A 60,948-nucleotide genomic window follows, 5' to 3' on the forward strand; every position below is an offset into this window, starting at 1 on the left:
CTGGCTAGATAGCTTTCATTTTACACTTTTTACAGCCTACCTGGCAGCTCCCCAACGTGCAGGTAGTTGAAGGCTTCCTAGCTCAGAGAAGTTTGCTAGGCTGATGCTAGGCCTTACAGGCACACGGTCTTGTCCTGTATCTGTCTGTCCCAGGCTGTAGCTCTGCTCTCTGAAACAGAACTAAGTGATGCCGAAGTCCCTATTCTAAGAAGCATAAATAATGTGAGCCCCAAAGCCCATCATTTCTGACAAGTTTATTTGAATGACTCATTTCCAAAGTGTGTCCAGTGAGCTGTCTTCTAAAGCTCACAGCGGACCTTATTTATACATCCCTGTTACCCTAACGGAGTGGATGAGACGGTGTTCCATCTTCCCAGCTGATGCTCAGACTGGTAGCTGAAGGTAGTACTGACCTCACCCCAGATCGCTGAGAGAAACATGAGTTACGGGGAAAACCCCTGGAGATGTGTGTTTGGAAACTAAAGACTAATTATATGAATGTCTGCTAAGGAAATGCACTAAGCACCATTTGCCCATGTCACTCTGTAGTTTAGTATAGGTCAAACTGAATTACACAAACAAGCTTTGCCCAACAAATGCTGTATTTCTTGCGCCCACTTTAGCACGGTTTGCAGGCTATTAGAGGGAGAGAGAGAAGGCAGCTATCAATTTCTCTCCACCTTGTTTCACGCACTTCTCAGTGTCACCTAATCTTGTCTGGCTTGAATGGCCAATTTTCCTGAATGGCCCATCAGCTCATCTAGAATGAAGACTAGTGCATATGCTGGTCATATTCACTTCACAAAACAGCACAGAGGTGACTTTCTATCTTCCTTCTAAATAGCCTCTGGAGAACTCTGCATCAATGTTTAATTTGGCAACATGCTGCAGCCAGAAGAGATAATAACAGTTAAAATCCTGTTCACATCTTTTTCTTCTTGACAGGATCTATTCCACCCCCAACTTCACCCCTTATTTTCCAGACTCAGACAGCTGGGTGTACTACTGTAGCTGTTAGAAAACACTCTACATCAGTGGTTCCATTGTGGCAAAATATTGCTTCTTTCTCTTGCCTTGTGTTCTGGATTGTCCTATTGTTCTGGTCATCCAGCAAAGCCAGCAGAGAATTTGCCAATTTGCTGAAACCAGAATTAGCTCAAAATGCCACAACATCAGCAGAAGTTTGCAGTCAATACTGTGTGAGATGTTTTGGTTTTCTCTTTGGGGTTGTTTTTAGAATTTCATCCTGAGTGTCTGTCCGTTTATGTTTATATCATTATATATATATATATATATATATATATATATATATATATATATATATATATATATATATATGTTTATATGTGAGTGTTATGTTATACGGATACATTATACATACCTCTATGGATCATTTAGGCACTTAAATGAGTCAGCCAGATAGAATCATAGAATCATAGGCCTGGAAGAGACCTCAAGAGGTCATCTGATACAGTCCCCAGCACTCATGGCAGGACTAAATATTTAACAGTGCTCAGCACCCAGGCCCACATCCACAGAGAGATGTAGGCATTGCAACTTGTACTATACAATGCCAGGGGAGAGAGATAGGCACTTTAGACTGCAATCCACAAAAACCAGCATGCCAGGTGAGGAGCAACCTAAGCTACCCAGTGGGAGATGCTGATGAGAGGGATGTGCCCTAAGCCCCTCCCCGTCATGGAGATAGGTTCAGGGAGGTGCCTATCTCCACAAATGGTAACCCCCGACCTGGAGTCTGACACCTTAGGCTCTTCTTATTGGAATGAGTTAGATATCTCCACACAAAACAGGAGGAGGAGGAGGAGGTGCCATGCCCCATCTTATAATTTTTAGTCCAGTGGTTAGAGCACTCCACCGGGATACGGGAAACCCAGATTCAGGTCCGCATTCTTTGACACAGAGGGGGAAGAAAGGATTTGAGCAGGGGCCTCCTACTTCTCAGGACAGTGCACTAACCACTGAGTGATGGAATATTCCAGTGCGGTGGAATCCCTCAGTCTTTCCTGTTGAAGCTTTTCCACTCTGGCTAAATACTTTAACAGCCACTGAGCCAGGGAGAGAGCATGAGAGGGAGCAAACTGTAGAGCAGTGATCAGCGGACCCATCTGGCAGGCGGGAGAAGCTGGGGGGCCCAGTCTCCCTGCACCAATCACTCTGTCATTAGTTATCCATAATGGAACAGCTTCAACAGAAGAGAATGAGGGAATCCCGTATCAGGCTATCCCATAGCTCAGTGGTTAGGGTACACTTCTGAGAGGTGGGAGATCCCTGTTCAAAATCTTTCTTCCCATCAGGCAGATGGGGGGAACTGAGTCTGGATCTCCCATGTGCTGGGAGAATACTCTGACCACTGGGCTAAAAGTTATAAGGTGGACACTACCACCACCAGATTTCAAATAGAGCCTGAGTTGATAGATATGCACAGAGGCTGCCTACCAGATTGGGACCTCCACACAGCTTACGTGGCCAAGCATCTATCTTCCTCCAGTTTGTGAATTGCTCTGGGACTTAAATGAGAGGGATGCAGCAGTGCACATGCCCAGAGGCTGAAACATAGGCACTTAGAGAACTTTTACCTTGAAAACATAGACACCGAGTGTGTTTAGGTGCCTACAAGATTTAATGAAGGTTCTGTGGCTCACAGTGGAGCCAAACTAGGACTTAGGCACCTAAACCCGGGTTTGGGTGCCTAAGTACCTTTGTGGATCTGGGCCATGCCCCTTTGAGTGTAAAGTGCTGACAAATGGACGCCGGGTTTGCACAGATGTAAATGATTAAACAAGGTGCAAGGCAAGGCAGGGTCAGGTCCCTGCTATCTTTAGTCACTCACCCATCAGTACATCCAGACTCATGCAGCTGTGAACTTTTCTTTTTTAGTGGCTAACTATGTAATGAATTCCTGGCCACCAACACTCACCATGGCTGCCCTCCAAACAGCACACGCATGGCATGAAGAACGGCACTCAAGACCAGCTGTCCTGAAATGGCAGCTGCCATGAGGTAGGTCAAGGGCTGCATTGCAGTGGGCTGAAGCACAGCCCCTACAGGTGGCTGTCTTAATGAGGTTTAATGTGACAAGGGGGCCCATCAATAAGAGGCAGAGATGCTAGAGAAGGGGATTAATATAGCACCAGGAGAGTGAGAACACTGGCACTCCGATAATGATACCGTTAAGTTTTAATATGTTTGTTACAAGTAAATTCTACTCATTTGTCAAAAACCAGTTTCTGCTGCTTCAGCAACAGGAAAATATCCATTAGCTAGCCAGTCAGTAGGGTTTATAGCCACGAGAAAGCAACATAATCACAAAAATGGAACATATCTGATTTTCACTAGTTTTGTAGAGGTGACTCGTAATAACAAAGTGCAGCTTCCTTTGTAACAGAGTGCTTCCTATGGAGCCCCCTCAGCGGGGTTATCCTCTGTTTCCAATCTGCCTTTGTGCAGCTGGCCTTTTAAATTAGTCAGAACCAACAGCTGTAGCCTTAATATGTCCATTCTGCATCTGACTGATGCTTGCTGTGGCTCCTCCTTTTCCAGCAAGTAAGCGTTATTTGTGCCTGTTATGTTTTCCATTTCTTATTCCTACGGAGAGGGCACATTCCCATTTACATACACACACACAACCCAGTATGCACTATAAAAGAGTCATTGAAAGGATTTTATTTTGCCGCCACTTTCGTGACAGAGACCTAATAGGTCAGTAGAAGCCTGGGCTGGAATTTGATTTTTATAGCAGTTTAGAGCTTGGGTCTCTGACAGAGTTCTCACAGCAACTGTAGAATAATTGTGGAAAATAATAAGACTGCAGCTATTAATAGTATCTGCAGTGTTGTTAAGTATGCCCACACCCACACCCACACCAAGAAAAGAAAAAAGGAAACAACAACCTAGCAATCATCCCAGACTTGTGCATCTTTGTGCTTTGCCATTAGAAAGTTTGTCATTTCTTGCTTTCAATTTGAACCAAAAAATGTAAAAGCTCACTAATGCCTCAAAAAAAAAATCTCAATTTTCATGCTGGAACAATTGTTCAAATGATGACCTATTTTTTTAAAAATATGTTCCCAGAAAGTGAATAGGGTGAGATATTGATGATCAAAGCTCTCGTCCTGTTTTGGGATTCTGATGGTAGCATGCCTAAGCCACATGAGGTTTGCTCTCGCTGCTTATGATAGCATCTGACCCCTCAACTGAATTACAGCTTTCTAATCATACTCTCCCTACCCATTATCCAAGAGCCTGAACTACATTACAGAAAAGCTACACAATAAATTACCTCTGCAGCTACTAGATTTTCTTAATCACACTTTTTTTCCCTTCCTAACAGTCTGCTCCAGGGAGGCTTGACTAGTAAAAATGAATTCAGAATCCTCAGCAAATACAAGGAAGGGAAGCACTTGACATTTTCCAGATGTCCTCAGAGAGGCACTGCTTGGCCCATTATTTTTCCATTGACCTGTGAGTTTGTACTAAGTCCAGCACAGGAAAGTTTATAAGGGTTTCACAAGGCAGTGCTCGGGAATGTAAGTGTCATTTCTTCCCTCAAGGCATATTATTAATGTTGTGCTTCTCAAGCCTGTTTGTCTCATGATTTGTCAGGTCAAATATGTTAAAGCCAGTATATTTGGGAACCACAAAGCAGCTAGACCCTGAAATGCTGTGTTCCTGTTCATTAGTAAGGAGAGTTTTTTGGGGGGTCGGGGGTCTATTTACAGTCATTATATTTTTCTTGCTGAGCCTGCTTTTTTCATCCACCTTGACATTAACATTCTGTTAACACAAACTCATGTCTGTAACTGGGCATCTTCCTAAAATATTCGCATGTGCTATTAAATCTTGCTTTCCAGGCAAAGCAGCCAAGCCTGGTGCAATATCATGTTGTTAGACAAAGGCATTTGGAAGAGGCTAAAGATTTTATTTTCAAAATCAATACTTTATTTTGTTGTCTTTGGAAAAGCCCCTTGAAGTGCTTAAAGCACAGTTTGAGAGTTAAGGTCCCATTCAAATATTCAACAACAGATGGAGACAATAACTAATGCTCCCAAAGAATAATTTGATTTGCCCTGCCTTTTGCCTGCAAACTTTGCCAGTGTCAGACAGATCGTACCTTGTTCGTTTTCCTGCTTCATACTATACATATATTCATGAATATGTGTTTTCATGGACAAAAGTGTTAGGGAAAATTATTTCTGTCATAGTGTTACTCTACTGCTGACTCGTGTGCATATTTTAAAGCATAAGCATTTGTAATGACTTGTTGGAGAGTCAAGTCAACAATCACCTGACCACTATCAGAGACCTATTTTTTGTGAAGACGACATTAAGTAATATATTTTAGTTCTGGTGATAAGACCCCAGAGGTCACATTTTGGAGTAGATACTAAACACTCTCTAGCAATGTATTGCTGCAAAGACACTTTAGCACATGTTTAGGAAGATTTTTGTTTCCAGTTGGTCTGAATCTGATTAGGAGAAATGATGGGACTTTTCTCACTTAAGTAAAAAGATACAGTGGAGGGTGTTGTTATCTTGAGATAATCAGATCTCTAAAGCATTAAAAGGTGGGATCCATGGTTAAGTACCTCAAAATCCAGAGGTATCAGGAACTCAGCTGAAAAGTCCTTATTGCTATTATGAAAAGTCTTTACTGGGAAAACATAGTCATCAGTTGCACATATTGAAGTAGTCTCTGACCAGAGATGGTTGTTGGGGTATGAGGATGGCATAGACCAAGGGGAAACCATTCCCCACCAGCTGACTGGGACCCCGTTGTGCAACTCCCTCCCAGAGTTGCTTCAGCCCTGATGATCATTTTAGAAAACAATCCTACAATCCATGGCCAAATGATTTACCGAAATGGAGACAATGGGCTCCCAGTCTGGGGTTGCCAAGTGGTGGAGGATCAGAAAACCATCTCTCAGTGGAAGTTTCAGTTAAATGGTGGGTTCACAAAGAAATATGCACTTTCCTTTTATATCTTTGTTCGCGAAGCCATATGGGCTTCCAGTCCTGCTTCCCTTGAAGCCAATGTGAATTTTGTGATTGACTCCAAGGGGAGGAGAAGTGGGCCCAGTAAGCTTGATGCTTGCAAGTTCTGTGCTTATTTCCTCAGTGTACATTTGCAGAACTCCATATATGATGCTTATTTTATTAGCTCCTAATAACAATAGTAATAAAGTGTGGGGCAATCTTTTACACTGTTGCTAATATATTCAGTACTGTATGTATATATACTTGACACCTCAGTGAAGACTTTGACATGCCTTATTCATTCTAGCTATTTTTTATGGTATTGTTTTGTTAGATTGCTTTACCATAAAAAGAATAAAACTGTAACTGCTCTGACATTACAATTGTCCTATTCATTTCTATTTAATACAAAGCTGTCCATGTTCATCAGCTCTCCCCGTTCTTCATCTTATCACCTTCATTTTACTCCATGAAGGAAATGTATTCTGGTGGGTTGAAAACAGGGCTTTCAATACCCTCTGATGGACTACAATAAATATCTAAAGTAAGTACATGGCTTGTGTCTTGTGGTTTCTTCTTAGCTGAATAAGAAAGGTGTTCTCTACAGTCTATCAAGCCCATGATTCACAGGCACTGGAAGAGTGATGAGATAAGATGAATCTTCCAAATCTTTTATGAACCTCTCTTTCTATAGTATCCTCTGGGTTGGATGAGTTATATTCATGAGGGAGGTATGTGACGCTAAAGTATGTTAGGGAAATGAAGAACTATGGAGGTGCCCTGATGCCCCATGCCCCCATTTCAAAATACACAATATATATTGACATAAACCAAGATATCAGGTCTAAAATTTCAGTCAGAATTTGCAGATTCTGCTTATTTAAGGGATTATTACGAGGGATTGCTGCCACTGAAAATAATGAAGACAGCTGCCTTTGACTACAACTAAGAAGACCATTTGATAATGATACCATAAAAAACCATGATTTCCGTTACATTTTGAATCAGAGAATTTGAGGACTCATTTTATGTTGATATTTTATTTTGTCTTTTGTGCCATTTAATAAATATCTGTCTTGGCAAGTGTAAGGTAGTTTGTTCATAAGTCTACTATACATGGGCCATCAGCTTATATCTGAGTACATACAGTAAAACAACAGTAGTATTTTAATTGCAAGTTAGGGCTTGATTCTTTAAAGAATGTGGGAATGTGCCCATTAAGCAGAGTCTATCATAATCCAAAATTCTGCTCTTTTATTTTTTTGCCCCATTTCAGTTACTGCATTTGACTCTAACATACTAACAGCTATTGACTTTCAAGAAAGACTCATTTTTATTTTTTCTGCCTTCACAACTCTATCTTTTTGCTACTAGCCACAATCATCATATCTAGTCTTTGGCCAAGGGAGTAAGAGACCTGCATTTCCTTGTCCATCCTTATTTGACACAGCATTCACAAGCATCCCTCTGACTGTTAGGTCATTAATGCTCCACCCAATGCCCAAAACACTATTACTACAGAAGCCTATAGGGTTCTTGTTTTAATGTGGATCACACAAAACAAAGCTCTGTAGAATAGCATCCACAAGATCAAATCACACTCCCCTCCCTGGCAGGGGGGTTGTAAGAAGTAATTAATTAATTCATTACTGTTTGAAAACGTTCTTCGCAGATACTATAAAGTGCTCTGGATGTGACGGTATTACCGATAGCAGCAATCCCAGCTTCTCAGCCCAGAAAGTCAAACACATCATTTAGGCACTCTCAGCAGCTGCCAATGGCCAGTGTAAGGTAGTTACAAGTCTAGGCACGATCTGTCTATGAATTTGGCTGCCATAAACTGCCTAGAGAAGCTGTTTTCAAACCAGATTTTTGAATCCTCACGTGCAAAGAATATGCTGAAAGTGCATGCTGTCCAGCACATCATTACAGGACTGAGCAGAGGGACTGTTCACAAATGTTCCTGTCACACACTTTGTGACACAGCAGGCAGCCCCTGCACTATTGCTAATGACTCTGCTACCATGACTAATATTAACTGTCAGGAAAGGTTCTTAAAAGGCAATAAAATCATTCTGAGGCATAACTATCCCCCAACTTGTTCACCAGCCCAGTAGTTGCCAACGCTCCAGGATTGTCCTGGAGTATCCAGGAATAAGAGATGAATCTTTAATTAAAGATATGTCATGTGATGAAACCTTCAGGATTACATCCAATCAAAATTGGCAATCCTAAGAATGAAGTTGTTCAAGGTAGAAAAAGTCTGCCTTAGGGTGCCAATTTAGACTTTGGGAGGAGTCCATTTTAACCATGATTCCAAGAGCTACTTAGGCCGCTGAAAACTCTAGTATTTTTGCAGATAATAACTTAGAAATTAGCTGATAGGAGCACTGTATGTAATACCTATATAAAGAAAGAAAAATATACAAACACCACTTAAAGCCATATTTTAAGTTTATATGTAAGTTTAGAACAATCAGGAGATAATACAGCAAAATATTCTGAATCCTAAGCCTTGAGGTATCAGTTTTGAAGCCTTAACACAGATATCAGAAACATGTTACTCGTCCTCTGACTCTAGATTAAATCTGATCAATGTACAAGAAAGATTTTTTAAGTCCTGCCCTTGCTTAACCCTGAAAGCCAAATTGGGTTCGTTCTGCTTCTTTCATCTTCACCAGTAATGCATTCAACAATTCTGTTGATGTATGAGGCCAAACAGAACACAGCTTGCTTTCCTTGACTGATGTTGGTTCCTGCACCATTAAGAATAAAAGCATATTTGTATACATAAAATAAACAGATCTGACATGAAATAGAGAAAGTAAGTGTATTTGATTGTGGTGACATTTTTACAGAGCTGCTTTTCTGACCACAACTGGACTTTAAAGACAAACATTTATTTTTCTCAGGCTGGACATACAAGACATGCCATTGAGCAATCTTATTACCCCTCATCTGAGGCATTGGCTAGGCACATCTTGAGGGTAGAGTAGCAGAATGGGGATCAGAGTTGCAGTACATTTCCAGCTCTAATACAAACACATTCTGACATCTTGTGGCAAGTCACTTAAGTGACACTAGTTAGGTTTAAAATTTTAATGTATATTCTTACTTTGTTACTAACTCTTGAATACAATCATTGAAATAACTGTAGAAAAATCTAGATTACTTTCTATTATTTAGGCTACTTACCTTTTGCAGTTCACCAAGCTTGGAATAGATCTTTTAACTTTTGAAAACATCCTACAAGGGCAAGGCCCCCGTAAGTTTATACTGCACCTGCTGCGGGTTCTAGGGGTGTTACCCTACTACAAATAATAGGAGACTGGAAACTGACTTTAAACAGGAGTGAAAGAGACATTCTCAGTTTCATTCCTGCACTTCTGTTTAAAGGCTAATTAGTTTCCAGAAGGCTCTGAAACACAACGTTATAGTGATTGAGTTCCAGTTCTCACAGGAGAATATTTAAAAACAAACACCAAGAAAATGCCACATTTTAAAGTTGAGGGGGGGGGAAATGAGTCTTGTTTATTATTGAGAATATATATAATGTACCATTCTGTGTTTAAACGCTTGTGCCTCAGTTCCCATTGCTGCAAAATGGGAATAATAATACTTCCCTGCCTGACATGTAGAATGATAAGGCTTAGATTGAGATCTGTGGGACCTTCTTAATTGTTTGTGTGGGCCCTAGCACAAAGGGGGACGCCTACTGAGTAAGGTCTTTGGGTGCTACTGTAACATCAGCTGTTGAAATGCCTGCTGGTGGTAGCTGAAGGGGACTTACATGGTGGGTGGGATGTTGGTGGAGTACAGGTGAACCTCTGTGTTGGCCAGCAGCACAGCCCTCATCCCCTGTGAGCTCAGGGCCTGCTGGCAGAGTTTGCAGCACAGCATGGAAACACACCTGCCCTTGAAGCTGCAACCTTTAGTGGACATGATGGCTCTGGACCAGAAAGATCTGTCCCCTGTCTCTTTCCAGGCAGAGGTGAGGGGGCTCCCTGCTTCTGTGAGGGCAAATGATCCCCAAGATCCACTTACTTGTTCCTAGTCCCCCACCCTTCTTCAGCTCCCCCTCCCTCAGGATCCTTGCCCAGGGACTGTTCCCCCTCAGCTGCTCTTCCCACACTCACTGCCCCCTCCATCAGGGCACAGCCCTATTCCCTCACCTCTCCCTTCCCCTGGAGATTAACTCCTCTTTCCCCCCCAGCCTCCCTCCCCAGAATCCAACATCACCCTTCCACCAATGGCAGCCCTGTGCTTCCCCCATCCTTTACACACCCCCCCAACGGGGTACCCTATGCTCCCACCACCACCACCAGGGGCTCTGTGCTCCCCCTCCCACGCTGACTGACTCCTCCCTTCCCTGCCCCGCCCCCAGAGGCAGCTGACTGGTGGAGGCAGACAAGGGGGCGGGGCGGGTGAGCTAGTGCAGCGGACTAGCTGGCCACAGGCGCCACAGCCAGAGAACCCCGACTCCTGGAGAAGGGACATGCCTGCATGGCACTGCAGGGAAGAGCTCCGCCTGGGCAGGGCCGGCGCCAGGATTTTTGCCTCCCCAAGCAAAAAACTTTTTGGCCGCTCCCCTCCCCCCCCGCTTTTTTTTCATGCCCGCCCCTGGCTCCGCCCCAACTCCACCCCTTTCCCCAAATCCCTGGCCCCGCCTCCTCCCCCCGGCGTGCCGCATTTCCCCCCCCCCCACATTGCTTCCTGCGGCTTCCCCCCCCCCTCCCGCAACCACCTGCCCTAGCTCACTGCCGCTCCGCCTGCTCCCCTGAACACGCCGCCGCTCCGCTTCTCCCCCCTCCCTCTCAGGCAAGGGAGAGGCAGCGCGTTCAGGGGAGCAGGCAGAGCGGAGGTGAGCCGGCGTGGGGGGGGGGGCAGGAAGTAACGGGGGGGGCGGGTAGAGGAACCGCTCCCCGCCCCAGCTCACCTCCGCTCCGCCACCGCCGACTCTCCCGGCCGCGCCCCCGCTCGGCTTCTCCTGCCGTGTGCCAAAAAGCTGTTTCGCGTGCGGCAAGCCTGGGAGGGAGGGAGCGAGGGGCGAGAAGTGGAGTGGCACGGTCAGCGGAGCAGGCGGAGGCGAGTTGGGGCGGCGGGGGCACATTTCTAGGGGCGGCGTGGCCAGCGCCGGAATGTTGCCCCGAGAAATGTGCCTCGCCAAGCACCTGCTTGTTTTGCTGGTGCCTAGAGCCAGCCCTGCGCCTGGGGCTGGTGCGTGTCGCATGAGCAACCCTCCCGTAGGAAACCTGGGGGAGGCAGGTGCCCCCCACCCTCCCAAAATGACGCCCCTGCTGCCTTGTGGGTTTTCATGCAACTTTGGGGGACTGGGCTTGAGGGTCCTCAGTGTGCTCTGCAGTGCGTATTCACCTCAGAGCAGACCCCCTCAGCCAAACCACGAGGAACAAAGTTTTATTGTGTAAGGAAATATAGACCAGGTGTACAGTCCAGCAACCTCCTCTCTGCCTGCCTCAGGCTCCCAGCTTCAGTGCTGAAACTTCTTGCTGGGCCTCAGGAAGAGGATACTTCCTGGCAGACACCAAGCAGAACTCCCAACATGGAGAAGTTTGGGGTCTACAACTTGCAGTTCCTACCACTGCTACTGAAGCACACTGGACCTTGGGCTACATGGGTTTCAGTTAAATACAAACCCTTTTAGAACTCCCAGTCTAATGTGCTAATCCCGGTTGAGGGGCAGGAGATTAAGCCAAATCTTACAATACATTGAAAAGAGTGCATTAGAACAAAACTAATGAAATATACAAAAGGTGGTGACACATTCTACTACTCTTATATAGGGAAAACCCCTTCAAAGGGTTCAAGTGATTTAGAAGCCACATTCCTGTTTTCAAAAGAGATTGAGACACTTAGGGCTAGATTCACAAAAGGATTTAGACATCTAACTGCCACTTTAGGTGCCTAAATCCCAGAATCAGGTCCCACTGGGAGTCAAAAAGGCCCTGCTCTGCTGCCATTAAACTCTGTAGGCACCTAAACTTGTTCGGCACTTACCTTTTTGCAGTTAACATTTCCTAGGCACATATGTTTCTGCCTCATGTGCACCGCAGCCACACGTCAGGTGTTCAGATGACTCAGTCTCAGAGATGCACAAACCCAGGAGAATAGGCATTCCTGCACCTCCCCGCCTGCAGGGCCTGAGCCTGCCTACCTGATTGGCCCCTGTGTGCGAGTTCGCAAAGAAACAGCCAGGTAGAGGGGAACCTTCCTTGTAACTTTTACCACAGTGGTTAGGATAATTGCCTGAAATGCAGGGGATCTGTGTTCAAGTCCCCTCCTCCACCTGATGAGGAGAAGGGAGTTAAAAAGGGCTCTGCCACCTCTCCGTTGAGTGCTCTATTCACTATGCTATGGCATATTAGAGAGACAAGGTGGGTGAGGTAATATCTGTTATGGGACCAACTTCCACTGGTGAGAGAGACAAGCTTTCTAGCCACACCGAGATCTTCCACGGGTCTGGAAAAGGTACTCCTAGCGTCACTGCAAAATGCAAGGTGGAACAGATTGTTCAGCACACAGGTGCTAACTTTTATTTTTCCTGGTGGGTGCTCCATGTCCGCTCTGCCCCAAGGCTCCGTCCCCCTGAGACCCTGCCTGCTCTCCGCCTCTGCCTGCCCCGTCCCTCCGCCTTCCCTCCTCCTCCTCCACCCACTTGCTGCTCTCCATCATGCCCCAAGCGCCTCCCATCAGCCACCAAACAGCTTTGACTTGCGGGTGCTGAGCACCCCCAATTATTTTTTCTGGGCTTATGTCAGCCCCAGAGCACCCACGGAGTCAGTGCCTATGGTTCAGCATAAGTAGTTAGCACATAATGAGCCACTCTGTCTTGAATGGTCCTTACAATAACAGCTCTGCAGCCATAGGACAAAAAGGGGGTTTAGAGATTGTTGTAATAAGCCATAAAGCCAGTGACGCTGGTCAGTCTGTGATTTTTAGCGTCTAGCGGAGTAATGAATTTAAGCACCCAGGCTCATCTTTTGGAAGTGTTTTGCAGGTTTCCTTTGAGGATGAGGACTGATAGCTCGGACCGAGAGTGATCACGTTGTGAAAAGTGTTCACCCGCAGGTGATAGCGTGTTTTTGTCTTTTATCTGTAAGCAGTGTCAGGATGAGCTCCACCCTGACATCTGGTGGTGAGGTGTGGCAAGTTGTGGAAAAGAACTTCAGGGGCTGATCTCATTTGCATAGGCACACCCACCTCGCCTAGAATGAGACCATAGCTGCCCAAATGGTCACTTTGGCTGCTGTGGGATCCCCAGTGTCTCTGTTATTGGGGCAGGAAGAATAAATTGTTATTACCCTGATTATGGGAACTGTGCTTGGAACTGTATGTGGCCTTTTGTTATGATGGAGGGATTCACCATCAACTAAGTGGCACTCGCTAGGCAAGGGTCATGGGTTCCAAAACTGTGTGAATGGAGAGAGGCTGGGGACAAGTATTAATACTTGGTGGCATGGGTCCCTTGGTGAGGGCCTTATATGCTAATTGCGCTTTCTCCTTTCTCCACTGTAGGATATCAGAGCTAATTTTGATTTCATTAGAAGTCTAGTTACAGGCTGCTGAGCTCATTTTGGGCTGACAGTGCACCAGCACTGGGGCTCCCCTACTACAAGCTGAATTCACCTAAGAGCTGAAATCACTGAGTGTTGTGTTAAGTAGTGGGGGAGCCTGAAGCTATATTGTGGAGCGGTTGGCGGGCCGGCTGGAGTGCCTTGCGGACCGGCTGGTGGAGCAGTTTGTGGATGGCAGGAGATGCTTGTGGGCTGTGGAGCTGAGCGAAGGAGTTCGTGGGGCGGCTGGCAGAGCGGAGCGCAGCTGAATGAAGGAGTTCGTGGGGCGGCTGGCAGAGCGGAGCGCAGCTGAATGAAGGAGTTCGTGGGGCGGCTGGCGGAGCGGAGCGCAGCTGAGCAAAGGAGTTCATGGGGCGGCTGGCGGAGCAGAGCGCTGCTATGGAGCTATGGGGCGGTCAGCTTCAGATCATGTAGGGTGCCTCTTACCCCCATCCCATTTCCACCCAGGTTGGGAGGTAAAGCTCTGCAGATAAACTTTCGAACTCTGGGGCTGCCCTGACCAGGGACAGAGACTTTTGGGGCATTGGACTTTTGGGACTTTGGGTGATTTGGGGTTGCTGGACTCAAGAACCAAAGGGAAAAGGGCATGCCCCAATTTGCTTGGGGTGGGTGTTTTGCTCATGGGTTGTGTTATGAATCCTGTTGGTGGTGTTTCCCAAACATAATGCCACATTGTTTCTCTCTGTTATTAAAAGGCTTTTGCTACACTCAGACTATGTGCTTGCGAGAGGGGAAGTATTGCCTCTTGGAGGCGCCCAGCGGGGGTGGTATATATTTGTCCCAGGTCACTGGGTGGGGGCTCGAGCCGGTTTGCATTGTGTTATTGGAATGGATCCCCTACATATTGAACCCGGCCCTTGTTGCTGCCAACTCTGACGGGCAGAAGGGTTACATATCATTTTCCTGTGCGAGTTCATTCGAGAGCGCAGTGATTGTCTAGTTTCACGCACATCGTTGTTATTGGGGCAGTTAGCCCACTGGATGGGGTACACCACATGTTGTGATAGGCATGTGTAGCATCAATGGATCTTGAAAGGTGTGTTGTGGGGGAGCAGGGAGGTAGCAGTGGAGATCTGGCTGCAGGTTTTGCATCTGTGGGTCTGGTGCCGCTATGGGTATGCCCTGATCTCTCCTGTTGAAGAGAGGATCCCACTGTTCTACTGTGGATAAATAACGAGAGAGTCATCAGGCGACAGACAGAGTGAGCATGAGCCTGACTCTCTAGTCTGGTGATTAGAGCACTCATGTGGGAGACACCGGATCCAGTTGCCTTGTGCCATTGAATTTTTAAAATAATATAGCCACAGTGGAACAACTTCAGCAGGAGAGATGGCAGACGACCTCCCCTCCTTATCAGACAAGCCCAATGGATAGGGCACACACATGAGAGATGGCAGATCCCAGTTCAAATTCCTTCTTTCTCTCAGGTGGAGGGGGTGACTTGAACTGTGGGTCTCTGGCAACCCAGGTGATCGCCCTAACTACTGGGGTAAAAGTGAGCTTCTCCTCCTCAGACAAGTAGCATTGGTGCCTAACACCAAGAGTGACTTTGCAGCTGAGAATCCCAAACTGAGGGGGGCACCTATATGTGAGAAAGGGGCAGCTTAACACACACCCCTCATCTTGGCATCTCCCACCATCTAGATAAGGCAAGGAACCTGGTGTGCTGCCTTTTGTGGATCCCATTCTGCTGCTCCTATCTCTCCCCATTCATTTTATGGGGGCCTAGGCACCTAACTCAGGCTTTGTGAATCCCAATGATTTTCTACATGCCTAGGTCTCTTTGTGAATCGAGCCCTTAGGGACCTAAATTTTACTGAAAGTCAGTGTGACTTGGGCTGCTAAAGCCCTAAATCACACTTGAAAACGGAATTTACACTTTTGAGAACTTTTGAAAATGTCACCTGTTGTCTCTTGTATCCAGAAAGATCCCAGGTCATTTTGATAACACTACAGAAGGAGGAATCATTTCTCCCACCACTGGAATGCAACTACCTCTCTGGTCCCATGAAGCCCACCACCATATGCCCCCCCTAATCTGGGAGACCCAGAAAGGTAAAAGAGAATATCAGCTTTCCATTAAAACCCAAACTAACCATTTCTTGAAGTGTTCAGGAACTGGTAGCTGAGAGCCCGTGCTGTCACACAGTTGTAATTTGTAAAGTCATGTGTGTAAAAAAAGCAAAAAATGGCTGAGAATTTAAAACCTGGACAGTAACAGATTGTGAATGCAGTGATGATTGAACATGGAGACATGCTGGACAAAAAGAGCTCTCAGAAATGGTTGTAACTGGTTCCATCACTTCATTCTGACTCAACAGATTTTTTAGGCTTCAGAGTGATACACATGGGGACAATGCTGGAACCTTATGATATAGATTAGCATGTATACACAATTTTGCAGAATTCTTTTTTCTTCCCTAAAGTAAACCAACCTTTGCTCTGCATGCGTCACAAAGGAAGACAAAAACAAAACAACTGCTTTCTGAAGAGCAGCTCACTGGCCAGTGTTTGTGTAAAATTTTACTGCTTGCCTGAGGAGACATTCTGCAAAATTGAAGTTCTTATATAAAACTAATTATTATTATTATTATTTTATTATGCCTGTTCCAGGCACCTACCACCATAAAATCTAGGTGCTACTAATTAATAGTGGCCTGCTTTAAACCCTCTTGGAACAAAATGTGTGTGAATCACCTGAGATATGGTTCAGGTAGTGCCTATTCAAAGTTTTGAGTTTCCTCAGTCTAGAAATATGAGGGAAACCATCTCCCTTGCCAGATTTCTGGTACTTGTTGGTTACAGACATGTCTGAACTACCACAAGGATATCCCATTGTGATATACTGACATATCTGCTTGCAAACAAAACGAAGATACACTGAAATGGGAGACAGTGAAAAAGAGCACTAGAATAGGTAACACATTTTTCAAAGCACAGAAATGCTTTCAGATGACTCATGAGTGAAGGTGCTGATCAGTTCTTCTTGTACCTGAACACTATCAGAGAGAACATTTGAGAGAATCATAGAATATCAGGGGTAGAAGGGACCTCAGGAGGTCATCTAGTCCAACCCCCTGCTCAAAGCAGGACTGATCCCCGACTAAATCATCCCAGCCAGGGCTTTGTCAAGCCTCACCTTGGAAACCTCTATGGAAGGAGATTCCACCACCTCCCTAGGTAACCCATTCCAGTTCTTCACCACCCTCCTAGTGAACAAGTTTTTCCTAACATCCAACCTAAACCTCCCCCACTGCAACTTGAGACCATTACTCCTTGTTCTGTCATCTGCTACTACTGAGAACAGTCTAGATCCATCCTCTTTGGAACCCCCTTTCAGGTTGTTTAAAGCAGCTATCAAATCGCCCCTCATTCTTCTCTTCTGAAGACTAATCAATCCCAGTGCCCTCAGCGTCTCCTCATAAGTCATGTGCTCCAGACCCCTAATCATTTTTGTTGCCCTCTGCTGGACTCTTTCCAATTTTTCCACATCCTTCTTGTAGTGTGGGGCTCAAACTGGACACAGTACTCCAGATGAGGCCTCACCAATGTCAAATAGAGGGGAACGATCACATCCCTCGATCTGCTGGCAATGCCCCTACTTATACAGCCCAAAATATTGTTAGCCTTCTTGGCAACAAGGGCACACTGTTGACTCATATCCAGCTTCTCGTCCACTGTCACCCCTAGGTCCTTTTCTGCAGAACTGCTGCCGAGCCATTCGGTCCCTAGTCTGTAGCAGTACAAGAGCTGCTGTAGAGAGCCATCCTTTATCTCTGAAAATGGTACTGGTGTCTTAAAATGTGAAAAAGGAAATCTGCTATATAGCTTGATATAACATGGTTTTATTGACTGTAAAATCATGGTTATATTCCAGTTATACAGCTCCTTTCACTAGAATGGATAGCATGAGTACAGATGAATTTGTGAACTCATAGAGGCTACTAAATTAAATGAATTTTGAATTGGTTCTAGAGAAATTGGGACATTAACTAGCTGTTTTCCTGGGCCATTGCTAGGGATCAGAAGAACTGGAAGGCCATGGAGTAAGGATGGCATAGGCAAATGAAAAATATTCACGTATCATGAGTTTGCAATATGATGTGACTGCAGAAAAGGGTGCGTTGGGATTTGGAGTTGCATATGGAAAGCAGGGCGGTGGGCTGCACCAGGCATATCGCTTTTCAGTTCTGGGCAAGATGTTACCACAATGATATTGACAAATTGGAGAGAGTTCAGGCAAGCGCAACGAAAATGACCTGTGGGCTGCAGTGACTGATTTATGAGGAAAAAATAAAGAGTACATTCTGAATAGCTTGGTGAAGGACTCACTGAGAGGGAGAAAATCTACAAATATTTGATACTCGTAAATAGTATAGAGAGGAATTATTTCATGTTGTGCTGGGCTGGAGAAGGTAGGGTCTAATTAGGCCTAAGAGCATGAAAGAAAAAGGTGAAATTTGGGCTGACATGTAGTAAACATTTTCTGCCAGTGAAACACACAAAGCTGTAGCGTAGTCTACATAGGAAGTTGTAGAATCATAATCATGGGGTACTTTTCAAACTAGTCTGGGGAATCACTAGAAAATGTATTGTTGAAACAGTTCTGCATTGAGAGGGCGAAGTACTCAAAGTTCTAATGGGCCTTTTCCTTCTCTGACTTCTGTGAAGTATTTGTTTCCTCACACAATAATAATTGGTTGATGTACAGTTACAGTGCACTGAACTGTTCCAGAAGAACCCAATGATTTAAAGTGTCCTTATCTGGGTGACAGCCACAACAAAAACGAACAGATTTCTGTTCTGCAGAATTGATTGGGGTGGAGGGGGAAAGCAGCTTGCTGTTTCCTGACTGCCAGGTGAGTTTACAGCAATTTGTCAGTCAGGATTTTGAGTAGTTATTTTGTTTATGTCCTAACATGCCCATTCACAATGCTCAGTACAACCTGACCGTACTTTGCTTTTGTGTAAAATGAATGTGTAATATTAAAGAGAAACAGAGAGAACATTTTTGTATGCTGCTACACTGAAATGGATTATATCGATAGGAGCTAGGCTGCTGTCAAATGATTGATGGCCGGTGAGGGAGAAACACCAACCGGTGAAGTACTAGACAGACAGTAGAAAGGTGTTGACTGAAAGCTAGTCAGTTTCACCTGCCAGGATAACAGTATGAGGCATACATCTAAACAGGATGTAGTCAATCCGCAGACCTGTTATAATAGGGCAGGAAGGGGGCAAGGGTGGAAAAAAGCATCTTTTTTTCTTCCAGGAAGTTTCTTTCAAGTTTTAATAGAAATGTACTTCTCTTTCTCTACTCTTCTATTACAGTCCAGCCCCCCCGGGGACAGTTCCTCCCTGCCAGCAGATAAGAGACAGTGCAACTGAACATTTGAGTTATGGTATGTCTCTGCATAGGCCCCAGCTCAGATTGTTTTAATTGGAATGTGGCATTTGAAAAATGATGAGTTCTAAAAATGGAAAATCCATAAAATGGAATATTTATTTGCAGAATCGTGAGGTTTGTCTTCCTGAGATTGCATTTCAGCGTAGGGCAGAGAAGATGTATTTGGTCTTAATGAAAGGCTAAGTTGTCATTCTGTAAAAAATCCCACATTTTCTTGTTTCCAGAAAAGCTGGTTGTGACGTTCCCCTGATGTTATCTGGACCCCTGATCTGCTAGGTCACTCCAATCCTCAACTCTGGGAGCCAGCCTTACCTTGCTTTGCTGTGAGAACCCCCACTCCCGGGCTGTTCACGCACAGCCTCTAGAATGTAAGCTGCTGCCAGCTACGTGAGTGAGCACTTTTGGCCAGCTACTGCTTGAATTGTGCAACCGAATGACTCTAGTCAATATCTCTGGTCCCAGACACAATCCTAGGAACCTCTGTCTTGCAGTGTCCAGTTATGCCCATTGGCTGCTGCAAGATTATATGAGTTCATCAATTTAACAAAGAAATTGGTATGTACCAGGCTTGTTATCCCAAGGGGAGTCTCTGACACACTTCAACCCAAACACACTGCTTTAGGTAGAATAAACAAACAAATTTATTAACTACAAAGATACATTTTAAGTGATTATAAATCAAAGCACAATAAGTCAGATTTGGTCAAATGAAATAAAAGCAAAATATATTCTAAGCTGATCTTACCACTTTCAGTGCCCTTACAAACTTAGATGCTTCTCGCCACAGGCTGGCTGGTTGCCCTTCAGCCAGGCTCTCCCCTTTGATCAGCTCTTTAGTCACTTGGTGGTGGTATTTGTAGATGGAGGTGGAAGAGAGCGAACATGACAAATGTCTCTCCCTTTTATCATGTTCTTTCTTCCCTCTTGGCTTTCCCGGCCCCACTTCAGAGACAGGTGAGCATTACCTCATCATAGTCCCAAACTGACCGGGGAAGGGGAGTGATTCGCTCGAGAGTCCAACAAATCCTTTGTTGCTGCCTAGGCCAGTGTTCTTTGTTCCTGAGGCTGGGCTGGGTTTGTCCCATACATTTCCTGATTAGGTGTGAACAGCCCCTCTGCTCCTGGAGAGTTTTGCCTGGGCTTGCTTTAAGCCATGAGGACACATTTTCAGCCTCATAACTATATACATGAAATTACAACCTATAACATTATCATAACAACTATGCTCAGTGCATCATGAGCCTTCCAAAGACACCCGACATGACAAACTTTGCATTGGATACCACAGGGTGGTCCCCCAAGGTACAGAATGTCACACTGGTGTTTTACCTTCAAATATGGTGTGGTTTTTAAAGCTCTGAGCTGAATCCTAAATCCACAGGGGCTGGCACACCTGGTGTGCATGTACATCTGAAAAGTAGGTTTTCTGCAACCTTTCTGTGCTCCCACCTCCAATTCTGGCAGTCGTTTCAGTCCCCAGCACAAATTAGAGCTGCTCTAACTTAAGCCATTTGCTAATGGACCCAATAAGCTGTTATGCCAATGGGAATCCCAGGAGTGCAATGAACTCTAGTGTTATGCTTAAACAGTGCACACGAGATCTTTTTATAGGGGAAAAGGCAACATGCTGCATTTATTGAGAATATAGCAATTAGCAGATGCTTTTCAGTCTCACACACACACACACACACACACCATGCACACAGTCCCACCAGTCGATGTTTATAGTTACCAGTCCAGAGTCTGGATCAATCTGGTGGCCAGCCAGATTGGTCACACAGGGGAGCCGGGCTCTGTCGGTCGTGATCTGATGCTCCTGGAGTAGTGGCAAGATGAACCCAAAGTCCCATGGCAAAGCACCCTGTTCTTATAGTCTTTTTTGCCGTTGAAGTCTATGGATTTTTCTGTGTCAGTCTGTGACTGGTTACTCCTTAATTGGTATTATCTTTTGATGGCCCAAAACGCCTCCTAGAGGGTCATCCTGTCTGGTTTTGATTTAATCAATTATCTTGTGTTTTAAGGATGCCAGCCTTCACCTGGGTCGTCAGTGGGTCGTCAGTCTGCCACTCCTCAACCGTGGATGTGCATTGATGGTTCTCTGGTATCTTTAAGTCTCTTCAGTTTCTTCACTCCTCCTCCCTTGGCCATCTGGCTTCAAAAATGGCCTTCACGCCTTATCTTTCCCTGATGCATACATTCTTCATTCACACAAACAGTTCTTTGCAGAGACCTTCAAAAGGTAACAAATAGCAGTGTTTTATGTTGAACAAGAAAGGCATCATAAATTAGACCTTACTAAATCTTGTAACTGTCCTTTCCCACACTGGGGCGTGGGCCTCTGAAATTCCTCTAATCTAATTAACATAGACACGACAAAATCCTGTCTGTTACTTACAAGGCATAAAAAGAAAATGGCTAATACTAGTATTCACTATCCTATTCATTTATTCTAATACCTTAATTCTTACTATAAAACATACACTGTATATAGCCAAAACATAACCAATTATATAGCACAGTACCCATGGTACAACACTAGTCACACTCTATCCTATGCAAAACATACCCCCTACGCTAGAGGACTGTTGCAGGATGTAGCAGGCTGTAACACAGGGCAGACTCTGTCCTCCAATCTGTATGTGATACATGTTGCTTCGTATAAGAAATAACTATTTCTTATATGAAGCAACATGTATCACATACATGTTATTATTCAATAACAATACATGTTATTATTACCTGTCATGTTATTATTCAGACAGGTACTGACTTCTGTTAAAAAAAATTATAAACCTGGTTTTCTACAGATCTGATGGGAGCTGCGGTCAGACCAAACAAATGCATTTCCGAACACAGGATGGTTTTTCTGTGGGAACTTGCCTGGCCCACCCAGCTCCAGCTGGAGGACTGGAGGTGCAGTGGTGAGCAGCAGCAGTAGCTATATTGTTCTCCCTTATCCACGGCATACTTGCTGGTGGTGTGCAGAGGTCTTGCAGATCAGATGGTTCCAGCTCTCCTAGTTCCCAGTTGTTCCAGTAGCTGCCTGAGTACTGCATTAAAGGCAGCTAAAAAGGCCTTAATCTTTTCCCCATCTGACTTTTCCATATGAATAGTTGCTGTACCTCCCACAGCAATATGACACAGTCCTGTGCGAGAGGGAACTAGTCTGTGTGCTTGAGAACTGCAGGGGCAGTCTCTGTAAGCTGTGGGCCCCCAGATGACAAGTTTGCAAATCCCAGTTCTAAAAGACATTAGCAGGGAAAAGAAGGATGCTCTGGGAAACTCAAAGGAAAGGATAAGTTAATTGTTTGTTTTCTTGGTTTTTATTTATTCTACTTGTGCATTACCGCTGTTGAGAGCATTGGACAAACAAGAAGTCTTTGCACAGCCTATTGAATTAGATGTATGTGCACACAACATACAGTCATGAAACTAACAAAAATATCTACAGGTTTCAGAGTAGCAGCCGTGTTAGTCTGTATTCGCAAAAAGAAAAGGAGGACTTGTGGCACCTTAGAGACTAACCAATTTATTTGAGCATAAGCTTTCGTGAGCTACAGCTCACTTCATTAGATTAATACCGCCACTCAAGCCCATTGTTTTCACCATTCTCCTTCTCTGATTGTGTGCTGTCCAGTAAAGTTTTGCTGGTTCCCTGGGAATTCCCATTGGCACGGCTGCATGTTGGTAATAGTATTCACAGGAGGAACTGTTCGCAAGATTGAGCTCTGTCGCCCTGATTCTGCAATGAGTTCCATGTAGGCCCAGCAGCCTACCTGTGTGAAGCTCATTGCAAGGCCTTAGCTCTTCAGGGCAGGGCTGTTGCCTTTCTGTCTTTCTGAAAAGTGCCAGCGTGCTGTTGTCACTCAGTAAAATAAATGGATAATAAGAGCATGGCCTCTTTTTTTACAGTAAGGAAGGATATTTTTCAGCCTGGCATAACTCAAAAATAGTTACATGGATTTTAATCACATTTTTCCATTTAAACAATCGCCTGTCAACTGAGAAGAATGGCCAGTGTTTGTGTGTCTCTCTCTCCCCTTCCTCATTTGGTTCCATCACTGTAGTGGCTGGAAAACCTCTGCCCCAAAGAAAATTCAGCAGAAGTTAACGAAAGCAGGTGGTTGAGAATTGTTTTGCAACTTCTCCAGTCAATGTCATAATGAAAGTTCTGAAGTGGAGCTGCTCCATGGCTGCTGCTGCTTTCCCAGGAGGTCCCAACAGAACCCTGACCATTCCTACCCAACTAGTGGGGTGGGGTTTAATTTACCAGGCAGGTTCTCACAAATTCTTTCAAGAGCTTCCATTTTCATTATCAACTTTCCTACAGAAGGATTTAGCCACTTGGAGCTGCAAGGTAATTATGCCATCATTAACTAAAAAAGCTTATAGCTATTTGCCAATATTTGCAGCTTGTGGCATAAAACGTTCTTCTCTCTTTTTACAGGTTGATCTGGCCATCAAGCTAACCCCTCTCAACCATGCATGAAAATCAAAATAGTTACAGACTCACTGCATCACTTTCTTATTTGCATATGAATAATGCTTTGTTCCTGAAAGAGCTTCTTGTAAATTTTGTCTGTTCAAATTTTTGAATCCAATACAGCCCTGTTGCTGAGCCAAATGCAATGTTATTCCTTACAACAGTCGTTCTCAACTGGGGGTACGCCAAGGTCTTCCAGGTGGTACATCAACTCATCTAAATAGCTGCCTACTTTTACAACACTCATGCTTTTGATGTAGCCTGAGATCAGTACAAACTAAAAATTCATACAGGCAATGACTTGTTTATACAGCTCTATACACTGAAATGTAAATACAATATTTATATTCCGATTGATTTATTTGATAATTATATGGTAAAAATGAGGAAGTAAGCAATTTTTCAGTAATAGTGTGCTATGACGCTTGTATTTTTGTGTCTGCTTTTGTATTTTTATGTCTGATTTTAAGTGAGGTGTAATTTGGGGATACACAAGACAAATCAAATGCCTGAAAGGGCTACGGTAGTCTGAAAAGGTTGAGAGCTACTGCCTTACAATCCTTCCTCAGCTGCTATATTGGAAAATTACTTTAAAGAAAAATGAGGCAGAGAACTTAATGTCTCCAGGTGGTTTTCAAGTAAGCCACAAGAGGGCATGTAGTGCTTTTATGTACAGCAGATTATGCCACGCTTTCACTATTAGTATGAGTAACTGCGACAATAAGGACAGCTTTAAAGCTGTAGCTATGATGCCAAGGACATAGGCAAAGAGGGACTGAAATTAGATTGCTTGGCATAAGGGGTTTTTTTATTACATAATGGGCAGAACTTAAGTCTTATGCATTAATTGCACTCCTGAGAGACTAGAGGCCAGATCACAAAAAACACCATCACAGTGGGTTCTCTCAGCAGACAGACAAGGACTGAATGAGCACAGACATTTACTGGATTTACTCCCTCGCCCTTAGTGAAGGTCTCGTCTAAAAAAATTTCTCAAGTGTGGCACATTTTTAGCCCTTTTCCTGACTGCATCTAGCCCATTCCTATCACTGCCCTTCAGTCCAGCCGCAGGCTGCTAGGTAGAAAAGCAGAATGGGAATGAATGCTTGTGGAATTTTTTTCAGCTTGTGCCATTAGAAAGTACACCAGGCTAGCACAGTGGAAAGGCACTATCTTGTAAGCTGAATGGCCTGCGTCCAGGAGGGAAAATGGCATTTTAATTTGAAAGTAGCTCCCCATCTCACCACCACTGTGCGATTGTGGCTCACGCACCTTGGACTCCATCTCGCACAGGTGGCAGGAGGTAGCACATTCCATCATGGGACAGCATTCTCAGCATTCTGCCAGGTGACAACTCACAGGGGCCTGTGGGAGTAAAAAGGCTGCTGGTGGGAAACAAGGGTGGTGCTATAAAGCGACTGCCACCTCCCATGGCCGAAGAGCCTGTGGGGAGCAAGTTCACAGCTCAAGAACTGGGTGGCCTTAGCTGAGAATTGAAAGTGGCCAGGGAGCACCCTGATTCAGTGCTTTCCCTCTAGCAGTCTCCTACGAAGTCAGGGCTTCCGTGAAATACTCAGCAGCAATTAAAGTCGCTCCCCATACAGTAGAAAACCCCCAAAATGGGTGATGGTATCAACCTCCCCAATTTGGGCTTAAATCACACTAAGAATAGGAATAATTTGGCTGAGAGGCTGGGTATATCCATCACTGCCAGATCGGGGCATATATGTACATAACGCACATTGACCATCCCATCGGCACTTAGGCCATGCCCCAGAATGACCATCCACAGTTCCTGTCATAGGGCAGATAGTCTCTTCACCATGTTTCAGAGGCGCCAGACTAGGAGTAGCCAGATTCCAACCTTAATTCCTGATGGTAAGTTTTATGCACAGCACCAGCCAGAATTCAGCCCCAGTGGTTGGACAGCAAGGAAGAAAGAGAAGAAAGTGCTCCATCCAAAGAAATCCTTTCACAGGAGAGGAAGAAATGTTGCCCTTAATGTTCTCCACTCCTGGGTATTTAGTTTCCACTAAGGTAGGTCAATTGGTTGCTGGAGTTTTATGTTCAGTACTTTTTTGAGTCCACAGCAGCTAGAATATGTTACTCACCGACCTGTGCTGGTGCTGATGATTGCGTACGCTGTAGCATCAACACTTAAACCTCATTCAGCACACCAGGAATTTAAAACAAATCAGCAAGAGTTCCTTACAGAGCAATGGAATCTAAATCTAACCTATGAAAGTACAACTGAATGGTTCACAAATTTAGTTTGGCTCAACTCTCATTCCAACATTGGTTTCTCTTTGCTCTGTTTGTGAGGACAGTTGTACGTCACGTTAAATGATGAAGAGATAGGTAATAAACAATCTACCAACAACTTTGTGTTTTTTACTACAGACTCTCCAGCACATTAGAACTTTCAGTGAAAGTTGGAATGCTATAGATATTGATTAAGGAAAATTTAATAGTAAGTCAGAGCACAAAGAGCTATTGGAGAGCCAAAAAAACGCCACATTTACAATGCGTCATGTGACTGAATGATGTATGTTGAGTTAGGATATTTTACTTATGTAATCAAAGATGACATACTTTAAAATATGACTCATTGCATGTAACAACATATATTTAATGTATCATATACAATATTCCTGCATCTTCAAAGTCAGTATTTTAGGAACAAGTTTTGCATTTAGCAGAAATTACAATAGGGCCATGTGTATGCAAAGAACGCTAAGTATATAACAAGATTTGCACATATCTTCCATGATCAGTGTGCTTTACAGTTAGATTTATACTACCACTTTCAAAATGCTAAGTCCTTTAATATGCTATATGTTTATTCAGATAGTTAAAACAGGGCTTAATTTTTCTAGAAATCAACACAGTAAATTGTACCATAAAAGATACCATTGGCAAAGCATAGCAGTGAGTAGTTCCAACAATATAACATACTATCCACTGAAGCCTACAAGATCCATCCAGGACTTAATAAATGATGGGAACACAGGCGATCTCAAGAACATATGGCAAAACCCTGATACAAATGCAATACTAAGCCAAGTTATTTATGTACTATTGAGGAAAGCAAGAGGGAAGTATGGGAATATCAAATCCTGTTTTAATCCTCCTCCCATACCCAGAGGCTTGGAAAACTAAAGAGCATTTCAATCTTTCCAGGTGAGATGCTTAATTTCTATATCCCATGCTTTGAAAAATGTTTTAGGACTAGTTTGTTTACAGCAAATAGTTTTTTCAACACTCAGAGTAACATTTTTTCAAGTCATTAATGTAGGAGAATCTGTATAGGTTGAAATGAAAAGAGCCTACAAAGTTTAGAGGGAAATTTGAAATACCCGACTCCTTCTCTAGCTGACATTGTCCAATAGAGGAAGCCTATCAGAGAACTTACTAGAGCTAAATTCTTTCTGGTCTGAGAATTTAGCTGTTGAGGCTGTAAAATAATGTGCTATTCCATAATGTGAATGAATTTATAAAGTGCCAGTGACATGTGCCAATATTACACAGATAGGGAAGAGCAGCAGCTGGAGTAAGAGGTAGCTAGAGCAAAAGACTGAATTTTTTTTTTGCTCTCTAGTGATGCCTGTAGAGAGGACCTATGCCCGCCAGTGGGGGTTGGGGGTGGGGCAGGGGAGCAGAGTGAGGGCAGCCAGCTTCAGCAGTGTAACTGAGCATGTTCAGTCCATGTGAGCATTAGGGTTGCCAGGTGTCTGGTTTTCGACTGGAACACCCGGTCAAAAAGGGACCCTGGTGGCTCCAGTCAGCACTGCTGACCAGGCCGTTAAAAGTCCAGTTGACGGTGCAGCAGGGCTAAGGCAGGCTCCCTACCTGGCTCCTCAGAAGCGATGTCATGTCCCTTGGTTCCTAGGCAGAGGCACAGCGCTCCCCCCACCCCCCATGTGTCGCCTCTGTCTGCTGGGATTGGCTTTAAAGGTTTGGTGAGGCCATTTGGGAAGGACCAGGTGGGGTCCTTACATATCTATGCTCTAATTTCTGCCCTTCATACACAAACACACATTCACCCCCGCTTCTCTGGTACTCATAACACTGCCAACTCCTGACAATTTCCTGCAATCCCCCACCACTTCAGCTGTGTCTGAGCCCCCACTCACCTCTTTCCTCTCAGCATAATCTGAGAAGTTTCCATGTTCAGAAGGGCAGGTATAGGATTCAGTCTCTGCCACAGGCCCCTGGTACTGAAATCGCACAGGAGTGTCTGTTTAGTTAGAAATGAATTCCTGCTCATTACTTACTTGGACATGGGAAATTTGAATTAGGGAGTTTCCTGGTGTTTATTTTAGTTCTTATGCAATTTAAGTTAAGGGCTGATTCTGTGGCTTAAACTGTCCCCACATATTCCTTACAGTATTCCATCTAGCCCCAGAAGAGCATTTGCAGAATCGTACATGGAATATTTGAGTCCTTTTTTTAAAGAAACATCACTTATTTGCAATATTGTTTTATGCCTGTATATACTCTACTATCCAAAGATATATAGTCCATGAAATTCTGCTTGTCACAGTATTGTTAGTTTAGAAACACATTTAGGAAAAAGATTTGCATTTGTCTTTGTTTTTCTTTTTTTCTGTCTTCGGGATTCTCAGATGATGTGATCCAAACCTAGGCATCACAAACTACAAACAACCTTTGGCAACAGGAAAACTCTATCCTGGCTTAGGCTGCACATGTGTGTGTGAAAGCAAACACATGTAAAGGAAAGTACCTTGTGTGTTGTTTCAAAATGTTTGAAGATATGAGACTGATGACCCCAAATGACTGGAAAAGAACAGGGCCTCTGAGATGAGAACAATGTCGCTAGCTGTCTAGTAAAGGAATGTGTGTCAAGTTGTTAGTTCAGCACTTGGCTAAGAGTTGAACAGCTAATAAGGTTAAGTATCAGAAGGGTAGCCGTGTTAGTCTGGATCTGTAAAAGTGGCAAAGAGTCCTGTGGCACCTTATAGACTAACAGACGAAATAGGTCCTCTCTAAAGGCAGTACTAGAGAGCAAAAAAAATATTTCAGTCTTTTGCTCTAGCTACCTCTTACTCCAGCCTCTGCTCTTCCCTACCTGTGTAATATTGGCACATGTCACTGGCACTTTATAAATGCATCTGACGAAGTGGGTATTCACCCACGAACGCTTATGCTCCAATACGTCTGTTAGTTTATAAGGTGCCACAGGACTCTTTGCCAGTCATCAGGTTAGTTTCCTACAGGTAAATCTGATGACACAATGCTACAGCACTAGGCCTCTTCTGTATAATTTTTTTTGCTGAATCTTGCATTTATCAGTGGTTCAAAAGCTTTTCTGTATCTTCTGTGCTGAAAGAGTGCAAGCAGCACAATTAGTATAACTGAAGCGATCAGGGCTCCTCCGATAGTGGATCCAGCCATAATAGCCCAAGCATGTGTTTCTTCAGGTGAACCTGTAAATACAAAAAGAACGTCTGAGTTATAGAATGGAAATAATTTTGCTTCTAAAATCACAAAGGAGGAGGAGCAAATATTAGACTCTGCTTTAACAAGAGTAGGACTATTATAACTTGTATTGCCGTAGCACTCAAAGGCTGCAATCAGGGTCAGGGCTCCATTGTGTAGGCAATGTGCAAATATACAATAAAACACAATCCTTGCTGCAAACGTTTATAAACTAATTTAAGACTAGATACAAGAAGCGAGTGTAAAAAATGGAGGGAATGAGAAAGGAGGGACAATGGAAAGAGGGACAGGAGCACAGAGTTAAAAAGCCTAGCTATGCACAATTTGCAAGTTTTGGGTCAGGGTTTTATTTATTTAGGTAGCTTTGAGAAAAATAAGGAAAAATGAACGGTCTCAGCTATACTCACTATTGTGAAGTGCTAGAACACAGTATGTTCTTATCAGTCTGTCCATCCCAACCCCACATGGCAGAACATCTTTACTTGGTCTTTTCACTGTCCCTCTCAGAAGCTTATTTTGGGTAAAATATTCAGAAGTGTCTCAGTGACTTAGAAGCCGGAGAGTACGTCTACACAGCAGAAAAAGACCCGCAGCAGCAAGTCGCAGAACCCGGGTCAACTGACTTGGCCTTGCGGGGCTCTGCTGCGGGGCTAAAAATAGCAGCATAGACATTTGGGCTCAGGCTGAAGTCCAGCCTCTAAGACCCTCCCAACTCCCTAGGTTTCGGAATCTGGGCTCCAGCCGAAGCCCGAATAGCTACACTGCTAGTTTTATCCCCTGCAATGTGAGCTGCCCCATGCTCTGAGACTCACTGCTCCTGTTTTTTGGTTGGGTTGTTTTTTTGTTTTTTTTTTTTTGAAGTTTAGTCTCATTTTCTAAAGTCTCATTTTCAAAAGTAAGGCTCCTTAAGTCTCTTGAAAATGGGCACTTGGGCTTCTAAGTCACTTACACATTTCTGACAATTTTATCCGATGTATTTCTGGTGTCCGTGACAGTACTACCATCTTCACCCTACGCTGACTTTCAGTGAGACTTGGGCAGCTTGGATCCCTAAGCCTGTTTGGAAAAGTGTGACTTAGGGGCATATGAAAATGTTGCTCTTAATGCTCAGTTATCTGAAGACCTTTATGTGAAAACTTGAGCAGCCCGGTCTCTTACTCTGCAATCCCTTTAGCATGTCTGTTAATCACCTGGCAGGTCAATGGCATAGCTGTAGCCAAGTTGTTCTGCAGCTAGAAAGAGCTGCCCGTTGGTCACAGGAGGGAAGAAAGGGACCATGTTGAACATCCTGTTGTGCCCAATAGGGGCCAGCTCCAGAGGCCAAGCATTGTCAGAGGGGTTAAATTGTTTCATCCACTCATCAAAGATGGCATCAGTAAAGGAATGAAGGACCTGTCAATTCAAGTACACATACACACACGTATAAACACCTTTCTGGTTCCAACAGCTTCCAACATATTGTGCTTTTAAAAAAATCCCCAGGACAGGATTGGTTTGGAAGTAGGAAATATCTGTAAATATCACAACTTATGCATGTGGACGCTGTCGCACTGAAGAGTGCTGAACTCCCTAGCAGCTGGATTGGTCCCTTGTAATCTGCCCCTCACTTAGCTGCACTGCCTCAGGAGCCCAGCAAGGCCCAAGCTATGACTCACCGAGTGTCACAATTCAGTCCCACCGGGGAAGGAAGCTTGGCCGCTCCTTCTCCTCAAGCACCTGCTTTCCCCAAGGGGGCGGGTCAGCCGTATCGACCAGTATACTGAGAGAGCAGAGCCTTGGTTCTGCTGGCTCCCTCACCCTGCCAGCCCACCTGTGCTGGCTTTAGAGTGGCGACGGTTAGCTCCATAAAATGTAACCTGCAATGCAAGTAGCCCATGCAAAAGAGTTGGGGGTGTATAGTCCCCTACATGGGCTCATAAAACAGTTTAAAATTGAGCTCTAATCTAAGACAAAGACTAAAGAGAAATGCGGGCCAGACTTTCCAGCCCATTGGCTCAGCCTTTCACTGGTAAGGGCAGGGAAGCTAAGTTGGTCTAGTTTACACGCCACGGAGCCAGTAAAAGGTATTACAAGATGTCAACTGAAGTAGAATGGGGGCTGTTTTATTATACACAAGTGTGTTTCTTGCTACACGGCTCCCTCTGCCCCTTGAAGTCGGAGTTACACCAAACTGGACATTCTTAGGGTGCGTCTACAATTGAGCTGGAAGTTGTGACTCCCAGCTCACGCTGACACAGCCGAGCTAGCTCTGCGCTTACAAATGTATCCGCAATGGCACAGGTGGCTGCTCAGCCTGGCCACTCCGAGTATAATCCCACCCGGCCCCCTGCAAACATATTCAGGCAGAGACCTGCCACGCTGCTACTTTTAGGCACTAGGTCAAGTAGCGCGAGCGTGGGTACGTCTACACGAGCTGGGAGTCACACCTTTCAGCTCAAATGCAGACATGCGCCCAAGCTTTCTGAGACTCACACTAAGTAGACCGAATTCCGAGGCAATGTGTAAAGGGTGGAGGGTGTCAGTTACACCTTGGTAAGTGGATCTGAGTCTAAAAACCAAGTCTAGGGGAGTCTATATGAAGCCTACGTGGGTGTAACATACATGTTTTAGGGGCCAATGAAGGTGTAAGATACGTCAACTTATTCTCTTTCTCAACTTAAACTCACTTCTGAATTTGGCCATAGGAGTCCTCACTCCTTTGGCTTTAGTCTTCAGGAAACAGTCTTCCAATTAGCATTAGTAACCCTCCCAGAACTCTGATGCAGCAAACACACAAAACCAAATTATTTTGCATTTTTTAAAAAATTCTCTGGAAACAGAAGGTCCTGATGAACTGGAAAAGAGCTATGGTAATATCTGTAGTGGGCAAAAAAGAAGATCTGGAAAGTGGTCTGTCAAATCGATAATGCCAAGTTGAAAACACTTCAGCTATGGTACAAAAGATTTCAGAGCTGCCAGAGAAGAAAAGTGTTGTCCAGTGTTGTTTAATGTGAGCTATTTTCTCCACATTGCAATTTTTGAAATGCATAGTTTTCCATTCCCTTTTACTGTTTTCCCTCCTCACTAATTTTCTCTCTGGTTGCTCAGCACATTTGAAAATCAGGCCACATATTTAGGTGCCTAAAATCCTTAACTCTAGGTACTCACTTTGGCAGAGCTTGGCCTACAAGTTTAGTTACAGGACTTTGGGTGAGCACAGCCTTTCAAATGCAAGTATTTCTTCAGAGAGTAAGTTTTTCATTAGCCACCAGAGGGAGCCAATACACTCCAGAGAAAGAAAAGGAGTACTTGTGGCACCTTAGAGACTAAACAATTTATTTGAGCATGAGCTTTCGTGAGCTACATCTCACTTCATCGGATGCATCGGAATGCATGTTTATGCTCCTTTTCTTTTTGCAAATACAGACTAACACGGCCGCTACTCTGAAACTCCAGAGAAAGAGAGACTCTCAAAATGGACATACAGCAGCAAGGAAGAGGGGTTTAGAACAAAGTTTACAGAAATGTTTACAACATCCAATCCTTTTCAACATAATGCCAATTCTCCGTTTCCATAAGCTGAGCTAGTAGAGAAGTACTTCATCCTTGGCTGTTCCGGCATGCTCAGATAGCAATAGAAGCAAGACTCTTTGGGCTAGATTCACAAAAGGATTTAGAAAAAAGAACAGGAGTACTTGTGGCACCTTAGAGACTAACAAATTTATTTGAGCATAAACTTTCGTACAGCTCACTTCTTCGGATGCATTTAGGATTTAGGTGTCCCAGAATTAGGCCTCTCTGGAATTCACAAAGGCCTGACTCAGCTGCCCCCAAAGTCTGCAAGCACCCATATTTTTGTAACTAAAGTTCCTTAAACACCATGGTTCTGGCTCTGAGCACACGCATTGAAACCCCACACCAGGCATCTGCATGCCTAAGCCCCAGATGGTGCAGTAACCAGGGGCAGATCAGCTCATCCACCTATCTTGCCTACACTGCCCAATCAAGTAAGCATGCTCAGAGCTCACCTACCAGACCAGGGCCCTGTGGAGGAGGACACCCTCCCTCTTACCTTTTAGCCCAGTGGTTCCCCACTTTACCTGAGGGGAACAGGGATTTGACCTAGCCTTTGCCTCGTCTCAGGAGGTACTGTAACCACTGAGCTATGGGATATTCTGATGGGAATCTCCCTCAGCCTTTCCTCTTGAAGCTGTTCTACTTTGGCTAAATCATGAAAGAGCAATTGGAACAGGGGACCTGGACCCTGGGTGTCCCAGGTGAGTCTTATAGCCAGTCAGCTACAGAGTCTTTCTCACACTTGCTCGCTCTCTCTCTCTCTCTCGCTTGCTGGCCCCGTGATTCTTCCATTATCTATCCACAGTGGAACAGCTTCAACATTGGGACAGAACGAGCAAGTGGGAGAATGACTCTATAGTCCAGTGATTAGCGCACTCACCTGGGAGGCCCAGGTTCCAGCCCCCTGCTGCAATTACTTTTTTTAATTAGTTATCCAAAGTGTCAACAGGAGAGCCTGGGGGAACCTCATGTCAGAATATCCCACTGCCCAGTGGCTAGTGCACTCACCTGTGAGGTACCAGTTCCTTGTTGAAATGACTTCTCCCTTCACATGGAGAGAGGACTTTAACTGGGGGGCAGGTGTCCCACATCCCAGTGAGTACCCTAACCACTGGGCTGAAAGTTATGAGGGAGCTCCTGCTCTTCCTCCCACCCCTGCTTCTTGCTAAAATGGTGTAGTCGCTTAATGCCAAGAGAGGGTGTGCAGCTGAGAATGCTAAGCAGAGGGAGGTGCCTTCCTGCACCCCACACTTGGGCACCTATCTCTGAGAGAGGGCAGGATTTAGCACACTCCTCTTGGCTTAGCATCGCCCAGTGGCTAGCTTACATGAGGAGCCACCTAGCATGCTGGCTGTTGTGAACCCCATTCATTGTATAGGGAGCTTCAATGCCAAACTCCGGCTTTGTGAATCCCAGTGATTTTCTAGGCACCTAAAAGTGTCACCACTCCTAAGTTTCTGTGCAAATCGCGCTTCTGGTGAGAAGAGTGTAACCTGCTCTTACAGATGCAGACCTTGCTACAGTTATCCATGCTTGTGTCTTCGCAAGGTTAGACCATTGTACTGTGGTCTACATGGGGCTACCCTTTATCATTCAAAACCTTAAATTAGTTCAGAATGCGACTCCCCACTTGTTGAGCAGCGCTTCAAGCTGAGAGAATGTTGCACTAGTGTGTCAGTGCCATTGTCCAGTGATGTGTAAGATGTTGGGTGTGGTTTATAAAGGGCTAAGTGATTTAGGACCTAAATGGCTGAGATGCAGTCTCTATCCCCTCTGCCACAGTTCCAGTCAGCTCACAGGGTTAGGACAGGGAATGGCAGCACATTTTCCAGTAAGCTCTTTGACTCTGGAACCCACTCCTCTGGTTGGTCCAAAAGAACCTGCAAGCGTCATCTATTATCTTAGGCTTCTGTGGTGGGTTGGGTTAAGTAACATGGGGTGGGAAGGAGTGCACTGATTTTGTCATAGGCGCCAACTTACCGAGTTGCCGGGGGGAGCTTAACTCGCACTTTGCCCAGGCTTGGCCCCCGCTCCACTCCTTCCTCCAAGCTCCCATCCCTGCCCCACCTCTTCCCGCCCCCCGCTCCTGCCCTTTCCCCTGCCCCACCTCTTTCTGCTCCCTCCCCGGCCTCTTCCTGCCCCCGCTCTTCCCCCTCCCCCCCAGCGCCTCCTCCATGCTGCGGAACAGCTGATTCACGGTGAGCAGGAGGGTTGGGTGGGAGGGGCAGGCTCTGATCCAAGGGCTAACAGTGAGTGCTGAGCAGTCACTGCTCCAGCCCCAGAGCACCCACAGAGTCGGTACCTATATATTTTAAATATCTGAAAAAAGAGCCCAGAGGGTTGGGATGGTGCAGGGAGTCTTTTTAAAACAAAATTGAAGAAAAATATTATTTGGACTGTGATAGGGCCCAAAAGGTGCTTCCCAGAGAGGACCACAATCCCCACTGAAGAGAATATCTTTGCTGCTCTTCATTCTTTACAATGTTACAAGCAATGTAAGGGTGCAGATAGCGTAATAAGGTTCAACCATTTTTGTGCAAATATCCCTCATCACTATTTAAGTCATATACCATATAAAATAGGATGGAGTCCCCCACCTCTCCCCCCCCACACACCATTTTGCCTCTCCTCATGCATCTAAGATTCTGATCTAGCAATTGGATTGGAGAGGGCAGGTCCTTTCGCCCACATGAAGCTCTTCTGAGGTCACCCTGAGATTGCAGGATCAGGCTCTAACTCTTGTATATACACCATTCTCTTCCACCCCTCTCATTGTGTACAGCATACAACACCAAACTAAACTCCTTTCCATCCACCTGATAACAGACGATTTACACCATGCCACATCACCCCTGAATTTGGTCCAGAGTTTTCCAGAATTGTGCTGTTCGTACTTGTTGTAGTAGCCAGGCAAGGTACTAACAGACTGTTGTATCAACCAGGCAAGGTATTAATAAGCTTCAAAGGACTTTATTTTCAAAATGGAAACCTCTTTACCGAGCTGCTGCTGCACCCTCTGTAGCTTTCTCCCAGCCTTTCAACTCCTCTCCCATCCTTCCTGTTTCCTGTCCTTTCAGAATCCCAACAGCCAGGGCTCCCAATTCTAATAACTACAAGCAACATCTAACCACCACAGTACTACAAAGCACCTGCTAGAAAAGGTTGTCCGTTTCAGACAACTATCCAGTACCAAGACAGGGGGCCAAATTCATTACTGTTGTAACTATTGTCTTCAATATCCACATGAGAAAACTTTGATCTGCAAACCACCAGATGAAAAGTAATCCACTGTATAAAATAATGCTATCATGAACTAAAGATTTTTCCTGTTTCAGTTTTTTTAAATTGTGTTTCTTTTATTTTAAAACACAGATACCCAGCAGGCATCTCATTTCAGCCAGTATCTGAACTCGCAGTCCCAGCTCACTGCTGACCCTCGTTCATTAAAAATCTAAATGTGTTTTCAAAAAGAGGCTTAGGAGTAAGAAGTGAACGTCACGGAGGGATATAAAAACTCAGAAGGAAATAAATTGGGGAGCTGCTGCATGGTCATTTGGGCTAATACCTACCCACAATAATTATGGCTTCATCTACCAAAGGCAGCCAGCTCTAGGAACGCATAATATTAAAAAGCTTTTCAGTAAATTTGGCAAGTACCTGTGTGGAGAATAAAGTATGTAACAGGCTCAGCTACTGAGAATACATTTGCTCACTGCTGTCTGCTTTATTTTTAGAGTTCTGTGTTATACCGAAGTACCAGTACAATTACATGATTTTATCCCCCAGAACACACCAAAAAGGAGATGTAGCTCCTCAGCCTATCCCAGTGAGCTGTGTTTTAAATAAACAAATAAATACTGACACAAAGCCAAGCTAAACCTGATTTCAGCGAAAATTAGGTGTGTAACTACCTCTGAGCATCTGGGCTTGATATCCTAAAATATATAGTCCTACTCTCAAAATCTCTTCTGCTGAGACATTGACAGGAATAAGATGAGCTAAATGTAAAATTAAAATTCAAGCTGTGTCAGACCAGCAGTTCTTCTGCTTTGAATGGCTGCTGTTCTTCCCTAAAAGCTGACTTTGGATTGCACTGTCTTGACAATTCTTCCCACTTTATTTAACTACTTGTAGATATGGCAATATAAAATACAAGAGGAGAAACTTTTATTTTGTATTTGAAGTAGTCATTTTTAGTCTAGACACTTCACTACTTCTATCCTCCAAATTCTTGGTGAGAAAACTGCCTTAGAGGTGTTGTGACAATTGGGCCTTCACATTGACCCTAATTGTGAGTTCGGCTGTAAAAAGTGAGTATAAGTTCATAAGATGTCACCATAACCTGTAAAATAAATGTTGATGGGACAAGATGCAAAAGTGTGACAGAAAGACTGGATTAATCAAAATAAAATGACCTACTGATGTAATTCAAGGGCGGTGTTAAACTCCTGCTTGGTAAACAAGTAAAGTGTGGGACCAAAAATCAATGAACCAACATTGGTGTGTCATAAACTAGGCCTAATTGGTGGACATAGTACCACCACTCTCTTCGTAGGTCCTTAAAGAAATAGACTTTAAAGGTAGAAAAATTGGCTTTTGGAGCAAAGCTTCACCATCATGGCTGCCCCCCCATCATCTTTGGGGTGCTTTGGGGCACTTAGCCTTTGTCCTCCTGATCCTCAGAGATGTCCGGGCCAGAGAGGGGGATCCAGATGACACTGTCACCTCTACTGGCTCCAGCTGAATCCTAAACACCATCTGGGATGAAACTGGATCAGACTTTAACAACAGCAGCAACACAACATCTCCAGCCCATCTCACCTAACTTCTTCTCTTTTCCCCAGAAGGACCATTATTACCATCTTTGATACCATCTAACAGGCACTCGCACATGGGGGGGTTTCCTTCTGAAAACTCTCTCGAGCTAACAGTGCAAAGGAACAAGGGATATTGTTAAAATTAGAGGTTTACTTAATACTTAACATTTCAAAGGCTGTCATTGTTTTCCTTCTTTTCTGTATCTTTAATAAAAGGTTAGAAGGATTTTTTAATGGTTTATTTGCCATGGGACAAAGTAGGTTGGGGTCTCTGTATGCCAAACCCCAGGCCTTGTTTAAGACTGTTTAATGTTAGACCATGACTGGATCATGTGAACACCATTGGCCCACATATTCCACCTAAATTAATACAACAGAGACATATTCAGTTGCAATCACATTAGGAAAATGACATACCACAAAGATTGGATCGTTGGCTGCAGCATGAGGGGAAGCGCTGGTTCCATTCAGGAAAGAGTGAACCAAGTTATGCAGGCTCACCACTGGGGAGACAGATCCATCTGGTTTACCAAACCCTTCCAGGGCATTCCTGTGCGTGAGATAAGACAAGAGTTAAGTAACCACCTATTGACCAGCACTACCTCCAAATGTATGTATAAAAGGCTATCTTTGGGCTGAACATGTTATAGGAGTTGGGGCACAAACCTGAAGCTGAAATTAGAATTCCAGAAAAAAGGAGGACTATCAAACTCTTGAAGTGAAAGGCAGTTCTGGATATCTTCCATGGTTGGCAACTGCTCGCTAGACTTCCCTTGTGGGTTCCTCCGTAGAATCCCTTCATTAGTCCCATTACACAGTGTAACCAGATGGTTGTAGTCATCCAAGCTTAGATTAAAATCAAAATTGCATGGAACAATTAGAATAGGATGTTGGAGGGTGAGGGGGTTCACTCTGACAGAGTCAATAGACGCTGTACACTCAGTCCCCCACCAAAACCACTGGGACGGCTCACATCCCAGATGTTAAACACACTTGCAAGTGTTTGCAGGATCAGAGCTTCAGATGGCTTCGGAAGTTTTGTACCAGAAAAGCAAATGGTCATACTGCTAACCTGAGCTGGAATCATAAGGCTGCTTGTAAATTAATCATCTTTGAACTGGCTCCAACTTTCACATTTCCGCCTTTAAGAATCTCATGAAGGAGACTGATATGGATGTTAGCAAGTGGGTGCCACATCTGTCAACAGGATAATGTGGCTAGTTAAATGTCAGTGGGTCCACTAATTTACTGTCAGTTATGCTTCCTTAGCTGACATGTAGCGTAGCTGCCCAACCAAAAACAATTACTGCTGACCCATGTCATAGCAGCTCCTCCTACACTTCCCCATCTGCTATTTGGCAGGGATGGAGAGAGTTATTGTAGCATAAGCCAGAGTCTTTAGTGCTGCCACCCAGCACTTTGAGTTGGGAAGGAAATTATTCACCACTTTTTTCTTTGTTCACTGTTCAGCCCAAGCTTGGGACAGTCTGTGTGCTTGTTTCTCCCACACTGTACCCCCACCTGCTGGCCCCATCAATGGATATGAGAATATTCTGCTCCCATTGAAGTCACTGGCAAAACTCCCATTCCTTTCAAAGGCAACGGAATTCCACGTGTGTGGATACCTGCACCTTCACAAAGCACCAAATACTTAATCTAAAACTGCAGTGGACTCTAGGCAGGGGCAGGTGTCCGTCCACATGAAGTCAGATGCAGGATTGGGTCTTTCGCTAATACATGACAAAGAATTCTCTATGTACATCAGAAATGAGAACGATATTACAAGCTGCCACATGGATGTGGATAAGATTTAGAGGACGGTCTCTGATATTGTTTTGTTTGATGCATGTGTGATCATGTAATTAAAGACCATATTATACACATAGCAGCGTTATGGTCACATGTTCAACCCTAGCTGTCTCATTTCCTGTCATTTGAGGTTTTAATGTATAGCTTTACCATTAAGTGTACATAAGTTTTTTGTATTTTGATTTCCTTGTTTTCTTCCCAAGAAGTTAAAAGGAAAATCCAGAGTTTTTAAGTCCCAGTAGATGAGCTTACAAGGCTCTCCCCTCTTGCAGAGTTCACAGATTTGCCCTGAGGAGGCTCTGTCTTCCACCTGCTATATGGCGGTTGAAGTTACAGCAGGGCTTTCATTATGGCTTGATTTTCAGTTGCTTAGATACATCTGCATATTTCATCATTTGGGCTGAAATATACCATGTTTTGCCTCAGGACAGAGGTGCATTTTTGGAAATCTGAGCACATGTCCATCCAGCCATTTCAGTTGTGGAAAAAAACAAGAAAGAATTTCCCCATTCTTTGTACTTTGCATTTATTTTTTCTTGCACAATTCAAAAACAGCTGAAACTTTCAGGCTGGCCAGGCCTCGCTGAGTCTTTGCAAAGAATTTAAAATAAAGAAGGCCCTATCTCTATTAAAGAAATTCACAGCAGCTTGACTATATAGACCGTAGTTACACTAGTGCAAACCCCTAATGCAGAAGCATTGGACTGTGCAAAGCAAGGCTTATGCTGATGCTGGTAATGTACCAAAGTCAACTGCACTGATATAAGCCCTGCTTTGCACTGGTGCAGCATGTAAACATCAGGGGTTTCCACCAGTGTAACTACATGTTTACACTGGCACAAATTTCCTTAAAGTAGACACGGTCTCACTTGGAACCCTTGGCCCAGAGCAATGCAGTAAGGATGGTGGTGGGCTGTGGCAATGCAGGGACTGGCTAATGGCTAAGCAGTTATTCAGTGTTCCAGACCTTACCCTTTTTAGGGGGAGAGAGAGAGATGGAATATGTACAGCATTGCATCCTATTTTGTCAGGCATGCTTTTATCATAGAATCATAGAATATCAGGGTTGGAAGGGACCTCAGGAGGTCATCTAGTCCAACCCCCTGCTCAAAGCAGGACCAATCCCCAATTAAATCGTCCCAGCCAGGGCTTTGTCAAGCCTTAAAAACTTCTAAGGAAGGAGATTCTACCACCTCCCTAGGTAACGCATTCCAGTGTTTCACCACCCTCCAGTGAAAAAGTTTTTCCTAATATCCAACCTAAACCTCCCCCACTGCAACTTGAGACCATTACTCCTTGTCCTGTCATCTTCTACCACTGAGAATAGTCTAGAACCATCCACTTTGGAACCACCTCTCAGGTAGTTGAAAGCAGCTATCAAATCCCCCCTCATTCTTCTCTTCTGCAGACTAAACAATCCCAGTTCCCTCAGCCTCTCCTCATAAGGCATGTGTTCCAGACCCCTAATCATTTTTGCTGCCCTTCGCTGGACTCTCTCCAATTTTTCCACATCCTTCTTGTAGTGTGGGGCCCAAAACTGGACACAGTACTCCAGATGAGGCCTCACCAATGTCGAATAGGGGAAATGATCACGTCCCTCGATCTGCTGGCTATGCCCCTACTTATACATCCCAAAATGCCATTGGCCTTCTTGGCAACAAGGGCACACTGTTGACTCATATCCAGTTTCTCGTCCACTGTCACCCCTAGGTCCTTTTCCGCAGAACTGCTGCCTAGCCATTCGGTCCCTAGTCTGTCGCGGTGCATTGGATTCTTCCGTCCTAAGTGCAGGACCCTGCACTTATCCTTGTTGAACCTCATCAGATTTCTTTTGGCCCAATCCTCCAATTTGTCTAGGTCCCTCTGTATCCTATCCCTACCTGCACCATATCTACCACTCCTCCTAGTTTAGTATCATCCGCAAATTTGCTGAGAGTGCAATCCACACCATCCTCCAGATCATTTATGAAGATATTGAACAAAACCGGCCCCAGGACCGACCCTTTGGGCATTCCACTTGATACCGGCTGCCATCTAGACATGGAGCCATTGATCACTACCCGTTGAGCCCGACAATCTAGCCAACTTTCTACCCACCTTATAGTGCATTCATCCAGCCTATGCTTCTTTAACTTGCTGACAAGAATACTGTGGGAGACCATGTCAAAAGCTTTGCTAAAGTCAAGAAACAATACGTCCACTGCTTTCCCTTCATCCACAGAACCAGTAATCTCATCATAGAAGGCGATTAGATTAGTCAGGCATGACCTTCCCTTGGTGAATCCATGCTGACTGTTCCTGATCACTTTCCTCTCGTGTAAGTGCTTCAGGATTGATTCCTTGAGGACCTGCTCCACGATTTTTCCGGGGACTGAGGTGAGGCTGACTGGCCTGTAGTTCCCAGGATCCTCCTTCTTCCCTTTTTTAAAGATGGGCACTACATTAGCCTTTTTCCAGTCGTCCGGGACTTCCCCTGATCGCCATGAGTTTTCAAAGATAATGGCCAATGGCTCTGCAATCACAGCCGCCAACTCCTTTAGCACTCTCGGATGCAGTGCATCCGGCCCCATGGACTTGTGAACGTCCAGCTTTTCTAAATAGTCCCTAACCACTTCTTTCTCCACAGAGGGCTGGCCACCTACTCCCCATGCTGTGTTGCCCAGCGCAGCAGCCTGGGAACTGACCTTGTTCGTGAAGACAGAGGCAAAAAAAGCATTGAGTACATTAGCTTTTTTCACATTCTCTGTCACTAGGTTGCCTCCCTCATTCAGTAAGGGGCCCACACTTTCCTTGGCTTTCTTCTTGTTGTTAACATACCTGAGGAAACCCTTCTTGTTACTCTTAACATCTCTTGCTAGCTGCAGCTCCAGGTGCGATTTGGCCCTCCTGATTTCATTCCTACATGCCCGAGCAGCATTTTTATACTCTTCCCTGGTCATTTGTCCAATCTTCCACTTCTTGTAAGCTTCTTTTTTATGTTTAAGATCCGAAAGGTATTCACTAGCATCATGTGTTGTTTGTATATCAATTAGTGTGAGGAGTCCTGTAACGCCCGGGATAGAAGTGGTGAACAGACTCATAGACTTTAGGGCCAGAAGGGACCATCGTGATCATCTAGTCTGACCTCCTGTACATTGCAGGCCACAGAACCTGCAATAGACCCTTAACCTCTGGTTGAGTTACTGAAGTCCTCAAATCATGGTTTAAAGACTTCAAGTTATAGAGAATTCACAATTTACACTAGATTAAACCTGCAAGTGACCCATGCCCCATGGGAGATGTGAAGCGAAGCTCAAGAATCATATGACAGTTGCAAAGACTCCAGAAGCTTCAGTTTAATTTTAAATTAAAATGCATATTCACAGACTACTGAAATGAAACAGTAAAAATCCCTCTCCTGTAACATTGGTGAAGGAAGCGTTTACAAATTTCAGGGTTCAAGTCAAAAACCCATATTATTCTTCATGTTACTGACAAGAAGAGGGTAGCAGCTATATGAAAAGGCCAAGATTTTCAAAAAATCAGTGCCTAAAGTTAGGCTTTGGAGTAGATATTTAGATACTCATATACGTGGCCTGATTTCTAAAAGTGCTGACCCAGGTACGCCGGAACGAGGGGGCCAAGGGACCATAGCCCTTCCACTTTTTGCCATGGGCCTGTCCCTCTGCCCCTCGTCTTCCCCCCCAAAGCCCCGCTCCCTGGCCTGTCCGGAAGCTGGAGCCCGGCCTGGCTAAGTGTGGTCCAGGGAGCCCAGGCAGCTCTGGGGAACTGTGGATCTTCCACCTGCTTGGAATGGGGGGTCTGAGATCAATCCCTGGCCCATGTCCCTGTCCCCCCAGGTCCCCTGCCCAGGGCAGATGGAGGGTATGCAGCTCCCCACAGCTATCCAGGTGACTCTTCAACCTCCAAGGCCCTGCCTCCTGGCCAGGCCAGAAGCCGGAGTCAGGTAAGAGCCGAATGGGCAGCGTTGGGCAGGTGGAGGGGCCCAGGCTCCCCAGCCCAGCTCCTGCTTCCAACTCAGCCATGAGGGGAGGCTGCAGGGGGCAGAGAAGGGGCTGGGGCAGGGCCACAGTGGGGGGGCCTCATGGCAACCCCACTTTTAGAAAGAATCTGTCACCCCTGTGCTGAGCAGCTCCCAAGGCCTTCATGCCACTCCAAGCTTAGATGAAAAGTGCTACAGGAGTATTATATTTTGCTGTGTTACTGAATGTCCACTTGTACATCTTAAGGTCCCAATCCTGCATTTGAATCCACAGTCGAATCCCTGCACTCACACAAAGCCCCACTGACTCCAATTGGGAAATGCCTAACTATAGTCAGTTGCAGGATCAGGGCCTTATTTTGCAAGAAACCAGTTCAATCTCATTTTAAAAAACTATTTCTAAATCTGAGGTGACATCCTGGCATCATTGACGTCAATGCAAAAATTCCCCCTGATTGCAATAGGGCTAGAATCTCACTTCTGGTATTTTCCAGTCCAACAGAAGAGGCATAGATTTTTCAGTCTAATATGAGCTCACTATTAAACACACAGAAAAATTCCTATTGACAAAATTTTCAAGGGTTCTTGGTTGGCAATTACTGTCTTTAAGTAAAGTCCTGAATCAAATTTAAAAAAAAACAGTATAAAAAAGCAGAATATATCTGAGGAAATCTTGAATGACATCCACCTAGAGCCCATCCACTAAGTTTCACAATTTTTACAAGGAAATCTAGGTTCTTTTTCTTGCAGTTTGGGAAAGTTGAAAGAGAAGTTCATGCTGTTAGTGGCTAATGAAAACAAGTGTTAGTTAGAATGCTGGTTTCCCCACACATTCTATTACCTATTGCACACTATTGCCCAGTGTGAGAACCTTGAATTCTGACTTATTAGGCTTGGATCTTCTGGTCTTGATGCTCCAAAAAGCTGATCTGTACACACATCGCACTCATTTCTACCTGTGGCAAAATTCCAATAGGGCAATGCAAAGGATTCATTGCCAATCAGTCGCTATAATAAAAAGAAACTTATTAGCAAGAAATAATTCTTTAAAAACAGAAAGAGACATTACTAATACCTGGCTCGTCTATATTTTGATATTTGAAACCACGCTGCAGTTTTCTCAGAATACCGTTTCAACTTCCTTCAGGCTATTAGGTCATTGATTCAAATCTAAGGAAGGCCGGCAGTTACCTTAAATAAACACTGTACCATCTGATGGCCTCGTATGTTAAGTGGTTCCTAGTTCTGATTTCTACTGAAAGTGCTGATGGCCCAAAAAGTGGTGATTCTGACATTCTTGGGAGTCAGCAAAGAGACCAAGGGCACAGAGTGGCCCAGCATGATGACAGAAATAACCGGAATAAATACAGAGGCTGAACCACCTTCTCTCCCCTAGAGTTGGACACTTCCGATGAAGTCTGAGGCATGCTGGCTATGTAAAAAAAAGTATATTGCACCTGCTTTTGTAATAATTGTTCTTTTCTTATTTTTTTTAAAGGAGGGCGGGGGGCAGGGGATAGAAGACTGAAGTCTTCAAACCAATCAGGACCTCCTGAGTGCTAAATTCACTTTTAAAACAGGGTTAATTTCATTGTCTAGGGACTGTAGCCCCAACATGCAGTTATGCCAGGGAACTCTGTGTTAGTGTAATAGAGATTCAAAGTAATATGGGAAAATCACAATAGTAAGAGCCATGCAAGCATCCTTGAATAGGACGCGTTGCTAACCTGGAGATCTCTTTCCAGCAGCAGCAAATGGTACCTATGCCAAGTAACAAAGGCAGGTCCTTGGTGGGAGAAATCTATAGTGGTGAATGGGCGGCCAGGTCCTACAAACAGGAAGGCACAGTAAGAACTAGAGCATCCAATTAAAGATAAATAGACAAAGAGTACTTTACATAACCTCCTTTATGAGTTTAAAGCTTCATGAAATGGAGTTCATGCTAGAATGGTATCCATCAGAAATATAAACATTTTAAAAGAGTTGGTGAGAATTTTTTTAAATTTTGAAAATGATTAAAATGTTCACCAAAATTTCACATTCCAAAAAAGGGGGGCATGTAGACAACATTTTGCACATTTTTCCGATGTTTGACCAGCTAGAATTTGAAAGGAAGCCCTTCATTAATCTTCATTGTGTTGTAAATCATAGTTATTGTCTTGCATGTACAACATGGTATCACTATGTTATTCAATGGTAACATAGTGCAGCTTCGCGCAGCACCCATTGGCCAGGAACGGTGAACCGCAGCCACTGGGAGCTGCGGGTGGCCGTGCAAATGTAAACAAACTGTCTGGCAGCCCACCAGCAGATTACCCTGACAGGCCACGTGTGGCCCGAGCACAGGTGCCAACTTCTACTGGTGCCAGTTAGTGCTCGAACCCCCTCTGCTCCCTGCCCCGCCCCCTCCAACCCCTATTCCAACCCCTTCCCCAAAGTCCCCATCCCAACTCTGCCTCCTCCTGCCCCCATTCCAACTCCTTCCCCAAATCTCCGTCATGGCCCTTCCTCTTCCCCGCCTCCTCCCCTGAGCACGCCACGTTCCCGCTCCTCCCCTGTCCCTCCCGAAGCCTGTTTGGCGGTGGCAAGCGCTGGGAGGTAGGTGGAGGAGTGGAAACACAGTGCACTCAGGGGAGGAAGCGGAGGAGGAGGTGAGGTGAGGTGGGGAAGGGATCTTAGTGGTGGAAAGGACACACTAATTTTTCCCCATGGGTACTCCAGCCCCGGAGCTCCCACAGAGTCGGCGACTATGGGCCCGCAGTCCGCAGGTTGCCCACCACTGGTCTAGAGCCTCCAAAATGTTTAGGTGCCTAACTCCAACTGAAATTAATTAAGCCAATGGGAGTTAGATGCCTAAATACCTATGAGGATTGGGAACTAAGTGACTTACACAAAATCACAGAGGAAATCTATGCCAGAGAAGGACTTGAATCCAGATTTCAGACTAGCACCCTAATCGCTGGACCATCCTTCCTTTCACCATGACTTGATCACTTTTCAACTTACTTACCTTTGTTCAATTATTACATTTTTACCATGTTCTTTACATTCTAGATGCCTTAGTAAAGAAAAGTACCAACCTAATAGGGTGTCCCTGACTGAGTAGTAATGAAGCCACACAAAGTAGTTGTAAATGCTACAGTTTGTAACTTGCGGTTCAGTTCCATTGGGCCCAAGGAGACTCAGCCAGTGCTGTGTAGCAATTACATAGTCTGGGTGAGTGGTATTCTTTGCACGGTCTAAAGCATCTAAGAACTGCTCTCTCTCTGCCGCAGTCAAGGCATGGACATTTTTCCGGACAAGAAGTGGCTTCCTTTCATCGCAGTTGGGGCCAGTCCAGCCAAACTTGCACTCACCACAGTTATAGCCAGCAAAGTTTCCTGTGTTAAGAGAGAGTGTGGGTTTAGGTATATTACTCAGTGCACAAAAGAAACTGAGACTGAAATGCAAAGAAATTGAGTTTGTTAGTCTGTCTTTTCCCTAGCGATTTCTATTCTGGCAAGGTTCAGCAGCTGAGAATATTGGCAGCTTTGTCAATTGCTTAACTAAAATGATGGCTTATTTCCCAGTAACACGGCAGGGCCAAGATTCGTAGAAGGCTGGTTATCAAGATAAAGAGCCAGATAAAGGGCTGGATCCTGCAAACTAAGAACTCTGGCCCTGATCCAGCAAAGCATTTAAATATGCCCATAGTCTCATTGAACTTAATAGGACTACTCACCTGCCTAGGTTAAGCAGATAATAAAGTGCTTTGCTAGACTGGGCCCAGAGTACTCAGCATTATACAGGACCAAGCACAAAAACATGATGTCTGACAAAGACTCCTGCTCTTTAAGCATATTTTAAAAATAACAAACTGCAGGGCTGCTGCTGGTGGCCCACTGAGGTATCATTAAATGGTGCAGTGATACTATGTAAAAGTATGAAAAATTGTATTGTACTATGTGTGCAGGTCTTTTCTCACCCCATTGCCTTATGTCTAACACAGGCAGGCATCCCTCTGTTGACAAGTACTTTCTGTGCTGTCTGCTCAGGTTTTTACAGTATTATGAAGAGCTCTGGAATACATGGTCTCCGGAAGCACAGGAATCCCATTGGCTCAGTTTTAGCACTGTCACATAGTATAGAGCCAAATAACCTTATAACAACAAAGTGCAAATTTATTCTACAACTACTTCGTAAGAGCTTTTAGGATCGCCACTAGGCAATCCTGTCAGTTACTAAGCTTTATTAAATACTTTTAGAATTACTTAAATGGGATTTAAATCTTCTTCTGTTTTCCCAGCCTGAATATCAATTGTACTTCCACAGGTTAATGTCAAAATTATTCTTTCCACCAAATGAACTAGCCCATCTGCTTTTCTTTGAAAACTGTAATGGTAAAATAATGTGATTAATTTCAGACCTGGATTGAATTTTACCGTGTTGTACTCAGGGGTTCAGCACACATTCAAAATACAGAAATTTAACTTAGAAAATTGAAAAAGAGGCAAGAGTAATGAATGCTGATAACTCCTTATAGCTTTTCAGTGAATTTAAGTACTTCCTTACCCAACCACTGTCACGATCCATGCCAGAAATTGCTGTGATCGCTTAACAATAATCCCTTGTAGCGGGTAAACAATCATATACCAAATTCTGCTGTCAATTACTTCAGCTTTATGCTTCTGTAGCTGAGATCAGAATCTAGCCCAAATACAAAACCCTTGTAATTTGAATTGAAGCGTAAGTGTAATTAGTGTCAATTGCCAATTTACAGGGGCCACATACTAATGCATCCATTCATAAATCATGCGTGCAAAGTGCTTTGTCTAATTCAAAACACACAGCTTATTCAAATAAGAATGAGCTTCTTTCCCCCCTCTGGTATGGAGGAACTGTCTCAAGAATTGCATTCACTCCTTTTCATTTTAAGAATTTGCAAAAGCTGAGTTGAACATTAGGTACAGTAGTGCACTTAAATGAATTGGAAAAAGCATGCAACAGATTCAAAGTTTACATCTGAAAAGAACTAATGTTTGTATGTTATCTTTCAGTTTGACTTATGCCAAAATGTACTTGACATCCATTTTAAAGAGTTGATATTTTTGCATCTACCAGCATATTAAGTCAATCCTTTACGGAAAGCAAGGTTGTGAAAGCAGCTTTACAATGGGTTCTTTGACCACAATTCTCTTTGGAAAGAAGGGGGAAAGGAATCGGGTTTCACTGATCACAGTTTAGTATCACATTAAACAAAGAAGAACTAAAGCATTATATCTGCTTAGGACTAAAAAGAGGAAAGAAAAATACGATTAAGTAAAGTGCATGATTCAACAAAAAAAAACTAAGTCAAACTTCAGAAAACTATTAGATTACTTAGCCTGGGCCCCTTAAAACCAATGACTAGTGTTTCTCAGAAGTGCTCAGCACCCAAAACTGTTATACTTTCAAAAGAGTTCAACTCCCCAATAGGCAACTAAAAGATGTGGCCAAATTTCCAAAAGTGGGAGCCATTGGGTACTCAGCAATTAGTAAAATCAAGCAATTTATCTGGATACTTAAGGGCTTGTCTACACTGTGGAGCAAAGCACACCAGAAGGGTGTACACCGTATAGTGGTCTAAAGTGCTGCACTCTAATTGCCCCGTGTAGCTCTTGCAGATGCACTCTAAAAGTATCGAGTGTCATATGGCTGTAGTTCCGTTTGAAACAGTACGACGTTAATGCGCACTAGGGTTCTTTTACTGTGTCAGCAGCAGGGTCTACACAGAGCAGTCGGAGCACAACACTTTAGAGAGCTCTACAATGTACCCCACGCTCGCATGGGTTGCAGACAAGACCTTTCTATGGATATTGAAAATCTTGGCCACTGCCTCTTAGAGAATCCTTCTCCAGTGTTGCTTACAAATTGCCACTAATGATGTGCTGTGCCTAACGGGCATATTCTACCCCATCTACACAGCAAGTGGAGTTACACCCTAGCTATCTAGGAGACTTGATGAAGACAACACAAAATGGTTGCCCACCAGTAATGTTCAAACTTGGACACTCAGCAACTGGACCAATTTGCAGAATGAAAGAAAAGCATGTACACAACAACCAACAATCACTGTGTGGAAACTATTAAAACCAATCCGACTCCTGATTGAGCACAGACCTTTTAACATTCCCCTGGAAGTGCCCCTGCATGCAGTATCAATCTGGTTGAATCAATAGAGTCCAAATGATTTCTCTCAAAGTCATCTCTTGAGTAGCAAATGTTGCTCCTTTATTTACAGAATGGAAACTGTAAAGAGGAGGAATATAAAGGAACCCAAGATAAAAGAGAGGAAAAATAGTGTGGTAATGAAGGCAAAGAAAAGCTGGATGGAAAAGATGTGAGGAAAATGACTGCTCCAACGAAAGAACAAAGAATTAAACAATGTCAAGTTCAAGTCAGCTATCTTAGGACCCAAACCTGCAAACACTTACTCATATGCTTAACTTTACTTCCATAAGTAGTCCAATATCAACTAGATTTGACTTCAATGGGGCTTCTCATATGAGTAATGTTAAGCATATGAGTAGGATTGGGGACTTAATTCCTTAAACTTTAAAGCATCAGGTTTTGAATATTTAAATTCTTTAGAATTAAAGGTTTCAATCAACTTAGATATTCTACCACAGCTAGCATGACCAGACAGCAAGTGTGAACAATCGGGACTTTTTTTTCAGGGAGGTATAATTGCTTATATAAGACAAAGCCTGTAATATCGGGATGTCTGGTCACCCTAACCAGAGCAGATAAATCATTATATAGAGGACTTTTGCATGAGAGCTTAGAAAACAAGAGCCTCTCTGTTCTGCAAGCACACTTAAAATCCCATGGTACTTGCAATAAGAGTACAGATTGGTAAAGCAATTCTTGGCCAGAATTCTCTCTCTCTCTCTCTCTCACACACACACAGACAAACACACACAGTCTCTCACATTTGCCCATGTGCGTCCCCCACATTGAATATAATTAAGCATGCTGTGCACCAGGGCCCTGATCCAGGAAAGCCTGACTGTACAGAAAAGTATTTAAGCACTTGCTTAAACTCAAACACATGCCCAGGTACTTTCCTGAATCAGGATCCAGATGGCTACATGTGACACCTGCATTTAGTTTGCTAAGCATCTGGGGATCTTTCAAAATAAAAAGAGAGATAGTAATGCAATTTATTATTATTATTTTATGTTATTATTTGTAAAGTGTTTTGAAAATATGAAATGCTGGATTGATATTATCAGTCTAGCCAAAGACCGAGAGACAAAAACTGATTTATACTAGGGTGACCAGATGACAAGAACAAAATATCGGGACACATGGGGGGGCAGCCACAGGCTCACGCCCCACCAAGGCCGGCTCTAGGTTTTTTGCTGCCCCAAGCGAAGAGAAAAAAAAAGCCGGAGTGCCGCCGAAGCAAAATATCAGGACAAATGGTGTCCCGATCGTGCATTGGTTGGGACAAACAACTAAATATCAGGACAGTCCTGATTTTATCAGGACGTCTGGTCACCCTAATTTATACCGGTAAGCCTTCTATTATTTTAGACAGGGCTGGTAGCACTACCTATTATTAAGTTTGCTCAACACTTCCCATTACCAGACCCTGTTTTCAGTTGCTTATAACTTTGTGAAACTTCAACTGTTTGGACTGAAATTTTCCATGCCAGATGTTTGCCTCAGGCTGAATTTTATTTTTATTTTTTGAAAAATATTCAAACAAAATGCTTCAGTCTTGAATGAGAATGAGGGTAGGCTAGGGGAAATGTATTGCTCATGTTAAAAAATTCTGCCACCCTTTTTTTTTGGACAGCTCTAGCACCCTCATGCTTTGGAGCAGGGACCTGAAATTTGGCAAGGGAATGGCCTTTATGTCATGGATGTGCCTTTTGGCTTCCCCGTGAAAAACTGCTCAAATTTGGTCAAGTTATAAGCCTTTGAAAAATGGCAGTTGGCACATGCTCTTTGATTTTTGGCAGTTAAATCGCCAAAGATTCCATCATTGCTGAGCATGTGCTCAGAGCTCCTAGTGCCAACCAGACTGCATGTGCCATCCCCACATAGTGACTGAGCTCCAGTCTAGAGTTACAGGGGCAAAGCTGGACTTTCCTTGTAATGGCTGCTCCAAACTATTGCAGACCAGAGAGTGGCTGTGGACCAAAACTGAAATCATGGGGCCTGTCTCTCTTGTGCTCTCAGTGTCCTCCCCCGCCAGTGCGAAGGCAGTGTAGAGAAGAAAGCTGTCTGATTCAAATGCAGAGGGGACAAAAGCTGGACTGGGTGAGAAGGAAAGCAGTAGATTGGTACAAGGAGTCTGGTGAGACTGGAACTATTTGGACAAGGAGACTGGGTCTCGGGGTGGGGAGTGGAAACTTAGACTGGTTGGGCAAGGAAACTGGGAGAGAGACAGGGCCAGTGAGGAAAACAGTGGGAAACTGGGAGCCAAATGGCTTGGAGGGAGAATACTGAGAATGGATAGGAGCTGGATGGAAGGGAAAGACTGGGAGTGGTTGGACAAGGAGATTGGGAACCAGTGCATAATATCCTACCTAACAAACCAGATTTCAGACCAATTCTCCACTTTGCATGGGGGTGCATAGAGGGGGGACAAGACAGATTTGTGAGAGTTATGGTACAATGGGAGAACTTGAACAAAGAGACTGAAACAAGGAGCTAAGAAGGGGAATGAACAGTGAGAATGGATGAGGAGTCTAGAGAGTCTGACTGAGACTGGGAGCCAGTTTGGAGCGGGGAGAGACAGGTTGGATGAGGAGCTATGAGAGAAGAACTGGGACTGGCTGGGTAAGAAGACTGGGCAGCAGGAGTCAAGCTTCGGGGGAAAAGGTGGAAGTGTCTGTGCTCACGAAAGAACACTCTCCTATATAGCCTAAAGTGGATCCCAAGATTCCAGAATCTCACCGTTCCTCAGCTGTCAGCAAATATCTGTGAAACCCACTGGCATAGTGAGTTTCTCATCACCGTCTAGTGCTGTCCTCATAGAGGATGACAAGCTACAACTGCTATAAATTACTCTGTTAGCTCAAGTGGCAGAGGTTGAGCAGTGGCTCTACAGGTTCTCCTCCTGCTGGTGACCCATGTGGGGTTTTCATATGATAGAATTCCTTTTTTTTCCAGTTTTTTGTTTTAATACATAGAAAATTACACACACATATCTACATTAAAAGAACATTATTAAGGTTGCAAAGTCAAACACTCCAAAGTTAGGAAATGCCAGAGTTAAGGTGGCCTGTGCACATGAATTATGATACAGACTTTATAAACATGATGACACACTATGTTTTCCATAGTACCCCTGCTTGGTTCAGTGTGCAGGATGGACCGGCTCTGGGGAAGGAGCAGGGTTGTGTCATTTGTAGGACCTCTGTCTCATTTGTTGCAGAAGGTGGAAGGTGTGCAGTGAATGAGGCAGGGAACCAAAAAAAAAAAAAAAAAGAGAGAGAGAAAGAACAAGCTCATAGTTAAGGCAGTTGAACGCTGTACTGGAGAACTGGATCTATCCCTGTCTCTGTCACAGAGTTTCTGGGTAATGCTGGGCAAGTCTGAAACCAAACAGTTCACAGATGGTCACTAATTGTGTATTCCATTTTCTGAATGCCTGAGATGAGACTCTAGGGTGTGATTTGCAGGAGCACTGAGCACTGACGGCTCCAACTGAAGTCAGTGGGAGCTATGCTTTGAAAATATAAAGTGCTACATAATGCAAATACTCTGAATAATCAGGACCCAATTATCTCAGACTGGGCACCCAAACTTAGTAGATACTTTTAACCTTAATCTCTTTGGCCTGGCTCCGCCAAGGAGCCAGAGAAAGAATGACTCTGTAGCCTGGTGGTTAGGGTACTCGCTTAAGAGGGAGACCTGGGGCCAATCTCCCTGCACCAATAACTTGTTAATCATTTTTCTACAGTGGAACAACTTCACCAGGAGATAATGAGAGACCCAAACATCAGAAGCTCCCATAGTTCAGTGATTAAAGAACTCTCCTGGGAGGTGGGTTACCCCTCTTCAAAGCTTTTCTCCTCATTAGCCACAGGGGGAATTGAACCTTGGTCTCCCACATCCTGGGCAAGGAGTCTAACCACTGAGCTAAAAGTTATGGGGGGGAAGGAACACCCCCACCACGGGCTGGTTTTTGAACGGAACCTGGTCCAGTAGGCAGCCTCTGAGCATACCTATCACATTGAGCCCCATAGGTAAGATAGGTTTCAGAGTAGCAGCAGTGTTAGTCTGTATCCGCAAAAAGAAAAGGAGTACTTGTGGCACCTTAGAGACTAACCAATTTATTTGAGCATAAGCTTTCGTGAGCTACAGCGCACTCCCCACTGTTTATGGACTTCACTGGGACTCAGGTGAGAAACAGGCATCCACATGCAAGTGAGGCAGCAGTGCACGTGCTCCCAAGGAACTTCAACAGTAGAAATTTAGTGGACAAGTGAGGTGAGGCAGCAACTGAGCAGGGGTTTTGTGGATCACAGCAAAGCCACAAAGGCATAGGTGCCTAAGTACCTTTGTGGATCTGGGCTTCAGTTCCCCATCTGTAAAATAGGGATGATACCACCCCCACACCTCACAGAGGTGCTAGGAAGAAACCTTAATTAATGTTTATGAAGCACTCAGGTACTCCAGTGATGAGTGCCACAGACAGGCCCATGAAGAAAGTAGTAATTCTGTCTTCAGTGCAGGCTTTGAATAATGTATAGTAAATAAGGCCGAGGACCATACATTGAACAACAAGGATAAACCAACATATTGCCAGCTTCTCATTCAGTGAGCACTGTCTATCCTGTGCACTGAATGACGCAGGGGTCCTGTGGAAAGATTAGTATGTGATCATGTAATTAAAGACTGAAACATAATGCATACTCACAAGATAAGGTTGGGTGGGGTGGTGGGCCAAATTAAGCTTGCACAGGCAAACTTAATTCTGGCACTTTCCTAACTTCTGAGTGTCTGACTTTTCAACCTTAATAGTGTTCTGTTAACATTATCTTTTATACATAGTTCTATATAATAGCATAGAAAAAAGACAAGAGTTCACGACCAAATGCTCCAGTCTTCTAAAAGCTTATGCATGCACATACAGTTAGTTATGCACATGCATATGTGTTTGCAGGATTAAGGCTTAATTCTGCAGTCCTTAGGTGAATCATCCTGTGAAGTCAGCGTGCTATAGGATATTGAGGACTTGATGTTCGTATAGCGTACCCAGGACTTGAAGTCAATGGGACAGCTTATCTAAGGTTCTGTCCGCACTGCAAATTCAACTGCATTGGAGGCTGCTCCAATTCAGTTTTCTTTCTGCAAAGTTAAACCACTGTTCCATTTTTCAGCATTGATGGGACTCGGTTATCTTGTAAGCATTGTATTAAACCCCTGAATGTTTCCAAATTTTTACCACTATTATTAAAGCACGACTAAGTCCTGTTGGCTTTAACACAATTCTTAACATTAGGTCCTGTCAGCACTGCAAAGCAGGACTAAGTTTACCAGTTGGGATCCCTGACATCCATGAAATTTTCAGGACACACACTGCAAAATATTACCCTGGCAGTAATTAATCCCAACTCAACATGTGCTGACACAGGTGTACAGCTTCATCCATACACATTTCTACAGTCACAAACCCTGTCTATCCTACCTAACAAACCAGATTTAAATATGGGGAGAGGGGGAATGGAACAGCCTTATGGCCGAACCATGTAACAATAATGGGGGAGGGGATTCCTGACCTGTGAATACAGGGGGAAAAAACAAAATTTAAGCATGAGAGAGAACCATGCTCTAACCCCGTTTGGTGTCTAGGCCAGCTCATGTTCCTCTTTCACTGGTAGAGTATGGCTTGGCCATATTTGTAGTGCAACTGGGAGGGATCACCCTTCCTGATCCCTTTTCCACAATCAGGGATTTGCTCTTCTCTGGAGCAGAGTTAGTCCTCCTCTCACCTGTGCACTGGCAGCTCTGATTGAAGAACTTCAGGGGCCATCGTTCCCGGTCATCCACGTTGCGGAGGGTGTACGGGCCACGCCATGGCCTGGTGTCCACCTGCACCTCCCTGCACGATCCCCTGCCCTGCTGGGAGCCACACGCATTGCCTGGCTCTTGCCCCAAGGTTGGGCAGCAGCGCTTGGCCAGCAGCGCCTCTACCGTCATGCAGACGCGGGGGAACTGCGCCTCAGCCTGCGGAGCGCAGCAGCAGCTCAGGTAGCCCAGGAGAGCAGATGAGAGCCATGTCACCCACTGGAGCTGGGAGGTCATTGCTGCAGGGACCACGCGCTGTGCCAGGTTTGGCTTCTAGCAATCAAGGACAGGAGCGAAGGTGTTTCATGAACAGCCTCTGGACAAGAGGAGGACCACACTTTTTCTCAGATTCTCAGCAGACTGGGCTCTGACTGACTGAGATAATTTCCCTCACTGCTTATGATGTTGGCATTTGGGGTGTTTGTTTAATCCTTGACTCGAACTGCCTTGAATATGGTTCAAAAGGCCTTTGCTCTGCGGTGCATGCCAAGATTTGGAGGATTTATATAGACGGTGGGAGAAGCCCTCATTAGGAGGATTAGCACTGCCTAAATCCTCGTGTTTAGCACATGACTTCAAGGGTGAAAAGAGGCTGATGGGTGGGGGGGGAAGTCCTGAGGGGCTTTGGATGTCTGTGAAGGAGGCACATTCTTAGATTTACTTCTCTGTGTCTTGTCTGTCTTGCCTGCTTTGCCAAACTGCTGACCTCAGATTGTGCCTGGGATGGTTGGGAAAACAGGACTTTTTTGTTTGTCCATTGTTTTTTAAATCAAAACCCTTTAAACATATTAGAAGTGAAACAACCTTCTGGATTTTTAAACGTATTCACTGGCAGGTGGTGGCATCTTCAATGAAGCATCAGTTTGGAGACTTGGAGGCAAAGAAAAATGAAGCAGATACAGACACTTACCATACAGTTGCAAAATTAACAAAACCACTCCTAACAGCTTGAGCAAAGGACTGTATCCTGTTGATAATGACTAAAGTATCCAGGGCTTGAATTATAAATACAGTAGAACATCAGAATTATGAACACCTCGGGAAAGGAGGTTATTCGTAACTCTGAAATGATTGTAACTTTGTGGTTAAAACGTTGTGGTTGTTCTTTCAAAAGTTTACAACCGAACATTGACTTAATACAGCTTTGAAACTTTACTCTGCAGAAATAAAATGCTGCTTTTAACTTCTTAATTTAAATGATACAAGCACAGAAACAGTTTCCTTGCCTTGTCAAATCTTTTTTTTTTTTACTTTTTTTTTGTAGTTTTCATTTAACGCAGTACTGTGCTGAACATTATTTGCTTTTTTTGCTTTTTTTTTTCTGTCTCTGCTGCCTGATTGCATACTCCCAGTTCCAAATGACGTGTATGGTTGACTGGTCAGTTTGTATCTCTGAGATTGTATCTCTAACTCTGAGGTTCTACTGTATTTAAGTGGGGAATGGAGAAGGCCTCCCTGTTTCCTTTATCCTCTTCACAGAAATATTGAACTACTTTTCAATTTTAAGAAGGGACATAGTATTGTCTCCTACCAACTCCTTTCCACCCCAGGATTTGCTCTTACGCTATAAACTGTTATTGGGTGAGCTGATTGCTAAAATCTCAGGAGGAATCAAGATGAAAGAATCACACCTGAACATTTGTTACCCAGATGGGAGGAGACATTCTGAACACAGATGCATCTTATCTTCATGCAAATTCGAACTCACCAGAGTACTTCCAGATGAGTAAGACTTTGAAGGATCAAAACCTACCTTTCTGCCAGCTCTAATTTTCTCTATACAATTTTGCCCATTTTTAGAACAATGTGTCCTGAAATGCCATCTCTTTTAAGATGATTATACAAGCCCTTGATCTATGCCCAATTTTTCCTCTGTTGAGCATATATGGAGTACATACCTAGCTATCTGCATATTATATTTACACATCTTGTATAACAGCAAAGTTACATGTACATCAACAACAACTTGAGATATTTAGGTATCTGCTAAATATAAGGTGCTTTTAAAAGAGCTCCACAGCATACTTTTCATAATACACTGAGGGCATGTTCTCTCTATCCACACAGAAATGGGAAAAATACATCCCTCAAGATGTATTATGCACAGTGTAAGTACAGTTGAGTAAAAGTTCACCTTTTCTCTTTTCTCTCTCTAGCCTTTGCCTATAGAAATGAACAAATCAGTAGGTTAGCCACCCAATGCTCATCACAATCCAACTTTACTACCTTGTTTTTTATCTCCGCTGACATCAGAGGAATACACAGTACGGAGACGAGCAAAGGGTAGTTATTAGTGACGTCCTCCTGAAACTACCCAGGCTCCCAAAAGTCAAGGATTGTCCCACACTGCCTGATGTTACATATACATAACTAAATAGTCATTCAATTGTTACATACTTTCTGTAGTTCATTTCTCTTCATTATCTAGTACCAAGATATTTATGTGAAAGCCTCTCCCTGGTTCTTTCACGAAAACCAGCTGTTGCATTTGGAATATTGGAACAAATTATCTTGAAAGCAGTTGTGAAAGGATTTGAAGCAATTTTTGTACCAGGAGTTGAAGTGTGAGGAGAAAGGGCTGGCTCTCTATTCCTCATCCCCACTACCTGCATCTACCAATACAGGTTCACTTATGTTGATTAGATAGGGTCTGAAACTTGTATGAAATGCTCCTCCACAAATATTACATTAACAAGCTTTAGTAATACTTGGATAGCATTTAGCAGTGAATGTCTAATATATATATAACACTAAACAGTGATCTTTTGTTATGTGGAATGTATTAAATGTCATTTCTATTTGTTAGAGATTAATTCGGTAGGTATTTCTTCTCTCTAATGTTAGGGTAGTTTTAAATGTACAGTATTAAAAGTTTAAATTAAAAAGACTTATCTGTGCCCCACTGCCCTTCTCTTTGCAGTTTCCCTTCTCCACCTTCCCCACAACTAATTCACTCATCTACTACCCTTTCTCCCCTCACTCCACTCTCTGACCTTGCTTCCATGAACACTACCCATTCCTCCATCCTCATGCACTGCACAACGGGCACCTACATTTTCCTCTCTTTCCCCCCTTAATCTGTTTCCCTCTCTTTTTAGTTTCCCGGCCTTTTTCTGTCTTTTCCTCAGCTTCATTCCTTGCTTTCCACTCTTCTTCCCCACTTGGGTCAAATATGTACTGAGCTTTAGGCACAAAAGTAGCCCTACTGAAAATCCTTGAAGTTAGGCAGTACTTATGTTCCTGGTTAAATCAGGACCTTAATCCCTGCTTGCTGCTCCAACCTTTGTTTTACTCCATCATTCCTTAGACACCACTCTGCCCAACCAGGGCTGACCCAAAATGCATTGCCCCATTAACTAATGAAGAAATGTAATGCCTCATAGAATAGAATCATAGAATATCAGGGTTGGAAGGGACCTCAGGAGGCCATCTAGTCCAACTCCCTGCTCAAAGCAGGACCAATCCTCAACTACATCATCCCAGCCAGGGCTTTGTCAGGCCTGACCTTAAAAACATCTAAGGAAGGAGATTCCACTACCTCCCTAGGTAACGCATTCCAGTGCTTCACCACCCTCCTAGTGAAAAAGTTATTCCTAATATCCAACCTAAACCTCCCCCACTGCAACTTGAGACCATTACTCCTTGTTCTGTCATCTGCTACCACTGAGAATAGTCTAGATCCATCCTCTTTGGAACCACCTTTCAGGTAGTTGAAAGCAGCTATCAAATCCCCCCTTATTCTTCTCTTCTGCAGACTAAACAATCCCAGTTCCCCCAGCTTCTCCTCATAAGTCATGTGCTCCAGACCCCTAATCATTTTTGTTGCCCTCCGCTGGACTCTTTCCAATTTTTCCACATCCTTCTTGTAGTGTGGGGCCCAAAACTGGACACAGTACTTCAGATGAGGCCTCACCAGTGTCGAATAGAGGGGAATGACCATGTCCCTCGATCTGCTGGCAATGCTCCTACTTATACAGCCCAAAATGCCATTAGTCTTCTTGGCAACAAGGGCACACTGTTGACTCATACCAGCTTCTCATCCACTGTAACACTAGGTCCTTTTCTGCAGAACTGCTGCCTAGCCACTCGGTCTCTATCTGTAGGAGTGCATGGGATTCTTCCGTCCGCAGGACTCTGAACTTGTCCTTGTTGAACCTCATCAGATTTCTTTTGGCTCAGTTCTCTAATTTGTCCCACCCCACCACTCCTTTGGCTGTTCCCAGCAGCCTTTGCACTGGCTTTAGCCATTCTTCAGAAGAGCTACCAAAGCAGCCACCGCAAATGATTCTGGAAGTGAATTCTATTTCATTGTTTCAGTGTCCTCCCTTCTCTATCTCTGCATTTCTCTTTCCAGCTTGCACACATTTTCTCCCACCCTTGCCCTGCTTTTTCTTTCTGCATCTCTTTAGGGTTATGGTAACAACAAATTGTGTGAGAATCTGAACAACAAACTGCAGAAGGAAGCAGACTGAACTTGGATAAAACTTCTCCAGGCGCTGGTGGGTGCTCATACCCCTGGCCCCGCCCCCAGCCCCGCCCCAATTCTAACCCCTTCCCCAAAATCCCCACCCTAACTCCGCCCCCTCCCTGCCCCTATTGGACTCCTTCCCCAAATCCCTGCCCCGGCCCTGCCTCTTCCCCGCTTCCTCCCCTGAGTGCTCTGCATTACCGCTCCTCCCCCCTCCCTCCCACAGCTTGTTATGCCATGAAACAGCTGTTTTGCAGCAGCAAGCACTGGCAGGAGAAGCGGGGACAGCGCGCTCAGGGGAGGAGGTGGAGGCGGAGATGAGCTGGGGTGGGGAGGCAGGGCAGGGAGCTGCCAGTGGGTGCAGAGCACCCACCAATTTTTCCCCGTGGGTGCTCCAGCCCCACAGCACCCATGGAGTCAGTGCCTATGCCACCTACCTGCAATTAGGGTGACCAGATGTCCCGATTTTATAGGGACAGTCCCGATATTTGGGGTTTTGTCTTATATAGGCACCTATTACCCCCCGACTCCTGTCCCAGTTTTTCACATTTGCTATCTGGTCACCCTACCTGCAATCCATCTGGTGATGGTTACCTGCTCCAGACATCTGCGGTTCCTGATCCCTGGTGTCATGGTCCTCGGAGTTCCCTGGTCCTGGTTCCCTTTGCCTGCGAGAGATGCAGAAGTGAGCTGAGTCCATCCATATCTAACTGTAATATTAAGACTATTTTGTTTGTTATCCCATTTATTCTAGTTGGGTCTGGGCTTCACGCTCATTGTGTTTGGTAAAACTACCAAGTTGTTTTATATCTGTTTGCCTTCCCTGTTAATATACCCTTTCTTGGTTTATCCTTTAAAGGTGCTTAAGTTTTCCTTTACTGCGACTAATAGGTGATAGACCCCAATTCAGGGAAATCTAGCTTGATTTGGAAACAGGGGGTCCTTAAATGTCTCCCTTTAGTTTCTTCTGGAACCAGTTGTGGCGACTGCAGCAGGACCCCAGATGGTTGCAGTATTCTCTCTTGCTTTGATTTTATTATTATCTGCTCGATCTAAGGTTTGTTGAAAGGTCCACTGACCTTGTGAGTGGGCACCGATAGTGTGCAGTTGCTTTCTCTACTGGGACCCAAGTTAGATCGGTGGCAGACACCAAAGAGGTATTCTACCTGAGCTGTGGAGAAGTGGCTCTATGTTCCGGCTCCAGCCGAAAGGCATGATGAGTTTGGTTATCGCTCCAGCCAAAAGGCCCAGTGGGCACAGAAAGCACTGGCTTAGTGGACCCAGTAAGCATCGGCAGGCTCTGGGCCTGCAGGCCTGGTGAGTGTTGTTGTCA

At 44.4% G+C, this 60,948-nt stretch overlaps 1 protein-coding gene across 2 annotated transcripts; it reads right to left on the minus strand.

Moving 5' to 3' along the window:
- Window positions 1-28,741: 28,741 nt before the first annotated feature.
- Window positions 28,742-60,028, minus strand: DCT (dopachrome tautomerase). Of its 2 annotated transcripts, XM_077807035.1 has the most exons (9): window positions 60,020-60,028; window positions 55,072-55,372; window positions 46,180-46,479; window positions 44,827-44,927; window positions 43,941-44,107; window positions 37,975-38,154; window positions 37,726-37,858; window positions 30,127-30,328; window positions 28,742-28,923 (listed from the first exon to the last, which is right to left on the minus strand). In XM_077807035.1, the coding sequence occupies exons 1-9, from the start codon at window positions 60,026-60,028 to the stop codon at window positions 28,742-28,744; spliced, it is 1,575 nt and encodes a 524-aa protein (XP_077663161.1). The 2 variants fall into 2 exon arrangements, with proteins under 2 accessions (XP_077663161.1, XP_077663160.1); XM_077807034.1 differs by lacking the exon at window positions 60,020-60,028 and having other exon boundaries at window positions 55,072-55,384.
- Between the last annotated feature and the right edge of the window lie 920 nt (window positions 60,029-60,948).

Source organism: Eretmochelys imbricata, chromosome 1, assembly GCF_965152235.1.
Source record: "Eretmochelys imbricata isolate rEreImb1 chromosome 1, rEreImb1.hap1, whole genome shotgun sequence".
In the NCBI taxonomy this organism is placed as follows: Eukaryota; Metazoa; Chordata; order Testudines; family Cheloniidae; genus Eretmochelys; species Eretmochelys imbricata.

Excerpts from the sequence above, each read along its gene's own strand:
- DCT (XM_077807034.1), bottom strand. The coding sequence starts at position 55,384 with ATGACCTCCCAGCTCCAGTGGGTGACATGGCTCTCATCTGCTCTCCTG. Across the intron at positions 46,480-55,071 it reads TCAGAGCTGCCAGTGCACAG|GAAACTTTGCTGGCTATAAC; the intron begins GTGAGAGGAGGA and ends CTCTTAACACAG. Across the intron at positions 28,924-30,126 it reads CTATGCCATTGACCTGCCAG|GTTCACCTGAAGAAACACAT; the intron begins GTGATTAACAGA and ends TTGTATTTACAG.